Source organism: Rhinoderma darwinii, chromosome 3 (assembly GCF_050947455.1).
Source record: "Rhinoderma darwinii isolate aRhiDar2 chromosome 3, aRhiDar2.hap1, whole genome shotgun sequence".
Lineage (NCBI taxonomy): Eukaryota > Metazoa > Chordata > Amphibia > Anura > Rhinodermatidae > Rhinoderma > Rhinoderma darwinii.
The window spans coordinates 370,739,254-370,800,201 of NC_134689.1; the positions used below are offsets into that span (position 1 = coordinate 370,739,254).

General features: G+C 42.1%; 1 protein-coding gene across 5 annotated transcripts; it reads right to left on the reverse strand.

Annotated features, from left to right (window-relative positions):
• Positions 1–18,921: 18,921 nt before the first annotated feature.
• ENTPD4 (ectonucleoside triphosphate diphosphohydrolase 4) lies at positions 18,922–56,938 on the reverse strand. Of its 5 annotated transcripts, XR_012882547.1 has the most exons (14): positions 56,750–56,938; positions 51,753–51,858; positions 40,986–41,183; positions 38,540–38,745; positions 30,142–30,292; positions 29,665–29,768; positions 29,435–29,494; positions 29,199–29,353; positions 24,613–24,779; positions 24,186–24,510; positions 23,331–23,416; positions 23,050–23,211; positions 20,902–21,755; positions 18,922–20,797 (listed from the first exon to the last, which is right to left on the reverse strand). XR_012882547.1 is itself a non-coding variant. In XM_075858687.1 (13 exons), exons 2-13 carry the CDS (start codon positions 51,758–51,760, stop codon positions 21,527–21,529), a joined length of 1,842 nt encoding a protein of 613 aa, XP_075714802.1. In that variant the 5' UTR covers positions 51,761–51,858; positions 56,750–56,938; the 3' UTR covers positions 18,922–21,526. The 5 variants fall into 5 exon arrangements, 4 of the variants coding, with proteins under 4 accessions (XP_075714802.1, XP_075714803.1, XP_075714799.1 ...); XM_075858687.1 differs by having other exon boundaries at positions 18,922–21,755; positions 30,142–30,283; XM_075858688.1 differs by having other exon boundaries at positions 18,922–21,755; positions 29,223–29,353.
• Between the last annotated feature and the right edge of the window lie 4,010 nt (positions 56,939–60,948).

The window sequence follows — 60,948 nt, forward strand, 5'->3', positions numbered from 1 at the left end:
AAAGAGCTTAGTTCAGTTATTTCTGTCCTCCTTTTCATAATATTCAGAGATTCTCTAGTGACTGGTATAGTGCCAAGGGACTGGCGCAGGGCAAATGTGGTGTCTATTTTCAAAGAGCTCTAGGTCTTCCCCGGGTAATTATAGACCAGTAAGCTTAACATCCATCGTGGGGAAAATGTTTGAGGGGCTATTGAGGGACTATATACAGGATTATGTGACAATAAATAGCATTATAAGTGACAGCCAGCACGGATTTACTAAGGACAGAAGCTGTCAAACTAACCTGATCTGTTTTTATGAAGAGGTGAGCAGAAGCCTAGACAGAGGGGCCGCTTCTAGATATAGTGTTTTTGGACTTTGCAAAGGCATTTGACACTGTCCCTCATAGACGTCTAATGGGTAAATTAAGGAATATAGGTTTAGATAGTATAGTTTGTAATTGGATTGAGAATTGGCTCAAGGACAGGATCCAGAGAGTTGTGGTCAATGATTCCTACTCTGAATGGTCCCAAGTTATAAGTTGTGTACCCCAGGGTTCAGTGCTGGGACCACTATTATTCAACTTATTTATTGATGATATAGAGGATGGGATTAATAGCACTATTTCTATTTTTGCAGATGACACCAAACTATGTAGTAATTGTCACGCAGGGTTCGTGGACCCACTGGGCCGTACCGCCTTGACGGTATGGCAGCTGGCCAACAGGACGCAGGTCAGAGTCTATAGTTTGTATAGGGTACCTGTGGCAGCTCGGACAGTAGCAAGGCTGGCTAGGCAGGAACTTGGCAGCAGGTGGGCGTCAGGTGTGGAGAAGCAGGTCAGGCGTAGAATCCAGCACAGCACGGCTACAGCAAGCACGGCACCAGATCAGGATACAGGAACAGGAAACACTGGGAGCAGGAAACACTAGGGGGCCATTTGCAAGACAGACTAGGGATACAACAACAAAGCTCAGGCATAGAACTAGAGGGCTGGACCTCTCTTATAGTCCAGAGTACTCACGGGTCAAAGTTCAGGAACTACGGGATCCGGCATTGGTGAGTAGACGCGAGCGTTGGCTTCTCCTGAGGAGGAGGCTGGGGCCAGCGCTTGCCGACTCGTGGCTGCGGCTGTCAGGGGAAGAACGGAGCTGACGGCCCGCAGCCACGGACATGACAGTAATGTTCAGTCTATGGAAGATATTCGTGAATTGCAAGCTGATTTGAATACACTGAGTGTTTGGGCATCCACTTGGCAAATGAAGTTTAATGTAGATAAATGTAAAGTTATGCATCTGGGTACCAACAACCTGCAAGCATCATATGTCCTAGGGGGAGCTATACTGGGGGAGTCACTTGTTGAGAAGGATCTGGGTGTACTTGTAAATCATAAACTAAATAACAGCATGCAATGTCAATCAGCTGCTTCAAAGGCCAGCAAGATATTGTCATGTATTAAAAGAGGCATGGACTCACGGGACAGGGATATAATATTACCACTTTACAAAGCATTAGTGAGGCCTCATCTAGAATATGCAGTTCAGTTCTGGGCTCCAGTTCATAGAAAGGATGCCCTGGAGTTGGAAAAAATACAAAGAAGAGCAACGAAGCTAATAAGGGGCATGGAGAATCTAAGTTATGAGGAAAGACTAAAATAATTAAACCTATTTAGCCTCGAAAAAAGACGACTAAGGGTATGTGCACACGGTAGCAGGCTTTTACGTCTGAAATGACAGACTGTTTTCAGGAGAAAACAGCTGCCTCGTTTCAGACGTAATTGCTCCTCCTCGCATTTTGCAAGGCTTCTCTGACAGCCGTAAATTTTGAGCTGTGCTTCATTGAGTTCAATGAAGAACAGCTCAAATTACGTCTGAAAGAAGTGTCCTGCACTTCTTTTGCCGAGGCTGTATTTTTACGCGTCGTCGTTTGACAGCTGTCAAACGACGACGCGTAAATGACAGGTCGTCTGCACAGTACATCGGCAAACCCATTCAAATGAATGGGCAGATGTTTGCCGACGTATTGTAGCCCTATTTTCAGACGTAAAACGAGGCATAATACGCCTCGTTTACGCCTGAAAATAGGTTGTGTGAACCCAGCCTAAGGGGGACATGATTAACTTATAGGCTGGGTTCAAACGACCTATTTTCAGACGTAAACGAGGCGTATTATGCCTCGTTTTACGTCTGAAAATAGGGCTGCAATACGTCGGCAAACATTCAATCTCCAGAGGCGACAAGACTTCTTTAGGGTATGTTCACACGCTTACTAAAAAACGTATGAAAATACAGAGCTGTTTTCAAGGGAAAACAGCTCCTGATTTTCAGCAAACTCGCGTTTTTCACGGCCGTTTTTGGAGCTGTTTGGGCTCCAAAATCACTTCTTTTTCGTGGGCTTCTTTTTACACGCCATTTTTTCAAAACGGCCGCGTAGAAATACGCCCCGTCGGAACAGAACGGCGTATTTCCCGTTGAAATCAATGGGCAGATGTTTGGAGGAGTTCTGCATCAGATTTTTGGGCCGTTTATGGCCCAAAAAATGGACAAAAATATGCCATGTGCACATACCCTTACTGTGAGAACTGAATCTATGGAATAGTCAACCGCAGGAGCTGGTCACAGCAGGGACAGAGGATGGCTTTAAAAAAGGCTTAGATAATTTCCTAGAACGAAAAAATATCAGCTCCTATGTCAATGTGTAGAATTTTTGTTTCATCCCTTCCCTTTTCCCATCCCTTTGTTGAACTTGATGGACATGTGTCTGTTTTTAACCATACTAACTATGTAACTATGCTCAGAATGGAACAATTATATTTGTAGAAAGAGAACACAATAACCATAGTTACCTAGGGGCAAAATCATCCACAGAGAGGACCATGCTAAAAGTATTATGAGTTACAGCCATCTGAGCGTAATTCCAAAAAGTTCTTGATATTCTACATAACTAGATAGCCCAGGCAAGAACAGAGGTAAGTGTGGTTGAAAGTGAAGTGCCTACAATATACCATCACTAAGTGGGATCCAATGCCAAGAACTAGGGCACCGCCCGTGGACACTTCTGCACCTCAGTGGTGGCTAGTCACCTATGGAGGCATCTTAAAAAGGGAATTCCCATTACAGACACGTATGGATATGCTGTAAAGGTCTAATAGATATGGATCCCACCTCTAGAACCTGCACCTATGTTGAGAACGGGGGTAACCCGACTCACGTTCCGACTGGTGAAGTGGCCACCACATCCCAACGAATAATTACTTTATTAACCCCATAAAGCATTTATCTGAAGAATAATCCTGTATATAGACTAAGCACACTTTTACACCGGCCAATTATCGGGCAATGATCAGCCGATTGTTCTAAATGCCTTAAATATTATCGTTGTCGGCCTAATAATAATAATAATAATATTATGCTGCCGACATAATAGAAATGTGTGGGGATGAGCGATCGGAGTAACGAGCACTCGTCCCCATACGAGCTCCTCGTGAAGGGAGCAAACGAGTGCCGATCAACGAGCTGTCTTGTTGATCGGTGCTCGTTCACACAGTCCATGTTGGACCATGTAAAAGTACTCTAAGATCACGTATAGTATCTAGTCTTATCAACATGTACGCAGCTGTTTCCGTAACTCTCATAGAAGAGAATGGAGAGTGCAGCGCACATTCTGATAAGAACAGATACTACTTGATCTTAGCCTAGATACAGAATTATTCTTTGCATGGGGAAATACGCCACGCTTTATTTGCATTACGTCTGATAAATATCACCCGTTGTCTTTTTGGTAGGAGCCTTTACGGAGTTTTATCTGTAGTGTCAGCCAGTACCAGCACTAGTAGGAGTGCATTCCATAATACTGCTGTCTCATTCCTCCAAGACCTGCCGTAGATACGTTCACAGACTGAATCAGATCGATGCCGGATAGATCATATATAGTTTCTTACACACTGAAGACTTCATGTCACATTGATGGTGGCCGATCTCAAGACTTAGTTGAAGAAAAGATGAGAGTCAGTATTGGAAATATAGAAGCGACTGCTAAAATCTGATGAAATAATCCAGCATTTTTTTTTTTATGAGACCAAAGCCAGAAGACTAAAAAGAGAAAATCAATTACGAGACTCGGCTGATACAAAAACAATGTGAAGGTGGTATATTTTGTATATACACTGTACTTCGGGCTGTCATACTTTTCCATGACCATCCAATAATCCACAATATCGGATAATCCAGCACCCATGATTTCCCATTAACGCTAAATTAAAAGAATTGTATTATTATGCAAATTCCAAATAGAGGTCAACTGTAACACAATGCAAGGGCTCATGACTATGGCCTTAATGCAAGCGTGCGAGCTGCATATTCCGGGTTGTAGGTTGCGTATGTGTAGTAATCAATACCTATAAACTCCAAGCCAGACAGAAAACCTGTTTCAGCAGTAACGTCCATATATATCAACACTGGAAATAGAATACCTATCAAGATATATATAGACAATAAATCCAGAATATAAATCACCAGTAGTACAAATATAGCACTAACCAATATATCAAAAAATATCTTTATTTAGAAAATATTTTTATAAAAACATACATAGACCATCACACAAGATGTAAGACAACACATAATATAAGTGTGGTAGTGGTATGAGGAGTCAAAAAATGCATCACATTATATATACATGTGATAGGGCAGTATAGTATATAGATATTAACAACACTGTATAAAAACACCTCACAAATTGCCAATATATAAATATGTCGTCACTGGATAAGAGGTACAGATGAAAAGGTGAAAGAATGATCAAAGATCAAATTCGTATCGAATACCAACCCGTATTTTACATGTCTGCCCCTCAATAAACCAACCACAACCAGACACCCCTACCCCATAGTTTGTGGTTGGTTTATTCTTTCACCTTTTCACCTGTACCTCTTATCCAGTATTCTATCTGCGTATGTGTAGTGTAAGGGGTTAATAAATAAGACGCATTTTACTCTACAACACTTCAGATTAAGACTGGCGCATGAAAAGCTACCTGTAGCCACCACTAGAGGGAGTAGAACAGCTTACTGCATACTGTTTATGCATTGAACTCTACAACAAAACGGTTTACAGTAAGCTCCTCAGCTCCCCCTAGTGGTGGCTGCAGGCATCTAGAATGATATCTTAACCCCTTCCCTCTGCAGCCATCTCCACCTTCCCCACCTTCCAAAAGCCATAACTCTTTTATTTTTCCATCAATATTGCCGTATGAGGGCTTGCTTTTTGCGGGACGAGTTGTAGATTTTCACAGCACCATTTTTTGTACCATATAATGTAGTGGAAAACTGGGAAAAAAATATATGTGGAGTGGAATAGGAAAAAAACAGCGATTCCTCAACATTTTGGGTGGTTTCGTTTTTACGGCGTTCACCGTACAGTAAAAACGGCTTGTTAACTTTATTCGGCGGGTCAATACGATTACAGCGATACCACATTTATATAGTTTTCTTTATGCTTTACTACTTTTACAAGGAAAAAACTGATTGTTAAAAATAAAATTTGGGTTGTCACCACATTCTGAGAGCCATAACTTTTTTATTTTTCTGTCTCCCATTTTTTGTGGAAGAAGAAGGGAACAAAAAACAGCAATTCTGATGTTTTTAATTTTTTACGGCGTTCACCGTGCGGACTAAATAATGATATATTGTAATAGTTCAGACTTTTACGGACGCGTCGATACCAGTTATGTTAGCTTTTTATATTTTTTTACATTGGGCTTGAGGGAAAATGGGAAAAGGTTTTTTTTTGAGCTTTTAATTTTTTCTTTTTTTTTATTTGTTAAAAAAAACCTTTATTTTACTGTTTTTTACTTGTCCCCCTAGGGGACTTTAACCAGCGATCGTTAGATCGCTTGCACGATATACTGCAATACTAATGTATTGCAGTATATCGCGATTCTGACAGTCTCCCATGAAGCCCTGCCGGAGGCAAAGATGTACAAAGATGGCGGACCTGGGGGACTTCGTCAGGGGGGGGGGGACACGTTACAGGGGGTCGCCTTCGTTTTTATTAATTTAAATTCCGCGATCGCTATTAAACGTGGCATTTAACGGGTTAAACAAGCGGGATCACGATCTAACGGGATCCCGCTCGTTACCCGGAATTGTCGGTTGAAACACACAGCCGACACAGTCGCTCTATGGAGCAGTCTCAGCCCGTGAGCCCGCTCCATATTCCCCCACCCGGCGTGCATCGTATATATACGGCGGATGTCGGGAAGGGGTTAACTCCTAAGATTTAGAGCTCTGGTTTCAGAAAAACAGAGCTCTGACCCCTATAAAGATATATTAAGAAATAAATCAGCACAGAATGCAGAACCCTTTTTAGATTGGACATTTACTTTAAAGAAAACTTTTGAGCACCGAGCAGGGGGATATACACTACTGTTCAAAAGTTTGGGGTCACCCAGACAATTTTGTGTTTTCCATGAAAACTCACACTTATATTTATCAAATGAGTTGCAAAATGACTAGAAAATATAGTCAAGACATTGACAAGGTTAGAAATAATGATTTTTATTTGAAATAATAATTTTCTCCTTCAAACTTTGCTTTCGTCAAAGAATGCTCCATTTGCAGCAATTACAGCATTGCAGACCTTTGGCGTTCTAGCTGTTAATTTGCTGAGGTAATCGGGAGAAATTTCACCCCATGCTTCCAGAAGGCCCTCCCACAAGTTGGATTGGCTTGATGGGCACTTCTTGCGTACCATACGGTCAAGCTGCTCCCACAACAGCTCTATGGGGTTGAGATCTGGTGACTGCGCTGGCCACTCCATTACAGATAGAATACCAGCTGCCTGCTTCTTCCCTAAATAGTTCTTGCATAATTTGGAGGTGTGCTTTGGGTCATTGTCCTGTTGTAGGATGAAATTGGCTCCAATCAAGCGCTGTCCACAGGGTATGGCATGGCGTTGCAAAATGGAGTGATAGCCTTCCTTATTCAAAATCCCTTTTACCTTGTACAAATCTCCCACTTTACCAGCACCAAAGCAACCCCAGACCATCACATTACCTCCACCATGCTTGACAGATGGCGTCAGGCACTCTTCCAGCATCTTTTCAGTTGTTCTGCGTCTCACAAATGTTCTGTGTGATCCAAACACCTCAAAATTCGATTCGTCTGTCCATAACACTTTTTTCCAATCTTCCTCTGTCCAATGTCTGTGTGCTATTGCCCATATTAATCTTTTCCTTTTATTAGCCAGTCTCAGATATGGCTTTTTCTTTGCCACTCTGCCCTGAAGGCCAGCATCCCGGAGTCGCCTCTTCAGTGTAGACGTTGACACTGGCGTTTTGCGGGTACTATTTAATGAAGCTGCCAGTTGAGGACCTGTGAGGCGTCTATTTCTCAAACTAGAGACTCTAATGTACTTGTCTTGTTGCTCAGTTGTGCAGCGGGGCCACCCACTTCTCTTTCTACTCTGGTTAGAGCCTGTGTGTGCTGTCCTCTGAAGGGAGTCGTACACACCGTTTTAGGAAATCTTCAGTTTCTTGGCAATTTCTCTCATGGAATAGCCTTCATTTTTAAGAACAAGAATAGACTGTCGAGATTCACATGAAAGCTCTCTTTTTCTAGCGATTTTGAGAGTTTAATCGAACCCACAAATGTAATGCTCCAGATTCTCAACTAGCTCAAAGGAAGGTCAGTTTTATAGCTCCTCTAAACAGCAAAACTGTTTACAGCGGTGCTAACATAATTGCACAAGGGTTTTCAAGTGTTTTCTAATCATCCATTAGCCTTCTAACACAGTTAGCAAACACAATGTACCATTAGAACACTGGAGTGATGGTTGCTGGAAATGGGCCTCTATACACCTATGTAGATATTGCATTAAAAACCAGATGTTTGCCGCTAGAATAGTCATTTAGCACATTAACAATGTATAGAGTGTATTTCTGATTAATTTCATGTTATCTTCATTGAAAAAAACTGTGCTTTTCTTTCAAAAATAAGGAAATTTCTAAGTGACTCTAAACTTTTGAACGGTAGTGTATATCTCAAAAGACTCACCCTTACATAAGTTAAAAGAATGGTGCAGAAAATACCAGCTTTGCGATAAGTGTCACCCAAATTTTTTGTTCTTGTTTCTAAGTGTTTTGTACATTTCCCACTTGTATCATCACAACTTCTGTTTTTCTTTGATTGTTGGATCACGTTTGGTATGCAAACTGGGAACTTCCCCAACCCCGTCCAGGCCTCCAAGTACTGAATGTTTGTAAGAACTTGGCTTCTCTGCTCCTGGAGAAACATTCATGGTATGAAATATTTTCAATCTACTAATTTCATCACCACAACAAAATAAAATTGTTACATAGATCCTTAGATTAAAAGACACAGGTCCATTAAGTTCAACCTCTCTGATCCATTATGCATCGTTCAATGCTAGATTATTTATAATCCCTTAGACCCTTCATCATTAGATAAACCTCTAGCCCTTGATTTAATGCTGTTATTGTACCCGCCGTTACTTGGGGTAAGGCATTCCATAGTTTTACTACTCTAACTGTAAAGAACCCTTTCCTATATTCATGTCTGGAACGTCTTTCTTTCACACGCAATGAATGTCCCCTGGTCCTTTGTAGAGTCCTTGTAAAGAATAAATTATGGGACCACACATATTTATACTGTAAATTACATCACCTCTAAGACGTCTTCTTTCCAAGATGAACAAACCTAATTTTTCTAGCCTTTCATTATAAGAGTGACCTCCCATCCCATTTAATAATCTAGTCGCCCGCCTTTGAATCATTCATCAAATTTCCTATAACCTTTTTATAATATGGAGGCCAAAACTGAAACCCATATTCAAGATGTGGCCTTACAAGGGATTTATAGAGGGGTAATATTACATTTATATCACAGGTTTTTATCTCTCTTTTTATACACTCTAAAATCTTTGCTTTTGCAGCTGCTGCTTGACATTGAGTGCTGCTGCTTATCTTATTTGTAACCAGAATAACCAGGTCCTTTTCTTGTTCTGTTATTTCCAGTTTTATTCCATTAAATATATATGCATTACCACGATTACTGCAGCCTAGGAGCAATACCTTACTTTTATCAACATTAAAATTGATCGTGCGCATAGAGCCCTACGTCCACTGAGCCTTGATGATCAGTGGCCCAGAGAGGTCATTTGCCGGATACATTTCTATGCCATAAAAGACGCTATTATGCAAAAAAACAGACAACAGCCCACCATTTTTCATCACGGGACGCAGATACGTATACTTCATGCTGGGTTTTCTTTACCTAGACCGTTCCCCCCTCTTCGCGTCCTCTCTTGTGGTGGTCCTGGACTCCTTCCTCTCCTGCTCTTTCCGGAACGTTTCAGAATGCGGTTCCGCATGCGTCCATGGCTGACCTCACTGTAGCCTTCTTCAATGTGAAGGGGTTGAATATGCCTGAGAAGAGAGCGCAAATCCTGCACCACCTTCATAAGCGCAAGTTACATATTGTATGTTTCCAGGAAACACACTTTAACCCCTTAATGACCAGCCTATTTTGGACCTTAATGACCAGGCCATTTTTTTAATTTTTCCATCGTCGCATTCCAAGAGCTATAACGTTTTTATTTTTGCGTCGACATAGCTGTATAAGGTCTTGTTTTTTGCGGGACAAGTTGTACTTTTCAATAGCACCATTTTGGGGGACATATTATTTATTGATTAACTTTTACTAACTTTTATTTGGGGGTAAATAGAAAAAAACCTGAAATTTCGCCACTCTTTTTCGCGTCTTAAATCTACGCCGTTTACCGTGTGATATAAATAACACAATAACTTTATTCAGCGGGTTGTTACGATTGCAATGATACCAAATTTGTATAGTTTTTGTATGTTTTACTACTTTTACACAGTAAAAACGCTTTTTTTTCAAAATTATTTGTTTTTGCGTCTCCATATTTGAAGAGCCGTAACGTTTTTATTTTTTCGCCGATGCGGTTCTATGAGGGCTTTTTTTTTGCGGGAAGACTTGTCGTTTTTATTGGTACCATTTTGGAGTAGATGCGACTTTTTGATCACTTTTTATCACATTTTTTTAAAGTCAGGATTCACAGAAAACAGCAATTTTTCCATTGTTTTTTATTACATTTTTTACGGCGTTCACCGTGCGGGTTAAATAATGTAATAGATTTATAGTCGGGGTCGTTACAGACGCGGCGATACCAAATATGTGTAACTTTTTAACTTTATTTTGTTTTTTTTAATAGTAAAGCAGTTTGTAAGGGGAAAAGCTGAGTTTTTCATTTTTTTTAAAATTAACTTTATTAAACTTTTTTTTCACTTTTTTACTAGTCCCGTTAGGGGACTATAATATGCGATTCTGCGATCGCATTTATAATACACTGCAATACTTTTGTATTGCAGTGTATTACTGCCTGTCCGTTTAACACGGACAGGCATCTGCTAGGTCATGCCTGCGGCATGATCTAGCAGGCATTCACTCCAGGCAGACCTGGGGGCCTTTATTAGACCCCCGGCTGCCATTGGAGACACAGACACTCGGCGATCGTATCGCCGGGTGTCGGTGGGGGAGAGAGGGAGCTCCCTCCCTCTCTCCAAAACCACTCAGATGCGGTGCTCGCTATTGAGCACCGCATCTGAGAGGTTAAACGGGTGAGATCGATACTAATATCGATCTCACACGGCAGAGCAGGGACGCTCCCAGCCCTCAGCTGCCTCTAGCAGCTGAGAGCAGGGAGATCTGACAGCTCCCTGCTCTGTAAACTTATTCCGATGCCGCAACGTAAAAAGTCTATGGCATCGGAATAAGGCCCGTTAGTGACCGACGTAGAAACACTATGGGCCGGTCACTAACGGGTTAAGTAGCGTTATTCCCCTGCTATTAGACACAAATTGTATACACGCTGGCATTTTAGTAACAATTCACACTCCAGATCTTGTGGAGTCGCTATAGCTCTTCATAAATCCCTCACTCATCAGGTCGTCAATATTTTCACCGATACTGACGCTAGATATATCATCCTAGTTTTAAACATTGGTGGGCGTGAGTTCACTGTGATCAATGCCGACGCCCCTAATTCTGGTCAGGTCCCTTTCCTTCTTCAGCTCATAGACACTGCCCTCCCGGTTGTACGGGGAACTGTGGTGTTATGCGGAGACTTTAATCTTACCTTGCTCCAGTGTTGCCTGTGGTGCTATCAGATGGGTGCGGTGCGCACTTTCACAGCTTCAACTATGTGATGTTTGGCGCCTTTAACATCCCTCTGATAAAGACTATAGCTTTTACTCTAATCCGCATGGCACCTAGTCGCTTAGACTACATCCTCCTCCAACATCATGCCCTCCCCTCGGCGGTTTCCACGTCCATAGGCAATATATTATGGTCAGATCTTGCCCCGGTGTGTTGTACCCTACACCTTCCTTTTCTCACTAAAGGTCCCTGGTCCTGGAGACTTAAAGGAACAGTGTCATCACAATTTTTTTTTTTAATATGTTAAAGATGTTAGTGCTTTATTAAAAACGTTTGGATTAATTTGTGTGTTTGTGTGTTACTTTTTCTTATTTTTACACTTTTTCTTCCCTATGGGGGCTGCTATTTTTTTGTCCATTTCTGTATGTGTCGATTAACGACACATACAGACATGGAATACGGCAGCCACAGTCCCATAGGGACTGCGAACGGGTCCCGTCCCATCCACTTCTGTGTACGCCGTCTGTGTGGGAACTGCGCATGCGCCGCTCCCACACAGTCCAATTTGAAATGCGCGCCGTCCGGCGCCATTTTCCTGTGGACCGGAAGTCGCGGCCGGACAGTAAGATTACTACTTCCGGTCGCGGCTTCCGGACTTGTGCACTTGGACCAGCGGCAGCAGGCGGAGCGGACGGGCCGGAGGGAGCCGCGGCGGCAGGAGCAGGTAAGAGATTTCTATGTATGTTCGTGTTTGTGTGTGTTTACTACTGTATGTAAACCTACTACACTGTGTGTTAGCTCAAAAAATGGCGACACACAGTGTAGGAGGTTAGACCGTTCAATCCCCTCGTTTATCCCGGCACTAGCCAGGATAAAGGAGGGGGGATTCTCAGAGCTCACTAGAGCGAGTGCTTTTTTCCCAATTTTGCAGCAAAAAGCAATGTGGTTGCTTTACCACATGCAATGCTGCAATTTTGGGAATAGCTCCATCTAGTGACCAGCAATGGGAAATATTATAAATTAGAATCTAATTTATAATATTTCCTGACTCGTGAAAAAAATAAAAAAAATTTGAACAATGTTTAATCACCTACACACTAAATGTTTAATTAAAAAAAAAACAACATGTTTTGCTGGCAACACATTCCCTTTAACGAGTCCCTGCTCCTTGATGGGGTCTGTGGTGCTGAGCTGTTGCAAACGGTTAAGCATTTCACATCCGATCACGCCCGTGATACCACTTCTCCTACGATGCACTGGGAGGCGCTCAAATGTGTGCTCCACGGTATCCTTATAAAACATGGAGCACGCCTTAAAAGAGGATGGGCCCACTCCCTGAAACTTGCTCTCCAAAAAATCAGCTCCCTAGAATTGGCTCACAAGCGTGCGCTTTCTCTTCCACTCTTCCGGGAGTTACAGATTGCCCGCCCGTCTGTTAGACTCGGCCCAACAGCGTGCCCTCCAAGTGTGTAGGAGTAAGTTTTATGAATTTGGTAACAAAAGCAGGCGCATGTTAGCCAGGGTTAAAGGCTCAGTTGGCCCAATCCCATATACCAAATATTAAATCCCCTTCTGGTCATGTGGTCCACGCGACTCCCGAGATTGCGGATTGCTTTCACACCTTTTCCTCTGATCTACATAACCTTCGGCCCTCCGCTGGCTCTGATGGCTGAGGAGATGGATGCCGATTTTATCTTGCCGGAGATCCTTGCAGTTATTAAAACATTAACAGACTGTTTGGCGCCACTTCTCCTCCAAGCCTTTAATTCTATTTCCTCTGAAGTTTTGTTTCCCACGGGCTCCACCTTGGCACATGTCACGGTCATTCCTAAACCGGGTAAAGATCCCTTAGCTCTGCTCCAGTTATCGTCCCATCTCCTTGCTTAACGTGGACTTAAAAAAATCTATGCCAAATTGCTTGCTAACAGATTGAATAAACATCTTCCCCATTTAGTCCATCCGGATCAGGTGGGCTTTGTGCCTGGCCGGGAGGTGCGCGATAATATCCTGAAAACCTTAGATATCATTCATCATGCCCAGTCCCATCACATCCCTCTCATGATCCTGTCTCTGGATGCCGAAAAGGCGTTTGATAGGATATCCTGGCAACGCCCTTCACCAGACTCTTCAACATATAGGCCTAGGACCTTCCCTTATAAGTAAAATTATGGCCCTCTATCATTCCCCATTTGCCCAATTAAAAATATAAACGGCTCCCTCTCTGCACCCTTTGCTATTCATAACGGTACCAGGCCCTCTTTCCTCGTTGTTGTACGTCCTCGTCATGGAGTATCTCATGGCCTCCATCCGGAACAGCTCGGATATTAAGGGTATTCTCATAGGCGCGACAGAATATAAGTGCTCTGCATTTGCTGATGACCTGTTGTTTTATCTTGAACCGGCATGTATCTCTTCCATCGTTGATGTCCGAGCGGTCCTGTTTTGGAACATGGTCCAACTTTAAGATCAACTTCTCCAAGTCTGAGGCTTTGAATGTGTCCCTCTCACCCTCGACACTATCACTCCTCAAAAGTAATTTCCCTTTTTTCCTGGACTTCTAGGGGTACAACTTTTTTAGGAGTGCGCCTAAGCTCTGACCTCTCCCAATAGTTTACTAATAACTTTGCCCCTTTACTAGACAAATTCAACACAGATCTCGCCTCGTGGCATAAAAGGAAATTCTCCTGATTTGGCCGTATTAATATTATTAAAATGTCACTCCTTCCTAGATTGTTGTTCTTCCTGCAGACGATCCCTATCTCCAACCCATCCTCTTATTGTCTACGTATACAACAGCGTTTTGGATCCTTTATCTGGCCAACGGGTCGTCCCCGCCTGAGTAGGACAATTCTTACTCGCTCCAGGGACGCGGGTGAGGTTGGTCTGCCGGATTGTCGTCTTTATTATCTGGAGTCGACTCATGCTCGTGTCTTACGACTTCTTTCATAGTCATGACTCTAAACTCTGGGTTCGCTTAGCCCAACAGCTCTGTACCTGTACCCTATCTACTTTGCCATGGACCCTACCTGGGAACAGACCGAGACCTGACTCCTTTGTTGTTTTCCATACCCTCCTGGCATTGCGTTCCTGCGGAATAGGGGGCTCGCTCGTGGACCCATTGGGACCACTGACCCCTATTACTGACAACCCAGCATTTCCTGCTGGGGAGGCTAATCTCTCCTTCCTGGGCAGGTCTTCCACCAATCCCATGTACTTCACTCAGGTCCTATCCGACTCTTCTTTGCTCCCATTAACCACTATCTGCCCAGCTGAAATGCCTTCAACGCGTCACATATTTCTATATTCCCAGTTACAACATTTCTATAGTGCTACTAAGCACCAGGCTCACCTTCACCGACCGCTTACTGACTGAACGCTTGGGTGTTTCCATCCTGTCCCCTGCACATGCCATCTCCACACTCTATAAATTACTCCCCTCCCAGCGATCCCCTCATCTCCCATCCTTCTGCAAGGCTTGGTAGACAGAATTGAACATGACATTTGCTGACGCCCAATGGAGGCGATCTTTCTACCGGTCCCAGAAAGCCTCGATAGCTACGAGCCCAGGAAACTAGCTACAAAATTATCTCAAAGTGGTATCGGGTCCCTTCTGCCCTGCATAAATGGTACCCGTCTGTACCTGACCCATGTCGGCGCTGCGGAGCGGTGGGGGGATCCATGTCTCATATATGGTGGAGTTGCCTCTCCTTGCAGAGTTTTTGGGAGGCGGTTCTTAAAATTATATTGGAACTCTTTATTTATATTCCCTATGCCACTACCCATATACAAATGCTCCCTAATTAGGCACCTCCTTCAGGTGGCCAAATCGGTTATACCCCTCAAGTGGAAAACGGCAGTACCTCCACTGTTGAATGACTGGTTTCAGAAGGCTGCCTTAATACAGCGCATGGAACACATCCTGGCTCAATCCCCAGCTGCCTCTGCACGATATACGGACACTTGGTCTCAATGGCTTCTGTTTCTCTCTTCTCCCACCTACCGTACTTTAGTGGCTTGAGGCTCAGTACCCATCCTCCCCCAAGAGACTTCATCTGAGAGGGGACTGTATGCGAGTGCGGAGGGGTTTGCTTGCTCCACCCAGATTTTTATCAGGTGCATAGCTGATTTTTCTTATTTGCCCATGCTTTTCCGGAACTGGGAGCCCAGGTTCACCATGAACGCTCCTTGTCTCTCCCTTGCCTTTGTTTGTCTACCATTCTATCTCTCCCTTCCTTTCTTGTGTCTACTATGAGGGGTCATTTGCTTCCTTTGATTGTGCTCACATGTATGGCCATTGCATTTTAGGATGTGTTGGAAGTGAATTATTGTATGTTTCTTTCCCTTTACTTTTAAGCAATGCTCCTTCCCGTTATGATTGCTCAGGTGGCTGTCGTACTGTGTGCTCTTCATGGGTTGTGATGCTTACCCTTCTGTTTGGGCTGTGCCCTATTTGTCATGTTCTTTTTATTATGGGGACACATTTTCTCCAAATGTTTTTGTAATTGTTTGTATTAAAACCAATAAAAAATTTAGAATTGGAAAAAAAATTCTGACACCTTCTTGCCCATTCTGCCAGTTTATCTAGGTCTTTCTGTAATATTTTACAATGCAGACGAGTTTCAAGTATCCTATAAAGTTTTGTATCATCAGCGAAAACTGACAACTTGCTATTACTTTGCACCTTGCTAAGAGAGGATGCAATAAAAAAAAAAGCACTACTCACCTGACAAATCACCTTGTGTTCCAGCACTGCCACATTGGTACTCCCCGCCGCTTTTTATTCACATGGCTGCAGTGATAACATGCTTGTATACCCACATGATCGCTACAGCCAATCACTGGCCTCAATGGGTATATGGTACTAAGGTTTTTTTTTTAAAACAGCGCCATTCTTGTCCAAAGGTGGTGTCTTGGATTGCAGCTCAGCCTCATTTACTTGAATGAGGCTCATCTGCAATACCAGGAACAGCCCTGAGACAAGATAAATAAATCCTAGCCTTCTTATCTAATCTCACAGAAACTCTGTAAACTTAGAATGCACCATTTCAAGAAGCTGAATTTGCCCTCATGATGAAAGGGCTAATAATGGAGTGGTTACCTCTAGAATAACGACAGCAAAACAAGAGAGATGTGTGAGACTTTGACACTTAGAGCCCAAGGTCATGCTCAGAGGTGGCAGCAATGTGTAATGAGAGCTATAATGTAGTCACAACATTGATGGCTGCCCTGGGGTATAAGGTTACGGAGATCAGATGACGTCTGAGAATCCTGTAGCCACTAGTAGAAAGGCAGACTGGGTGGGGCAAGGTGGCATTATCCCCTTTTCTCTGGTCTTTGTGACACAGTGGTAGTGAATGAATGACATACTCAAGTTTCCATGAAGAGGAGAGATTTTGGGTGTCAAAGTTTCTCAGAGGTTCACGTGAGGGGTCAAAGATCAAGACAGCAAGCATTGTATGGTCTTCATGCCTCTTGCTTAATGGTCTCAAGAAGCTTTTGTGTTCCTTGTTCAGGCACGTAAATAAACACTAACAAACAAACAGCGCCTTTGTGAAGATCAGTCACTAGCAGAGGTGTATGCTTTCACACAGGTAATATACCCGAGGAGGCCGGATGGGGTCAGGTAAATAGGGATTAATGAAATCCTCTCTATCGCCACTCACACTCTCAGTCATCGGACCTGAAAAGACAGGGTGCGGCGGAAAACTAAAGCCAACAGCAAAGGCATGCCACTACATCAAGGGGACAATGATAAATGATGTACATAAACATGATGGGGGCTAAGGAGAGGTGGGGACAAAGAAATGGACAGATAATAGACCTCTGGGACTGGAACAGGCACGGGCAAGGGTTAGTATGAGAATCCCACCATCACCTCTATTATACCAGCACCCACTGGAAAGATGGCAATAGGCGTCGTGATTTTATATACAATACAATCAATAATCGGCCCTCGCAATGATAATCTCATTGATCGTGCCAATATGGTAGCAAAATGATCATGTACAACCAAATCCCATGAACTGTTTGGAAAATACATGATAACATTTTCACAAATCTTGACCATGATTCACTGAATAAATTGACAATCGAGCGTTACCATTCCCTTTGTCAATAGGTTGTGTCACTTTACAGTCTGATGCAGTCAGCGATGATTGGACAATTTTGGGATGTATAGGACACACCTTATTGACAAGGGGAATGGTAAAACCCTCTTGTCAATTTATTCACAGTTCCAGGAGGAATAACAGAGGAACAGCACAATGAAGAGTTCTAAGAAAAAAAAGCTACAGAATTGTTATTTTGGAATGTAAGTAATTACTATAACAGAAATGTCAGACTTTTGAAGGCCAATTCTGTTTACTTGAATAAACCTAATGTTAGACCTTATTATAGAGCTCGCGTAGTGTACAAATTGTTTTAACCAATAAAAGACTGGGGCCAGGCATAGAACAGGAAAGCAGGTGCATGCCTAAAGAGGCATATTGCCTTGTCATGCCATCCATCCCTACATTGTGCCTACCATGAGCATTGATACTGTGATCCTACATATCACAGACAAGGAAGCAGCTGTCACATAACAGCCGTTCCCCGATCACAGGGAGTGTGGGTTCTAGCTTCCTGCTGTCAGAGGATGGAACAGTGCAGTGCAGGAGAAATATCACATTGTGGAAGAGGAGATGGCAATTGCCAACCAAGCTTTGCCACTTGTGAGGTGACGCTCTTAACCAGGCGTGTGTTACGGTCTGTAACACAATCACTTTACAGACCCTTAGACTGTATGTAACCCACTTGATTTTTCAAAAACTTTCGGTCCACTAACAAACACAACACATGTTCCATAACCAATGCTGCTGGAATTCACGAAATCTCAGATAGAAGGGCACAATGTTATTATTTTTTTTAAATCTACAACAGGTCTAAAATTCTGTGATCTAGAGTTAAATTATACATGTCTGGTTCCCTGTTTATACATTAGAACTCAATAATAAAACAGTATGCAGTAAACTATTAAGCTCCCCCTAGTGGTGGCTACAGACAGCCAGAATATTATCATTTAACTTTATTTTTATGCAGGGAATTTGCAGCCCTATATAAAAAAAATAGAGCTCGGAAAGGCATTAGTCAGCACAGAATGCTGAACCTAAAGACGTCATGGTGCTAAACTTGCAGTAAAGTTACTCTACCAATAAGGAAGCCCATTTAAACTTTCCATCAGTAAACCCTGTCTGACAACGTTCCTTTACTCCTGTGTACATGGTAATATTCCGGTGTCTACATTACATACTGTAAGAATGTACAGCCACATAATAATAATAATGACAAACCCCCAAGGAGTTACGTGTTGATTCCTATAAACTAAATGGAGTTCTTCTTACAGGGTCAATGGCATAATCCACAGGCGGAAACCATACTCATGTTCCCCACAAACAGTACATGGGGACTGTCTTGTTCCGAGACATTAACCTCTAAGCGACCAGAAAAAATTATGACAGTGTTGTGGGGGCTCCATAACTAACAGGGTCACTGTCTTCAACCATATCCTTTCCTCCTGCCTCCATTTCCGCCCCCCTGTGGTTAGCCTGCTATACAGGCGCTCAGCAAGGATCACATATGTTTTCTATATGGGGAGGGTCCTGGAGGCAGCAGACATCTTGATTTAATAAATGCATGAGAGTTCCAGCAGGAAGCAATAATATTTCTGTAAAAGTCTAAAGCTCCAGAACAACACACAACTACAAGGATTATGAAGATTTGTTTTTCTGTTTTACTTTAAATTAAAAAAAAGATAAATTAACAGCGGGGATGACACCACAAAAGAGAAAAATAAAACACAATCACATGTGAACTTCAAATGGACCTGGGAGAACATCAGGAAGCGAAAGGCAGGTAGAGACGTGGAAATCAAGCAGGCAGAGCTCATAGACGGGGCAGGAGGGAAGTCTGATGTCCGCAGCGGGGGAGGGGGGGACAGGCAAGTAAGAAAGAACACTTAGAACTGGGCAGAGGATAACAGAGGCCTAGCTGGCATTATTCAGACGTTTTCTGGAATCCGTCTTTCCAGCTGGATTCTGCCTGACGTCAACACTCAACAAATGGATTGTGTCCCAAACATAGTTATTATAAGAAAATATGAGACTGTTTATGGGATATGTACCGATCTGAGATGCAGAAAGAATTCATAAACAGGCAGCCCACTTGCTACTAGTTTTTGCTCTAACAATCCACTTAAAGGGAATCTGTCAGGAGGTGTGAGCCCTTAAAACGGCTAGCAGCGCTATATACAGGGTGAAGAGTGTAGCGTAACTATACCGGTGGTGGCAAAATTTAATGGCGCAGCAATCACAAGCGCCATGAAGGCCGCCCCTTGATGTTCAAGTGCTCAAGGCTCGCCTCACTGAAAACGGGCAGCCCCTCCCCTCTGAGTGACGGCTCTAGAGGCCACCTGATTGGACGGTAGGGCCGTCACAAGCAGAGGGGAGGGGCTGGCAGTATTCAGTAAGGAGAGAGTGAAGCACGTAAACATCAAGGGGCCACCTCCATGGCGCTTCTGATTGCAGTGCCAAGAACATTAAAACATAAATTTCTCGGTCATGCAACTTGCATGACTGACACCACCGTTACACTACACGCCCCACCCAGTATTTAGCGCAGACAAGAGTTTTGAGGGCTCAAATCTACTGACAGATTCGTTTTCAAGGGGGAAGTTCAAAGCACATTCCAAAACGTCGGAGTGTTAAAGGGGTTTTCCAATCACACAAAAAGAGGACATTGATATGATATGCCATCAATTTGTTAAAATGAAGGGGTCACAGCGCTGGCTTGGCTTATTCTGTTATTCCCTGCAAAGCGGTTGGCTGGGAGCACCGCTGTGCAGAGAAAAACTGAGAAGGGGCAGTTGGACCCCACCGATCACAAAGCGATGAATATCATATCTAATTGAATGGGCCAGACACATAAGGCAGGCCACGTGCTGCCTATTGCTCTACCAAATGCGACTGTCCCTTCGTTCTGCTGATCAGTGGGGATTGCACATCAACCGATGGTACATTGATGGCCTACCCTAAGGATATCTTAGGCCTTCAATTGAAAATCACGGAAAAGCCTTTATGGCTTTGACCCTAGTCAGAAATACTATGACGTCTCTGGTGATACTAGTAAACAATAGTATTCCCACAGAGCCACATGTACCCCCCTCCACCCCACTGGTTAGGGACTACGGTCATAAGCGAAAGAATTTATATTTCTTTAAAATGCACCCAACACTTTACATATGACATAAGAGTTACAAGGTGACCAAAGAGCCTGAGGTTACATCTCCAGACTGGTGCCAGTATTGGCAGAGTTGGTCAGTGCTCCAGAATAACGGGAGGGCACACTTGTATACGAGCCTCAGTAAGGCATAGAATATAACGGAGGACTGACACGTGTAACGCCAATTCCATTTCTGGGAGCAAGACAGCATCTGCAAGCATTTATTTGCAAATTTAGCAATCCTTTTACTCTAGGGAGCAGGTGTCTTCAGAAACTGCTTGCACTTACACAATTATAACCCACATGTATCTCCTGCAGCTTAACTCTTGAGTGCCTCAGACCAGTTATGGATAGCAGCAGCTGTTCCTATGAAGTGCAGTAAGAGAAAGAGGCAAAGCTTTCATGGCAGTCACAGCAAGTACAGATAGAAGCAGGACTAAGGTGAAAACATAGTGAGATTGCCACTATACCTGATGAAGGCAGCCATTTTATTGTGGTTAATCCAATCCTATCAATCTTCTAGACATGAGCGACAGCAGTGAGGGATGAGGCAGTCCTAGTTCAGCTCTCATCATGGATGCCTCATGCGTACTGGTAGGGAGGACTTGGTAAATCAGTCTCTAAAGAAGAGGTTAAGCTTCCTATCGGCCTATGCCAGGAGTGATCTGTACAATTTTTTAAACAAAATTTATTCGATCTGGTCTCTTGGGAGAAACAAAAGGTTGGCATTATTGGGGAGGCTGTGTGTGCACCCTCAGTAGGGGTTCTGGGAGGATAAAAGAAATCATTCACAGGCTATATTCTCCATACAAGTCATGGGGAACACAAGTCTCACTCCAATATTACTGACAAGATTAAAGACCCTGAGGCTTAAACCATGGCTTTGTTTGCATTGCCTTCTATCATGTTGTAGATGGAGATGGCCGAGTCAAGCGCCATGTTTACCCCATAATGCCAGACATGTTCTGGCATCCAACCCCCCACATGATAAGGACCCAATGGACAGTTCACATTGGTCCCTTAAGAGTGACCGGCAGGTTAAGTCTTTCCATCCAGCAGGTTTGGGAAGATGTGCAACATATTGCTAGTAGTACTTTACAAGGGGTTGGGAATCCCAGACGGCTGTAACCCTTGCTCCACCCACAGGGCAGAAGATGACGTGTTCCTCTGCATGCGGTGGTGGATCCGTCGGAGCCTCAGCAGATATAACATGATGGAGAGCGAGACCACCAGGAAACAAACCAAAAACAGATAATGGTTGTTCACAAATGATGCTCCTCGCCAGTGAGGGTGACTACCACGGAACTGCTCCTGCTGGATGTCTCTGTGGGTGACAAGAGGACAAGGAAATATTTGGTATTATCCTAGAATGGAGATCAAAGCATTAAGTAATCACATAAGGCACCTAAAACTGTGTAATAATAAAGGGGTTGTCGGACAATGGTCTTGAGTTTCCTCGCTCAAAGTAGCGGTCGGTATCCCAGTAATTGGACCCCCATCTAATTGATAGGTCCTAAAAGTAAAAAAGGAGGGTTTTCTAGAAATGTTATTTACATATAACAGAGTATTAGTTGCGCTCTGATCTCCCCATACACTCCATGTTTTAGTTCAGTTCCCAAGCACTGAGCTTAGGGACAGTGGCTGCAGGGATGTTTGAGCTATATATTATATTTCTGTTGAACTCCTTGTTCTGTCTGTCTATCTTATATTTATATGTATGTCAAATGCAGGCAAAAAATTAAGAACAATTGAGCATAGCAACCAATGAGATTACGCCATCAATCTGCACTACAGAAGTAACACTAATTTTTTCTAAATTGATCTTTTACCATCATTACTGAAAAAGGCCATGTAACCCTTTGCACTAACATTTTTACATTGTTAATTTGCTTCCTTAAATTAACCAACTTTTTTAAATAGTTTTTATTAAAGATCTCTTCCCATGTTGCTGCTGTAGAGTCTATGTAACTCCTGTACGTAGTTGGTTGTCCTGCGGATTCTAACATAGCTCCAAAAGCGTTAGCAGCAGGGAGGGGGAGGAGGTTGAAAATGGCAGATCAGAGAGTGGAGAGCGTGAAAAGCATTCAAGTGTCCAAGGAGGACAGAGCACACAGGCTGTCAGTATCAGAGTGTGGATAGGGAGGAAAGAACACACAAAGGGCAGGGGGAAAGATCACACAGGCTGTGTAGCATCCGGACTGCAGGGGAAGGAAAATGGAGGAAATCACACACTCCTCAGCATCACTGCCTGTGAGCACAAGGGAGAAGACATCCCTCATGGGATGTAGAAGGGGCAAGCAGTACAGGGATGAAGCTGTGCGAATACATGAGAGCTAATGAAGGCGGCAGCATCCTGGACAAGAAGTACCTCACAACCATCATGTATTAATGTGAGGGGCATCCACCACATGAGAAAAGTCTGAAACTAGTAGCAGGTTGCAAAACTGTGTAACGGGTCTGAAAATGAATAAAGGAATGGAGATTGCAGCCTTAAATGTAGTGCATCTTTTTAAACTTCAGGTAACCAGTAACATATGTAAATGTCAATGTCAAAGTTGTCCATAGCTTTTAAAACGCAGATTGCTAATAGTGTTTTAAGTTTTTTCTTCACTTGTTACCTCAATGGCAAGAATCTAGTCCGGTATAATATTGCTCCAAGCGTCCATTGAACCTCCTTATCATACACTTGCAGGACAGTTTTGAGATTGCTGTAATTGGATGGGAATGAGAAGCCTGTATGGAAAACCTCATACATCCAGCCAGATTTAAAGCACTGGTACCTGTAATAAAAACATTACTATTGAAAAATCAAATACCAGGTTTAACCTCTTCAACTATGGGAACATACACACGCAAATGTTACTGCGAAAATCCTATCAGTGACCAACGCGATACTCACTTAAGCCGATGCAGGTCAGCATGTGATGCGTACAGGCCACGATCAAACCGCTCCTTTAAAACTGACCATTTGGTGGCACAGTAATCCTAAAGGGAAAAAAATAGGTAGTTGCTAAACAATAAAATACAATAATTTTTTCATTTGCCTGTAATTTGTGTGGTCTCAGAAGATGATTGCAGCAGATGCGATTTCTCACCCAGACATGGCTGCTACAAGGATATAGCTTTGGCTATTCTCCTGGAAACTGGCTGCAGACTTGGGAAAGAAGTAGTAATAGAAAGTTGATGATTAGAACATTGATATTTCAAGAACCTACACGTTCTATAAAAAAAAGTCCATTGAGAAGATCTTAAAAAAATGTAAAAGAAAATAAATTATTACTCTGTGCCAAATTAATAGAAATTAGATGTCGTCTGTGAGAAGAGCTACTTTGCCTGTGTCCCCGCGACAACACTTCCTGCTTTGTGGTTCAATGTTACTAACGATATTGAACTAGAACAATATATCGCGACAGATAAAGAGACATCTAGGCCGATTTTAAAGAATATTCGTTCATACCATATACCCCCAACTCTACTGGAAACTTTGATCCAAATATGGTCCCTATGACAGCACTGAATAACAAGAACAGAGGGATAGGAGTGTTGTCATAGAAAAAAAAAAACTGATACAAAGGCTCTTCATACAGGCGGTCTGGAAGTCCAATTTGACACAGGAATAAAAGGATTACATTCACGTTCCATTCAAAATTCTTTTGGATGCTCCTCAGCCCCAGACTACATATAGCATGTAGTGCAAAAAGCGTATCTAGCAGGAGTTCTCCTTTAACACTGTCCTAATATGTTCTGCTCTTACCTTTGCAGCACGTAAGAAACGAGCGGAGTTGTAGTCACCCCCCATACGCAGTACATCCTCTGTGCAGTAGTAAAACTCTGAGAAGCCATAGAACTCGCTGTTGTGATAGGGCAGCGGAGGCTGGTAAACGCCGTTTAAGGTGGTCTGTGTCTCGTTGGACAAGTTCATTAGAGGCTGGATGATCCGACGGCAGAGGTGAAAGTCACCTGTGCCACGTAAAAACATGGTCTGCCCCCCCTGCTTCATTTTATCTGGGATGTCCAAAGGAAGGCACGGGTCAAGGTAGGGCACATCTTGAGTCAGCCCAACTTTCTTCCCTAGAAGTCTGGGACAAATACCAGGGATCAGTGTACGGCTTGTTGTCATACATGGCCTTGATCTGTATGGACACGAATATAAACGTTTAAGAATGTAGAATAACACTGACCTGTTCTTTTCCATCGTGCTGGAGAAGATGTATTCCTCATATCTCTGTCTAGCAGCATTGCCCCCAAATCCTAGGAAAGTGGCCACGTAAACCCTGTACACGTGCTGGGTCTCGTGGGCATCACAGCCAAGGTTGAACTCTGCCAGCAGGTTCTTAGCCATTTCTTCCTGGGGACGGATGGAAAGGTGGGAGAGATGTCAAATGGCAGCCAAGTGCACACAGGACACATGGAAACACAGCGAGCACTTAATGGACAGAAATGTCTGGCAGACCTTAAACTCAAAGAAGATAGTTTCTCTGCAGAACCAATCATCATCATCCCCAACTAGAAGAACCATGAAGAGGATTATCTAGATATCCCATGGTGCTCCCGGGCCAATAGCTTTGGGTTAAAATGTAAAATGCTGCCGATGCAAGTAGTTTTGTCAAACTCCTTCCCTCCAAGAATCGTGGGACTGAAGAATCGGATACGAGTGAATTTAATTTGCACGATAGGGTTCCAGGGCTCACATATTTGAGGGGACTGTCACCTCCATCGGTGTAAAGCCATGAGTTTAAGGGTTTGATCAGAGAAATATAAAAGTGCAGGAGTGTCAGGTTAGTTTTGGAGTTCTATTTGTAGGGTCCAGAGACCACCTGCATAAATGGATTTACAACATCCATGACTCCAAGAAAAAGTATTTGTAAGCCAAAACCAGGAGTAATTCGAAAACATAGAAGAGTTAGGCTATGTTCACACGGGGTATTTTGCCGAGTTTTTTGACGCGGAAACCGCGTCGCAAAACTCGGCAAAAACGGCCCGAGAACGTCTCCCATTGATTTCAATGGGAGGCGTCGGCGTCTTTTTCCCGCGAGCAGTAAAACTGCCTCGCGGGAAAAAGAAGCGACATGCCCTATCTTCGGGCGCTTCCGCCTCTGACCTCCCATTGACTTCAATGGGAGGCAGGAGAAAGCATATTTCTCGCTGTTTTATGCCCGCGGCGCTCAATGGCCGCGGGCGAAAAACGGCGCGATAATTGCCGCGAAAATCGGCGTGCAGGGAGAGGAATATCTGCCTCAAAGTTCCAAACAGAATTTTGAGGCAGATATTCCTCCCCCAAAATACTCCGTGTGAACATAGCCTTAGACATCTGCGTTAGGGGCCTCCGTTGCAAATCCAGTCGAGAATTCCGGAAACCATAGAGCAGCATGCTGCGCTATTGTTTTCGGTAAAGCCACGGATACACTCGACAGAACCCATTAAAGTCAATGGGCTTCATTGGCCGCCGGCGGAGCGCTTCATGCAACGTAACCAGCGCCTCCGGTTTTTCCGTTGTTCTGCTTCTCTGACGGAGCAGAGCATTGGAAAGCCGAACGCAGATTTGAGCGAAGCCTTAAAAATTTTTCCATTATACTTCTGAGTAGGTTCAACTCCTGGTTTTGGCATCCAAATACTGAAGCAAAATACGGACCAGAACACTGCGGTGTGAATGAGGCCTATTACTGTATATCAGTATGAAGGCGCCATGAAGAAGAAAGGGTGTGAATACTTTTACAGTCCGCTGTATTAATTATTAAACCGATTGTTTGCTTAGTATTTCGTGTTTCTCCACGTGTACGGTATTATTCTCTTATTCCCGGTAGATCATGATAATGTAATCTCCAGAAAACGAATATAAGAGAAAGGTTGTGCCAAGTTTAGCTGTAGTAGGTCAGAAGTCATTCCACCAATATATTAAATGAAATCTGAAAATCAGGCTCATCCGAAATCTGATCTTACATATATCACTTGAAGCAACAGGTTTTAAATCCCATATGAAGGCAAACTTAAAGGGACATTAAACCTCCAAATCATGTTCACACTTAATGTGCAATTTAGTATAAGGCTGGGTTCACACCAGAATTTTCCATTCCGTTGTTCTGCTCCATCAGAAGGGCAGAACAAGGGAAAAAACGGAACAGCCAGTTCCGTTGCACTACTGGCAGCTCACGGAAACCATTGACTTTAACGGGTTCTGATAGGTTTCCGTCAGGGTGGTCTGTGGTTTTACCGGAAACATTGTTTCAGGCATTCTCGGCCGGATCTGCGACGGAGGCCACTAAAGGAGCCTCCTTCGCATATGTGAACGGGGCCTAGTCTGTTGTTCCTGTTATCAGCCACTTGAGGCTAGGGAGAGGCTGACTATTGGGTTCTTGAATAGGATGACTCACGGAAAGGTCCGCCATCACATATGACCATAAGGGAACCTATAGATCCATACTGTATATGTGTGAATGATAATAGCAGCTCTTTTTATAAGCTGCCATTAATAAGTACAGGATAAGTCCATGTCCCTCCTACACATATAAACGACCAGTTGAACAAGTAACGGGATAGACATAATGACAGTGTGTAATGATGCAATTCCATATATTCAGCATAAAAGAGTCTTGGTTTTCTAAAATGACCTCTAATTTTTACTCCTGATTGTTTGCCAGCATGAACTGCTGCTTTTCCTGTTCATCCTCTGTAATTTAATATCACACAAAGTTCCCTGAACTGGCCTGACGGAGTCCAAATTAATACATAGAGGAAGCAAAGCCTACCCGTGGTGCCCGCAGATCAGCCGTAAAGGGGCATACAAACACCAGCTGCTTCATTTAATCTGTCCCAGATGATCTGCAATATGTTAGGAGCCGGTCACAGTCAGATGAAGGGTACAGGTCACCACATCACATGATAAAAGAATTAGGGTACGGACATACGGAACTGCCTCTCTCCGGCTGAGATAAAACCGTGCCAACATAGAGTCTTCCTGTTCATCGTCAAAGATTTGAAATCATTTTTAATGTTCATGTGGTTTTTGCCGGTAAACAGCAGTTTAACCAACAGAAACTGTGCAGAAGTTGTAGTCATTTGAAAATTGTTCATTACGTCCAGACCTCAGCCGGACAACGACCACTACGTGTGTCCGTACCCTTATACTAACGGACATATGGGTGTTTGGGAACTACTCTCAGAACCCATGTAAAATTGGCAAGTTTCATAGAAAGTGAGATCTTTGTGACATCCAAGTAAGGCTCTGCCCACATCTGCGTCAGAGGCTCGGTCGCAGATTCAGTTGTTTTTGTTGGATAAAATATACCTCATACAGCACATGCTGCCCTATTGTGTCCAGCAAAATAATGGACAGTGTGACAGAAACCCGATGGACCCGTTAAAGTCAATGGGTTCTGACCGGTGCAGACGGACCCGGTTTTTCATTATTTTGCTCCTATGACGAAGCAGAACAGATAGCCCTGATGCAGATGTACACGGAGCCTAACAACTCTCTCCAGACACTGAATGAATCAGCTCTGCCTGCCTCTAACACAGCAGGAAGTAACAGCAAAACTCATCACCAATTTGCGGCTAAATTATATCCAGCCAAATCAGATACATGTACGTGTCTCCCTATGTGTCTGTAGCTCAGGAATTAGTTTAGGCCGGTATTCACCTCCCTCATTGAACAAACCTTGGCAATGGTGAGCAGTTGGCAAGCATTAAAGTACAGGGGCTACCACTTTCTATGAAGAAATGTACACAGTACAACAGGTCTGTATCATTTTAAGTTTTACAACCCCTTTCAGGACTTCATGATAGATGGTTTGCTCATCCTTGATGGAACAAACAGAAAATATCTACGGTTTCTCCTTTTTCTGGGGACTTTTAAGTGATGTAACTTGTGCATTTTGGGGATCACAGGCTTTATTGAGCTGTTAGGTAGCCACATGTTGAAAAGGTCTGGCACTGACTAAAGTGAGGTACAGAGTCTAAAGAATCCTCCTATTCTTTACCCTGGACCCCTACAAGAAAGTTTGGACTTAAAATCAGTCGGATCCCGAGAGTGGAATGAGGGAACCGGACAATAATCAGGTAGCGCCGTGGGTCGGAACCAGAAGAAGAGGAAAACGACAAATACGGAGTACATAACAGAGTCAGAGCCCGTAGTCCAAAAACCGGAGAGGCAAACAAAAGGCAACGAATCCAAGGGGTGAGAAGAAAGACAAAGTCCAATGTAGCAAAGCTGGGTCAGGCTAGAGTAGGTATGTAAAGGCTAGAGGGACTGAAACACAGGAACTGACACTCAGGCAAGGGTTAAGTGATCCTTGCCTTTTTAAAGAATTCATTTGCATCCGGGTGCCATGGCATTCGGACACTCAGACCAGTGACGCCATCGACACCTGTCTGGTTACCATGGCAATATGGGACACACGTCGACGAGAGGAGCAAGAGTGTCGCTGGAGAGAGGAGAGGTATTTAACACTTTTATATAACACATGGACAATGTACACTCTCATGTCATTTTTATATTCCCTCTGTGTGTATAATACACACACTATAAACCCACATGTATATAAAGGTAAAAGCAAAAATGCATTTGGTAATATATAATGGGGGGTGGAGTAGCGCATGCAGTAATCAGATCAGAAATATCGGCCCGTGTCTGGCCAAATTATGTGAAGCCATGATTAACATTTGTGACAATGGAACAGAGCTCATGGAATGACATACTGTATGAGGGATATAAACAAAATAAGAAGCAAAGTAGTAGCAAATGAAAAAGTAAAATATTACTGATAATGACCTGCTGAGAGGAGGCAAAGCTTACACTTTTAGGTACTTCATATGCGATCTGAGTGGAGACTCCACCCATGTCCAAAATGCCAGCTGTACGCTTGCGTAATATGGCATCCTTTTTATCGCTGCCGGGTACATTTACCTCCACTACGGCTTCATCCTCTGTGGGGGCCAAAAGTGACAGGTAAGCACAGAGAAAATAATGCCTCTAGTAGATATCCTCAACAAAGGAAGAGTTCTCACCATCTTCTATGTGATCAAAGCGACCGAGAACAAAATTGATGCCAATCCAGGCGTAGACTCCTGCAAAATCCAACAAAATGTAATATTCACATATCTAACAATGTGCAAACATTATCTTTTTATGCAAAAAATTATTTCTGCATGTAGTTATTGTTATACAATAAGAATGGTGGCAGAGGAATAAAGGCCCTGGATTTAGTGCTCCCTACGATCCGCGTCATCCGACATACCTTCCTGCTTTCCTGAGATGACTTCCGCGTGGGAGTCGGAGAAAAGAAAGTCATAGTGTACTGGGATATCTGTCCGTAGATCTTCAAGTATGGCCTCCTGCTGGCTGAAACAAACAAGTGCACTAAGTACATGTATGTCTGCTGTGGACAAGGATGTGGGTTAGGTGCAGTTTTACCCCAAAAAATTTAAATAACGCAAACCTCTAAAGTCTTTTTACAGGCATAGATGCCAAACCACACCGGTTCAGAGGTCTACAAAAATACCAAAAAAATACTTCTGGTGCCTAAGCAATGCTATTTTTACCAGCAGATGTCTGCGTTTTGGTGAACCACCAATAAGCAGTTGTAAAGCCATTCAAGATGTCAGGTCTTGTGTGGTTTGAAGTGACGCCTTATGCCCAAAAAATATGTCACCCCATGAGGTTTGAAATAATGCAGGCTTGTACCTGAGGGATTATAGGAAGGCAGACATCTCACCTCTCGGTCAGGATCCGCAGCCCCGCTGTACACAGAATATATAGGGGGGTCTCTTTGTGCTTTTCCCTAGGGATGTGGCTAGCAGCGAAGTTCAGCAATGGAGAGATGTAGTCGCTGGCTTTCTCTGGCGTAGTGGCAAGCTCTGAAATACCTAGAAACAGGCAGATGGTTAGTAAGACATGTCTGGCAATGTGGTACCTTATTCCAGCAATATAGCCGATCACAATATATGTAGGAGAAGCTCAACCCCTGGATTTAGGCGGAGCGCCCCACCTCACTAAGTGACTGATATGACATTACAGATCTTGTGTTTCTGAAGGGATCTACATCACCCTACATAACCTGTGCTGCATGGAAGAAAGCTTGATTCTTTACACTTCTTCATGGTCATCGGTAGATCTGTGCATGGATAATGCCGCAGCCTCAGAATATACCAGGAGTCTGCTAGAAAATCCATGTAAAAGGGGTTTAATACAGTACAGTAGAAGCCCAAGGCTACATATCTCTCAGTTCTCCTTCCTTAGGAATCACGCGAAACATCTACAAATACACACGGAAATCTTATTAGAGCCGACTACCCTATAGCCTGACGGTGGGCCCCCAAATACCTCTGTAAGGGAAGATGGATGTAATGTTGGAGAAGCTGTCCAGCACTCGGGTATCAGAGGAAAGAAGCCTAATGCAGGCAACAGCCGTGACGGCCAACAGGGTGAACGCACCGTGCTGGAAACCGATGGAGTCTATCGCACCTTTACCCCAGTATGTAAATAACATCCAGAGTCTAAGGCTTCTGCAATTGAAAAGAATCAGCTTTCTCGTGGGTTGGTGGCTTTACTGCTACCAATATATATTTTCCAATAGTCTGGCATTCACATGATGTCAGAATATAGTCCAGGAAAAGGAGTCCGTATCCTGGATAAACAACTAAGCGTCCAGATATCTAGCTCAAATTGTTCAGTCCGGGAATAATAGACGTCTTATCTGACAAATATCGTACATCTATGGCCAGGTTAAAGAGGCTCTGTCACCAGATTATAAATGCACTTTCTCCTACATAATCTAATTGGCGCTGGAATGTAGATAACAGCAGTGTTTTTTATTTTGAAAAACGATCATTTTTGAGCAAGTTATGAGCAATTTTAGATTTATGCTAATGAGTTTCTCAATGACCAACTGGGCGTGTTTTTACTTTTGGCCAACTGGGCGTTGTACAGAGGAGTGTATGACGCTGACCAATCAGTGACCAATCAGCGTCATACACTTCTCATTGTCCCAGCCCATTGTTACAGTGTGATTGTGCAGTGAATGAAGCTGAGCTGGAACAATGAGAATTGTATGACACTGATTGGTCACTGATTGGTCAGTCATACACTTCTCTCCACAACGCCCACTTGGTCAAAAGTAAAAACACGCCCAGTTGGTCATTAAGAAACTCATTAGCATAAATCTAAAATTGTTCATAACTTACACAAAAATGATCGTTTTTCAAAATAAAAGCCACTGCTGTTATCTACATTACAGCGCCGATCAGATTATGTAGAAGATAGGGCATTTATAATCTGGTGACAGAGCCTCTTTAAGGGTCATTTTCTTTTGCGGTCTACAAGAAGGAAAATTCGTCCTCACTACCGTAGACCCACAGACTGGTTTTACTGTTTCACCCAATTAGATTCTTGACACTGCAGCAAAGCTGGAACTGTAGACATGGTCAGCGAGGAGGAGGTGTCTAGTAATGGGGCCTCCAGGGTCACCTGTCAGGGATGTAAAGGTTTAGGATTCCTTGCTGCAGGTGAAGCGTATGTCTGGAATGTGTATAAGGAGGACAGACCCTCCCAGGAGATTACTACCTGCGGAGATTTCTTACCGCTCATGGTCTACAATCTCTATGTATGGAAGCCGCCTAGTCACCAGACAAATCATGCTCTGTACTGTATGATACTTCTAACATCTCTTCTTAGACTTCACAATGCCTTCTAAATGATCGGAAAGCTCATATAAATCCGTATCTTTTACTAGTGCGATGGGACAAAAGGAACTATTAACTTTCTGCATTTTTCTAGTATTCCTCTTGCCTCATTTTATATAACCGAGCCCCTGCAGGATGTATAAATGCTACATAAACAGGACACTTGAACAAAACAAAAGTTTTCGCAATCAGCCACCACACAAATATATAGTAAAGTGAACACCAGCGCCATCTAGTTCTGTACTAGTAGTCGTGCAGCCATAATAAATTGTGTAGTATAAGAATTTTTGGCGTCTTTATCCAGTGCCCCAATTATATATTGAATAAATTCTGACACAGGAACTCATCAAACTGCAGGTGAGAAAAGCATTTACAGCCCAATGAATGATCTAACTGGGGTTAGGAAGGTTCATGGTTAAGGAACCAGTTAGATCATTCTCAAAGCCAAAAATAATTTTAGCAGCCCGGCAATAAAAATGTGGCAATAGCAAAATTCTAGGCTCATTGCTTGACAGGCTCCTGAGATCTGTGCAACCTTGCGCCAGGATATGTAATGAGGGTCAGTGGTTCTCTCTGTGCACAATGTAATGAAAGGCCTTGCCCTTTGTGCCATAGATTTCCTTCTGGCATGTACAGTCCTGGCCAAAATTTTTGAGACGGACACAAATTTTGGTTTTGACAAAGTTTGCTGCCTCAGTTTTTATTGTGGCAATTTGCATTAACTCTAGATTGTTATGAGGAGTGATCAGATGAATTGTAATTAATTTTCAAGTCATTCCTTGCCACAAAAATTTATGGAATCACAAAAACCCAATTTCCACTGCATTTCAACCCTGCCACTAATAACCTGCTGACATCATTTCAGTGATCTTCTCGTTAGCTCAGAAAAAAAAAAATGTGTTAATGAGGACAAGGCAGCTGATATCACTCGGTCATGCTGATTGAATTAGAAGAGCAGACTGGTTGCTTTAAAAGGGACATGGTGTTTGAAATCATGGTCTTCTTCTGTTAACCATGGTTACCTCCAAGGGAAAACCTGAAGTCATCATTGCTTTGCATAAAAAGGGCTTTACAGGCAAGGACATTGCTGCTTGTAAGATTGTCCCTAAATTAACCATTTATCGGGTCATCAAGAACTTCAAGGAGAGAGGTTCAATTTCTGTGAAGAAGGCTTCAGGGCGCCCAAGAAAGTACAGCAATTGCCAGGACCATCTCCTAAAGAGGATTCAGCTACGGGATCGGCTCAACACCAGTACAGAGCTTGCTCAGGAATGGCAGCAGGCAGGTGCACGCACAGTGAGGCGAAGGCTTTTGGAGGCTGGCCTGGTGTCAAGAAGGGCAACAAAGAAGCCACTTCTCACCAAGAAAAACACCAAGGACAGACTGACATTCTGCAGGAAGTTTCGAGATTGGACTGCAGAGGACTGGGGTAAAGTTATTTTCTCTGATGAAGCCCCCTTCAGACTGTTTGGGACATCTGTAAAAATAATAGTCCGGAGAAGAAAGGGTGAGTGCTACCATAAGTCCTGTGTCATGCCAACAGTAAAGCATCCGGAGACCAACCATGTGTGGGGTTGCTTTTCATCCAAGGAAGTGGGCTCACGCACAATTTTGCGTAAGAACACTTCTATGAATAAACAATGGTATCTAAACATCCTGCAAGAACAACTTCTCCCAACCATCCAGGAGCAATTTGGTGATGAACAAGGCTTTTTCCAGCATGATGGAGAGGCATGTCACAAGGCAAAAGTGATAACTAAGTGGCTCGGTGAACAAAACATTGACGTTTTGGGTCCATGGCAGGGAAACTCCCCAAATCTCAATCCCATTGAGAACCTGTGGTCCATCTTTAAAAAGACATTGTGATAGACTCCAAGAACTGATTAGGCAAGAATGGGTTGCCATCAGTCAGGATTTGGCCCAGAAGCCAATATCCAGCATGCCAGAGCCAACTGCAGAAGTCTTGAAAAAGAAGGGTCAACTTTGTAAATATTGAGTCATTGCATAAACTCAATATATTTGACAATAAAAGGTTAAAACCGTATGAAATGCTTATAATTGTACTTCAGTATACCATAGAAAAAACTGACTAAAAGACCTGAAAACACTGAAGCAGCAAACCTTGTGCCTGTATGACCTCCAGCTGGTCCGTCATTAGTAACAAGGTTTACTACAGCTGAATGTGTGTGCTGTACAGCATTACTTCACCAGAAACTGGCCTATAAAAGCAGCAGCAGCAGCACAGTAATGTAGTGTAGACTCACCTGAATAGAACGCCGGTTTTATTTTTCACATGAGTTGCAGCGATAACAACTTTATTCGTAATATGCAAATGAGCTTTTGGAGCAATTGAGGGTGTCACCGTTGCTCCAAACAGCTCTACTTTCTATCCCCAGTCCGTCCCTCCCTTCCTTCTTTGATGGACAGCGCCAGGCAGTGTAGAAGCCGTGATCACGCCTGGCCCCGTATTCTCTTGAGTGCGCCTGCACCTCGGCTTCTGAGTTGGCAGTACAGCACTGAAGTTTCACTGGTCAAATCGGCTGGACTACGCATGCGGGGATTGCGTCACACTACATGCAAGTGCTGTACTGCGCATACACCGATTCCAAAGCAGAGGAGTGGGCGCGTTCAGAAGAATACAAGGCCAGGCGTGACCACGTCTTCTACACTGCCTGGTCCCGTCAATCAAAGAAGGAACCGAGAGAGGGAGGAAGGAAGGGAGAGAGGGAAGGAAGGAAGGAAGGAAGTGAGGAAGGGAGGGAGGAAGGAAGGAAGTGAGGAAGGGAGGGAGGAAGGAAGGGTCGTACTGGGGGTATCAAGTAGAGCAGTTTGGTGACGCTCCCTCGTTGCTCCAAAAAGCTCATTTACATATAACGAATAAAGTTATTCAACAGAGGCACTGTGAAAAATAAAAACAGCGTTATATTCAGGTGAGGCTACACAATATTACTGGGCTGCTGCTTTGATAGGCAAATTTCTGGTGACAGAGTCCCTTTAATACTGTAGTGCTAGATACTATGGGGACAATAAACCCTTTCCCTGCCAGGTCAATTTTCACACTTTTGCAAAACACAAATAAAACCGTAATTATAACATAAAAAACAAACAAACATATAACCCACAAATACCTATATATTTTTCTGGCAGTAGACACCTGCTATATTGTGAAACTGCCATTTAGCACTTTACACTTATAGGCGCCCTCTTGCAATTTTGCGTCAAAGCTCAACTTTTAAAAAATGGAGAACCTGAGACATACAACGCCTCCTAAAAATAAAATATAAGATGTGTCGAGTTCATACATGGCACTTATGTCTAGGTCTGCATGCACAGATCTTCACCTGAACTAAATAGACAGCAAAACTGTGTGATCCAGATGCCAGACGCATTCTCGTCACAGAGCCGACAAATGGTCAGATTCCCCCTCCCAAACCGAGATAGAAAGCCTGAAAGTAAAACGTTTCCTGCTGCTCCCCAACTTCAAACCAGTGCTGCGCCCCGAATATTTCACCTGGTATCACTTAAAGACTGAGATTCTGGGCTTTAATCAAATCTAAGCTCTAGTCCTTGTATTTGAGCCACGGCAAGCAAATAAAGTCAAAGTATTACATACGTGCCTGGCATTGAAAGGGTTAAATGTTCGATATTTTTATATATATATATATATATATATATATCTATATCTATTCATTACTCCAGTGCATCGAAAAATAAAAAAATATGAAACAACTTTGCAAAAGGTCTCATTAGAAATATCCTACCGATTTGTGTATACAGATCCTATGCAGGCTTATGTGTCTCCATGGTAATATGAAGAACACAACAGCAGGTGTCCCTTTATCTCATGGACCACTGTCACAACAGCTGGGATGGAATACAAATACTTTATAAAAAAAATAGATAAAAAATGTCCATTAAAAGAAGCCAACCCACTGGTATCTTTCCAAATCCCATCCAAACTATATACAACCAAAGCCGCACAAGTGGTTACCTTGTTATACATCAGATCCCATAAAGAGAACATCACAAAGCTGGACTGGTCTTACCAGTTCCGATGTAAAACAGCATGTACAGGGGTTCCCCGTAGACTTCCTATGGTGCTTATCCAATGTCCATAAAAGGCCGAGCCGTGCCCCTTTACATCCTTGACCTAACACATAGAACCTGTGACGCCGCTGGTGCCATCTCCTAAATAGTCATGCCCTAGTTGGCCCTGGTCCAAATCCAGCATGCTCTAAACCTTGATTTTCACAAAAACTGCAACTCCCTATATGACCTGCTCTGCAGTTTATGGGGTATTTTTTTGTGGCGTTTTATTAGAATTGGCTGGATTTGCGGAGCTTTTTGAGGCGTTGCTTTGTGCATCACTACCACCAATGGCCAGCTTTAAAGGGGTTGTACAGGATAAAAATAAAAATGGCTGCTTTTTTCCCAAAACAGTGCCACACCTTTCCATGGATTGTGTCTGGTATTGCAGCTACGCTCACTTGAAGTGAATGGGGCTGAGCTGCAATATCACAAATAATCTATGGACAGGTGTGGAGCGGTTTTTGGAATAAAGCAGACTTTTTTTAAATTTTAAACCTGTACATCCCCTTTAAGTGACACCGCTACTTAATAAGAAATCTACAAATCTATGTATTAATCTACGAGTCATCCCCTTCTGTCAAGTTGTTAAGTACGTAATTCGACTGTCGCTCTTTATGAGAGAATGGGAAGAGAGCAAACTCGGCCATTTTTCTTGTTATCGCAGAGGTGTGACCCTCACCTAGCAGACATTGATCAATAAGCGCCAACGGTCAGAAAACAGGCTACATGTTGCGGAATAACTAGACAATGTGGGGAAAGTTGGGCGACAAGACCAGGCAGAACAGATATCGCTAATCATGGGATAACATGCCATGATTTTTCACACAATTCAATTTTTTATTTTCTGTCCGTATCTGAAGGTAATTGGTTTGTGGTAGTGACCCAAAGTGAATTTTGCCAATGTAAATAAATATTTGATGTTAAATATTTGTCAAACAATGCCACGTGAATGTTTAGTTGCAGGAAAAAAAATGTCAACAGAATCGAGTAAAACCCCAATAATACAATATAATGGACTAGTGCGCAAGTAAAACCAGTAATACTGACCCTAATCCTAGTTAAGTCTCGGAGAACATGGCCCATCCCCAGGCAGAGGCCCCTCTAGCACACGGAGCGGCCGCTGAGATTATAATGTGAAATACCTAAACACTGCACGGGATGAACGGTCTGGACAGGTATGGTGGCACCAAGATTCCGAGTCACTGACAACCCTCTGAAATATGACCTATTTTAGAAGGCTTAGTTACTATAAGTGCATCCCTCAAAATCTGATTCCCCCTTTTTTAGATGATGGTTGGGTGGTGTGTGGCTATTATCACTGGAGTGAAGGCCGCCAAATGCAAACAATGGATATTAAATTGATTTCCATTAACCTCACCGTGCCCTAGTCACAAGTAAGCATGTCTCTTAGGGTACGTTCACACTGCTTATTTTGGCGCAAAAAAAGCCTCGTTTTGCGCTCCAAAATAACTTGAACTAAGCCTGCAAACAGTTTCCCATTGATTTCAATAAGATAGACTCTTTGCTGTTCACATGAGGCGTATATTGATTTTGCTGAATTAAAAAAACGCCTACGTAAAAAGAAACCTCGTAAAAAAAAAAAAAATATGTCACTTCTTGAGGTTTTTTGAGCGGGACACTAGGAAAAACGGCTAAAAAAAACGGCTAAAAAAAACCACCCTCAAAATAAGCTTCAAATTAAAAGAAGCTTCAAAAACACCTTGAAATCAGAGGCGGTTTCCCCTTGAAAAAAAACTCCAGATTTTTCAGCGACTTTTTTGTACGTGTGAACATGCCCTTACAGATTCAGTTTCACCTCACATTTCGGTTTCCATCAGCTTTTCAGTGCCACCACGCTTCTATAATTTGTCAGTGGCCATCTATGGGATAAACTTGAGCCACCATGACAAAGTTTCCTGTCCCTGTGCTCGGACAACTCAGAGTTATCATAGGGACATTGGGCCTCAGATTTCATCTTTCGTCATTCTAGCCGATGTTCACTGGCTGATCGCTGCCCTAGTTATAAAGGGCAATGAGAGGGAACGGGAATTGGTACAAAACGCTCATTCAACGGATCATTGGCCCATGTAAAAGGGCCTTTAGTCAAGTACCCTTTTCTAAAGTACCCCCAAGTCTATAATTATATACTATGCTGCAATTTAAAGCACAGTGCGAGTACCCCTGAGAGACACGGCATGTACCCCAAGAACCTAGGGACTACACTCTTCAAAAATAATGGGAACCGGGATGAATGTATGGAAAGGCTGCCATGACTAAGATCCCATAGTATAATGAAGATGTGTCGCCACGTATGTCACAAGCTCTCGCCACTGCTGTCATCACCTGGTTTGATCTTCATCACCACAGTCTTTCTGTTCTGGTCTCTCATTTGTTTGATATCCAGCAGGTCATGTGGGTTGCCATTATGCCGGGGCCAGCAGTATACAAATATCCGTGATCCGCTGCTGCCACAGTCCACCACCACTCCATAGTTAATATTGGGGTTGCCTGTATCAGTGGCATCCATGTCAGTAACGCGAGCCAAGTACCTAAAAGGCAAAAATATACAACTGAAAAAAGCCTCAAGTATAATCCACATCCAGACATTTACCTTTAACCTCTTAACAATCTAGTGTTTTGGTCCTTAATGGGCAGACACTTTTTAGCAATTATGCGCAGGTGGTGGTTTAATGGCCCTAACTTTTTATCTGTTCGGCTACCAAAATAATCTCTGCCTAGATTTTGGGACACATATTGCTTTTTAAAGCAAATTTTTTTCTTTTTTATGGTTTTATTAGGGGTAATTGTACAAGAAGTAAATAAATGCTAATAAATAAAAAAAAATAATTATATATATATATATATACATACACACACACACACACACACAGTCAAGTCACATTATTATGACCCCCTCCTACTTTACACGTCGGCAGGGTGTAGCCAATGAAGGAAGTGATGTGTCGTGGGCTGGCTTGGTGGGTATATAAGGTGTGCTGTGCTGTCTGAACACATATCACTCGTTGTTGCCATGGGTAAAAGGGGCAATTTATCAGAGTTGCAAAAAGGGATGATTATTGGCTTTCGGGGCAAGGGTGGCTGTATTTCTCAAACAGCGCAGTTTGTGAACTGTTCACGTGCTGCTGTGGTGAAAATGTATTGTCAGTGGACAAATCGCACTATTGGGAATAACGGATGTGGAAACGGCGGAGCACCACGTGCCATTGATGTTAGAGGTGAATGTCGGCTACGAACGACATGCTACAGTGGAGCTCTTCATGAAAACCAACCAGGGGGTACAAGACGTGTGTCTAAAAATACAGTTCAGCGAACCCTACTGCGTATGGGGCTCCGAAGCGGACGGATGGTCACTGCTCCTCTGCTAACAAAGGTGCATCAGAAAAAAAGGCTTCAAATTGCACGGCAGTATCGGAATTGGACCACCGATGATTGGCAAAGAGTTGCCTTATCCGATGAGTCACATTTTCTGCTTCATCGAACGGATGGACGTTGGCGTGTCAGGCGAGAAACATCAGGGATCAAACATCCTGCAACCATTGCTAGAAGATCACAAGCTGGTGGCGGCAGCGTTATGGTCTGGGGAATTTTTAATGCCATTCTCTGAGCCCACTCATCCATGTGGACGGCACTCTGAACCGATTTGGGTATGAATCCATCGTTGCAGATCACGTCCACCCATACATGCGGTTTGTCTTCCCTGGGGCAGATGGAATCTTCCAGCAAGAGAATGCGACATGTCACACGGCTAGAAATGTCCGACAATGGTTGGAAGAGAACGACCAAGACTTCCAAGTACTTCCCTGATCCCCTAATTCACAGACTTGAAACCAATTGGGCATCTGTGGGACCCCCTCGATTGTCTTGTTCGCTCGATGGATCCTCCCCCGCGCACCGTCCAGCAGATGTGGGATGCACTGCGGTCACCATGGCCCCAGATACCGGAGACCACCGACCAGCACCTTATTGAGTCACTCCCAGCCCGTCTCGCTGCTGTCCGTGCTGCACACGGCGGTTACTCTGGATATATATATATATAATTTTTTTTTAAATTCACACTAAAATAAAGCATTACAATGCGTTTTCAATTTAGTTTCAATCGTTTTGATATATAATACGTACAGTCTCGGGTGACTTGGGCGCCTACGTCGATGGTTTGGTGCAGGCGCCGTTTTGTTTATTATTTTTGTATATATTTTTTTCTACATAATATGCACCACATTTAGAGGACATTCACATTTTGCATGTGTCAGTCACCGGAAAAGCAGCTCTGCCATGTCTGGGGGCACCCGGCAATCTGGTGATCACCCGGTTCACTAGAGGCAATGCCCCTTGAGCACTGTGTAAGCCGAATTAGAAAATACAGGAGTGACATAAGCCGCTTCGGTCTAGTCTGCAGGAGCTTTAAACCCACGCCATACATTTACAGTGGTGCGGGTTTAAAGCCCCAGGACCAAGTGCTGAAAAAGGTGAATATATATGTGCGCTATTAATATATTCTAATTATATATTTAAAGGGGTTGGAGTAGGAGGTGTAATAGCGGACGTTATCTTTTAATTACTTAAAGTAGATAAATATTATAGTTACAAGATAACACTACATGGAGGGGGCATGATAGCATTACAATCAAGCTACTCCACGGAAAAAGAAACGTGACTATGAGTATAATGGCAAGTATAAGCCGAAGGCACAAATGCCAATTTCTGACATACACCAGTTTAGCTCTGTCTACAGGGCAGCACTCAGTCACCTTTACATGAGACAACTTACCTGTGAAAGTTTCGGTCTCGCTGCGAACGACTGTACTTAGTCCTGACCAATAGTAGAGAGTAGATCAGAAAGAATAGGATGCCAACCACAGCGCCAATAATCACTAGCTGTCGCAGAGTGGTATTCAGGGCTCGAGGGCACCCACCAGGTGAAATGCTAAAGTGCCAGGATGCGGGGAGTAGGCAGGATATGCTTAGCCTGGAAACAAAACACACATATGGGATGTTGTCAATTATTTAACAACGCAACAACAAAAAATAGCAACATTAGCAGTGTTATCAGGTCTCATTTATCAGAGACCCCTGTGAATTATTTTTTTTTACATTTGATTGGTTGCTATGGGCAACTGCTACACTTTTCTTTTGCATTAGCTTTTTAGAAATCTCCCACATTAGGACATCCACTGTCCATATCCCCTAAGGCAGGGGTCTCAAACACGCGGCCAGGTTGTCATCTGCGGCTCCACGGGGGACTGAAGCTCCCTCAGGAGAGGAGAGAGCAGGCCGATGGAGGAGCGTGCCGGCACTCCTTCATGACGTCATGAAGGAGCGCAGTCCCTTTCCCGCGCTGCTGGATCGTTGGTGGTATGCGAGTACTGGCCACACAGCCCCCTGTAGATAGTGCAAACCCCCTGTAGATGGCGCCAAACACACCCCACCCTATTGATAGCGATACACCCCGCCCTCACCAGCTCCAGTGGGGCTCCCTCTAGGAGTGGAATCCCCAGCCAGAGCGTTGCCGACGCTTTGGCCAGTGAATCCGGTCCAGGTGGATCCCCTGACATCACTGTCCATATATGGACAGTGACTTCAGGGGCTCCTCCAGCAGAGGAATCCCCGGCCAGAGAATCGGCAACGCTCTGGCTGGGGATTCCACTCCTAGAAGGAGCCATCTACAGAGGGCACTATCTACAGAGGGCACTATCTACAGAGGGCACTGTGGCACTATCTAAAAAGAGGCTGCCCAATCTTGACATTCTTGTGTCTGCCAACTGAGCAGCCAGACTGCATTTAGCGACACTTAAACTGGAAAACTGGATTGTTAAAATAAGCACGTGGAGTAAACTTGCAAATTTTCAGTAAGTTTAAACCTAGCGCTATTATTATAGCAATGTAGTATTATTGTTAAAGTAGTGTTGTATTGTTATTATAGTAAGGTAGTATTATTAAAATAGTAATGTACTATTATTATAGCAATGTAGTACTGCTATAGTTATGTAGTATTATTAAAGTAATGTAGTATTATTAAAGTAATGTAGTATTATTATAGTAATGTAGTATTATTATAGTAATGTAGTATTATTATAGTAATGTAGGGTTATAGTAATGTAGTATTATTATAGTAATGTAGGGTTATAGTAATGTAGTATTATTATAGTTATGCAGTATTGTTATAGTAATGTAGTATTAGTATAGTAATGTAGTATTATTATAGTAATGTAGTACTGTTATAGTAATGTGGTATTATTAAAGTAATGTAGTATTATAGTAATGTAATATTGTTGTAGTAATATTATAGTAATGTAGTATTGTAAGGGCTCGTCCACATGTAAAGGAAATGCTGTGTTTTTTCTGGCCGGAAAAAAAACGCAGCAGAATACAGTAGCAGCATAGTGAATAAGATTTAACAAATCTCATCCACATGCTACGTAAAATTTACGTGCCAAAATTGACCTGCAGTGCGTATTTTTCGGACCGCATCATGTCAATTCCTGCTACGGAAAGTGTGCAGAATTGCTGCGTTTTTCTTAGGAGATGTCTCCATCTCCTAACATTGGGGAAAACGCAGCAATTTACGCACCATTTTCTGCCGCAAAAAAACGCAGGAAATGGTGCGTTTTTGCCGCAGCGGAAAGCCTTTGACTTTCAACGGAATTGCTGCAGAAATTTTCCCTTAGCCCTTATAGTAGTGTAGTAATGTATTATTGTTATAGTAATGTACTATTATTGGAATGTAGTATTGTTATAGTAATGTAGTAATGTTATAGTAATGTGGTATTATCGTAATATAGTATTGCAATAATGTAGTATTATTATTATAGTAATGTAGTATTATTGTAGTAATATAGGGTTATAGTAATGTAGTATTATTATAGTAATATAGGGTTATAGTAATGTAGTATTATAGTAATGTAGTATTATTATAGTAATATAGGGTTATAGTAATGTAGTATTATTATAGTAATATAGGGTTATAGTAATGTAGTATTATTATAGTAATATAGGGTTATAGTAATGTAATGTAGTATTATTATAGTAATATAGGGTTATAGTAATGTAGTATTATTATAGTAATATAGGGTTATAGTAATGTAGTATTATTATAGTAATATAGGGTTATAGTAATGTAGTATTATTATAGTAATGTAGTGTTATAGTAATGTAGTATTATTATAGTAATGTAGTATTATTATAGTAATGTAGTATTAATATAGTAATGTAGGGTTATAGTAATGTAGTATTATTATAGTAATGTAGTATTAATATAGTAATGTAGGGTTATAGTAATGTAGTATTATTATCGTAATATAGTATTGCAATAATGTAGTATTATTATTATAGTAATGTAGTATTATTGTAGTAATATAGTAATGTAGTATTATTGTAGTAATGTAGTATTATAGTAATGTAGTATTGTTATAGTATTGTAGTAATGTAGTGTTATTACAGTAATGTAGTATTATTATAGTAATGTAGTATTATTGTAGTAATGTAGTATTGTTATAGTAATGTAGTATTATTATAGTATTGTAGTATTATTATAGTAATGTAGTATTATTATAGTATTGTAGTATTATTATAGTATTGTAGTATTATTATAGTAATGTAGTATTATTATAGTATTGTAGTATTATTACAGTAATGTAGTATTATTATAGTAATGTAGTATTATTATAGTAATATAGGGTTATAGTAATGTAGTATTATTATAGTAATGTAGTATTGTTATAGTAATATAGGGTTATAGTAATGTAGTATTATTATAGTAATGTAGTATTATTGTAGTATTATTATAGTAATGTAGTGTTATTACAGTAATGTAGTATTATTATAGTAATGTAGTATTATTGTAGTAATGTAGTATTATAGTAATGTAGTATTATTACAGTAATGTAGTATTATTATAGTAATGTAGTATTATTACAGTAATGTAGTATTATTATAGTAATGTAGTATTATTATAGTAATATAGGGTTATAGTAATGTAGTATTATAGTAATATAGGGTTATAGTAATGTAGTATTATTATAGTAATATAGGGTTATAGTAATGTAGTATTATAGTAATGTAGTATTATTATAGTAATGTAGTATTATTATAGTAATGTAGTAGTATTATAGTAATGTAGTGTTATAGTATTGTAATATTGTTATAGTAATGTAGTATTATTATAGTAATGTAGTATTAATATAGTAATGTAGTATTATTATAGTAATGTAGTATTATTATAGTAATATAGTAATGTAGTATTGTTGTAGTAATGTAATGTAGTAATATTATAGTAATGTAGTATTATAGTAATGTAGTAATGTTATAGTAATGTAGTATTATTATAGTAATGTAGTATTATTATAGTAATGTAGTATTGTTATAGTAATGTAGTAATATAGTAATGTAGTATTATTATAGTAATGTAGTAGTATTATAGTAATGTAGGGTTATAGTAATGTAGTAGTATTATAGTAATGTAGGGTTATAGTAATGTAGTAGTATTATTATAGTAATGTAGTATTATAGTAATGTAGTATTGTTATAGTAATGTAGTAATATAGTAATGTAGTATTGTTATAGTAATGTAGTAATATAGTAATGTAGTATTATTATAGTAATGTAGTAGTATTATAGTAATGCAGTAGTATTATAGTAATGTAGGGTTATAGTAATGTAGTAGTATTATTATAGTAATGTAGTATTATTATAGTAATGTAGTAGTATTATAGTAATGCAGTAGTATTATAGTAATGTAGGGTTATAGTAATGTAGTAGTATTATTATAGTAATGTAGTAATATAGTAATGTAGTATTGTTATAGTAATGTAGTAATATAGTAATGTAGTATTGTTATAGTAATATAGGGTTATAGTAATGTAGTGTTATAGTAATGTAGTGTTATAGTAATGTAGTATTATTATAGTAATGTAGTATTATTATAGTAATGTAGTAATATAGTAATGTAGTATTGTTATAGTAATATAGGGTTATAGTAATGTAGTGTTATAGTAATGTAGTGTTATAGTACTGTAGTATTATTATAGTAGTTAGAATAACTAATTGATTAACAATAATTTTGTACTGTATCAAATTTGAAAGTAATGCGGCCCGCCAACTTCCCATTTTTTCTACGTCCGGCCCAATTACCCGGCCGGGTTTGAGACCCTGCTCTAGAGGCATATGGACGTCATAGAGGGGGCGGTTCCCCCACCTGGAACCCACCCCCCCCCCTCTATGAGCTATAGAGGAGAGACGCTAACAAGCAGGCCCCATGAGTGGCCAACATGTAATACTACATTTACCCTGCAGAGACCGGTGCATGCACCCCGGTACCCCCAGACATCAGTGGATAAGTTCATCTATAATTTTGGATTCAGTCTTATGGTACTCCAGTATTAATAAATATGCCTCAATGTGTCCTTAATGTACGGTCCTCGGGATATAGCTTCTGCTATATACATAGAAGCATGGTGTTACTTCCATCTGATTACAATTACATGGGTTGTTCTGCACTGTGAACGTGATTGATTAAAATGTGTTGAAGTGATTCTATTTTGTGTAAACTCCATCTTTTATATCTGCCATCCATCTTGTCTCCTAAAGAATCCATTTTGTGATTAAGAGGTCATCTGTTGCTTTAAAGGGAAGGGGTCATGAAAATTGTTTTTTTTTTATCATATTGCTTTTAGTATGAGAAAAAAATAAAATGTATTTATTTGTGTTCATGTTTTCTACTTTTTTTTTATTTTTACTTCTCTATGGGGGCTGCCATTTTTTTTTTCATCTCTGTATGTGTCGGGGATGGAATACGGCACATAAATCCCCATAGAGAATGCGAACAGGAGCCGTTCCATTCACTGCAGCGTACGCCGTCTGTGTGGGAATGGCGCATGTGCCGCTCCCACACAGACCAAAACGAAGCTCGTTAGCAGAGCGAAATCCGGCGCCATTTTCTTGTGGACCGGAAGCCGCTGCCGGACAGTAAGAGGACGACTTCCGTCCGCGGCTTCCGGCCATTTGCGAAGGCGCAAGGAATAGGAGCGGAGGCAGGAGCAGGTAAGTTATGTTTGTGTATGTTAGTGTTATACTGTCTGCTGAGCACTGTATCTAATCCTCGCTCAGAAAATGGCGGCACACAGTGTAGGAGGTTTGAAGATTCAACCCCCTCCTTCTCCTGGCACTAGCCAGGATAAAGGAGGGGGAATTGTGTGAGGACGCTAGAGCGAGTGTGTCTACCCCAAATTTGCAGCATAAATCAATGAGGTTGCTTTACCACAGTGACCATGCTGAAAATTTCGGGAACTGCTCCCTCTAGTGGCCAGCACATGGAAATGTTATAAATTAGAATCTAATTTATAATATTTCCTGACTTGTGAAAAAATTAAAAAAATTAAAACAAATGTGTAATCACTCAGATACTAATTGTTTAACTAAAAAAAAATAAAAATTTCAAATTTCTAGCGACACATTCCCTATAAAGAGGCTCTGTCACCACATTATACAGTGAAGGAAATAAGTATTTGATCCCTTGCTGATTTTGTAAGTTTGCCCACTGTCAAAGTCATGAACAGTCTAGAATTTTTAGGCTAGGTTAATTTTACCAGTGAGAGATAGATTATATAAAAAAAAACAGAAAAATCACATTGTCAAAATTATATATATTTATTTGCATTTTGCACAGAGAAATAAGTATTTGATCCCCTACCAACCATTAAGAGTTCAGCCTCCTCCAGACCAGTTACACGCTCCAAATCAACTTGGTGCCTGCAGTAAAGACAGCTGTCTTACATGGTCACCTGTATAAAAGACTCCTGTCCACAGACTCAATTAATGAGTCTGACTCTAACCTCTACAACATGGGCAAGACCAAAGAGCTTTCTAAGGATGTCAGGGACAAGATCATAGACCTGCACAAGGCTGGAATGGGCTACAAAACCATAAGTAAGACGCTGGGTGAGAAGGAGACAACTGTTGGTGCAATAGTAAGAAAATGGAAGACATACAAAATGACTGTCAATCGACATCGATCTGGGGCTCCATGCAAAATCTCACCTCGTGGGGTATCCTTGATCCTGAGGAAGGTGAGAGCTCAGCCGAAAACGACACGGGGGGAACTTGTTAATGATCTCAAGGCAGCTGGGACCACAGTCACCAAGAAAACCATTGGTAACACATTACGCCGTAATGGATTAAAATCCTGCAGTGCCCGCAAGGTCCCCGTGCTCAAGAAGGCACATGCACAGGCCCGTCTGAAGTTTGCAAATGCACATCTGGATGATTCTGAGAGTGATTGGGAGAAGGTGCTGTGGTCAGATGAGACTAAAATTGAGCTCTTTGGCATTAACTCAACTCGCCGTGTTTGGCGGAAGAGAAATGCTGCCTATGACCCAAAGAACACCGTCCCCACTGTCAAGCATGGAGGTGGAAACATTATGTTTTGGGGGTGTTTCTCTGCTAAGGGCACAGGACTACTTCACCGCATCAATGGGAGAATGGATGGAGCCATGTACCGTCAAATCCTGAGTAACAACCTCCTTCCCTCCACCAGGACATTAAAAATGGCTCGTGGCTGGGTCTTCCAGCACGACAATGACCCGAAACATACAGCCAAGGCAACAAAGGAGTGGCTCAAAAAGAAGCACATTAAGGTCATGGAGTGGCCTAGCCAGTCTCCAGACTTTAATCCCATCGAAAACCTATGGAGGGAGCTGAAGATCCGAGTTGCCAAGCGACAGCCTCGAAATCTTAATGATTTACAGATGATCTGCAAAGAGGAGTGGGCCAAAATTCCATCTAACATGTGTGCAAACCTCATCATCAACTACTAAAAACATCTGACTGCTGTGCTTGCCAACAAGGGTTTTGCCACCAAGTATTTTAAGTCTTGTTTGCCAAAGGGATCAAATACTTATTTCTCTGTGCACAATGCAAATAAATCTATATAATTTTGACAATGTTATTTTTTTTTATTTTTTAATACAATCTATCTCTCACTGGTAAAATTAACCTAGCCTAAAAATTCTAGACTGTTCATGTCTTTGACAGTGGGCAAACTTACAAAATCAGCAAGGGATCAAATACTTATTTCCTTCACTGTAAGTGCCCTATCTCATACATAAGGAGAGCGGCGCTATAATGTAGGTGACAGTAATGCTTTTTATTTAATAAAAAAAAAATCTATTTTCACCACTTTATTAGCGATTTTAGCTTTATGCTAATGAGTTTCTCAATGGATAACTGGGCGTGTTTTACTATATGACCAAGTGGGCGTGTTTTACTATATGACCAAGTGGGCGTTGTACAGAGGAGTGTATGACGCTGACCAATCAGTGACTATTCAGCCTCATGCACTTCTCTCCATTCATTTACACAGCACATAGGGATCCTTTTAGATCAGTATGTGCTGTCTTATACGAACACATTAACGATACTGAAGTGTTTAGACAGTGAATAGACATTCCACGGGATGTCCATTCACAATCTCTGCACTTTGTTACTCTGTCTGTGGTAGTTACAGCAGAGCAAGCGTAATCTCGTTGTAACCTGTCATCTACAACGTAATCTCGCGGGATTATGCTTGCTCTGCTGTAACTATTACAGACAGAGTAACAAAGTGCAGAGATTGTGAATAGACATCCCGTGGACTGTCTAAACACTTCAGTATCGCTAATGTGTTCGTATAAGACAGCACATAGAGATCTAAGAGGATCCCTATGTGCTATGTAAATGAATGGAGAGAAGTGCATGACGCTGATTGGTCGCTGATTGGTCAGCATCATACACTCCTCTGTACAACGCCCACTTGGTCAATAGTAAAACACGCCCAGTTGTCCATTGAGCAACTCATTAGCATAAAGCTAAAATCGCTAATAAAGTGGTGAAAATAGATTTTTTTTTAAAATAAAAAGCACTGCTGTCACCTACATTATAGTGCAGATCTCCTTATGTAGGAGATAGGCCATTTATAATGTGGCGGCAGTCTGTTTAAGGCCCCATGCCCACTTCAGTTTTTTCCTTCAGGGTGCCATCCGTTTTTGTCACGGATAGCACCCTGAACTCATTTCAATGGGGCCATGCACACTACTGTTTTTTTGATGGACCCGTTGCTCCGTTCTGATCCAAAGTGGAGCATGTTCTACTTTGGTCCGGGATTCCGTGACTGTGAGGCCCATTCAAGTCAATGGGGCCGTCAAAAGAAGGCACGCGGAATGCATCCGTGTGCGACGGAGCTGTTGCCCAGCAACCGCCGGGCGGGCAGAAAAACATTAGAAAAATATTACACTAATCGGCAGCCACTCGTCTCGATCAATAACTGATAGAGAAAAGAGGCTGCTGATTAAAAATAAAATAAAAAGCATTTCATAAGTACCTGGTCGTTGCCTTGGTGAAGAGTCCCTCTTCTTCCTCCAGTCCGACCTTCTTATGTGACGCGGCAGCCTACGATTGGTTTCAGAGGCCGCTGCAGCCTGTGATTGGCTGCAGAGGCAGTCACGTGGGATGAAGCGTCATCCCTGGAGGCCGGCCTTCTGACGTCATCCTGACGTGCGTAACCGCCACTACATCCTGTGATTGGCTGCAGCGGTGACATGGATTGAACGTCATCGCTGGAGGCCGGACAGGAGGAATGTAAGTATGAACTTATTTTTTTTTATTACTTAAAAATTTTCTTTTCCGCGCGCCGAGCATGGTACTGTCCAGGGTGCTGAAAGAGTTACCGCCGATCAGTGCAGCCTATTAACTCTTTCAACACCCTGGACAGTACCATGCTCGGCGCACGGAAACGGAAACACGGGAGTGCACACGGAAATCACACGGCCACTAAACCGTGTTCACGGACCCGTCAAAAGCGGCCGTGAAAACGGTGATGTAAGTGTGCACGAGGCCTAAGACAGTATATTCACACTGGGATCGTATGTTTCTCAGCTATGTGTCTCTCTGTTCCTTATCTGAATCTGTTACAAGAAATGTGTCCTGACCTTGGGGGTTTCAATTCTATGAGAAAGGTCTTTGATGAAAAAGAATGGGTCATAAGATTGTATTCTGGCCTGAGAAATGGTTTTGTTCAAATTGCAGGTGTTGGCTATCAGTTGGGATGACGTAGAGTTTCATGATAATTTAAAAAGTCTTTTATGTCTGTGATGGTTCAACCAATAACATACAATGAAGAGATGTTTGTCCTGAGTCAACGTCACATTGTAAATGATTGGCTGAAATCAAGTCTACTCCCTTTTTGAAAGATATTATTGTAATTGTTTTGATTAATAAAGGCAAAGAAGAATATTTGAGTATACAAGCATGGTCTGTGTCTCTTACTTCTCTCCGATATATCGATATAATTTATGGATTTAGATCTGGATAACATTACTGGGCGGGTATACGTTGACATACCCATTTAAAACTTCAGTCTAATATATTTTGGCCAGGATTGCATCAACAAGTAAATCGATTTTTTATTTTTTTTCAATTTGGCTCTCTTATTCTTGAAGAATAAGGGTATGTCTAGATGAATCGTTTTAAGTGGCGTTTTTTGGTGCAATCGCGGAAAAACCGCGTCATTTTTGTCAAAACTGCCACAAAAAAACGACTTATATAGACAGACCCTAAAAGTTTTTCAATACAATTTTTAAATGTCCAAAATACCATGCAACAGATGGAAAACGTGCATGGAAAGTTACCTCAATATAGTATTTGATTTATGCAAATTTTTACTAAATGCCCAACTGGGCGTTTTTTTTCCACAAGATCACGCGGTGCTGTGAATGAAGAGAAGTGTATGACGCTCATTGGTCAGCGTCATACACTTTTCTATACAACGCCCAGTTGGCAAATAGAGAAAAATACGGCCAGTTGGGCATTTAGAAAAAATGTGCATAAATCGAAAAATGTTCATAACTTGGTCAATAATAAATGTTTGATTTAAAAAAAAAAACAAAAAAAAAAAAAACAAAAAAAAAAAAACAGTAGTTCTCTACATCAAAGCGCCTATTAGATTAGGTAGACGATAGGGAAGTTATAAACTGGTGACAGAGCCTCTTTAAAGATGTTGTGCCACAAAACCGAATATCCCCCCGAAGTGCTCCATGAGAAGCAGGGAACTTCCGGGGTCTGTGCCCAGCTTGTGTGTCCAGAAGTTCCATAGATATGAACGGAGCGCCAGTCGTGCTTGTGCGCATTTATTTCTATGGAGTTTCCGGACACACAAGCCAGACACAGAACCCTGGAAGTCCCATGCTTCTCGGTCCCCCGTTCTCCTTATCGCTGGGGGTCCCAGCATTCGAACCCCCAGCGATCACACAGCGATACATGTGTTTCGTGGTACAACCCCTTTAATGCTAAATAGATGGTGGTGACACCATGATTTGGTTATCACAGGATCTGACGTATGATTTTATACACCTCCTTGGATATTTCATTCTCCTTCCTCTAGCTAGTTTGATCCTCTTGTATTTACCTGTACTATCCCTTTATTACACTTCTATTTCTTAGTAGTGACGGGTTTGCATGTATTACTGTCTCTTATGTACTGTCCATATATTCCTCATTTCTCATAACTCACCTTCCCATTTTGGACTTCAGTAAAACAGAAGAAAAAATACATTCACCCCATTATTGCTCCTTTGCTACCGAATCTCTTCCACTGCACCGTCACCCATGTTCTCTACCTGCACAGGAAACACATAGACAGCTTTATACATGAGGTTTTGGGTAAATCATCGCGATCACAATACAAATTGAAGGGGGTTTTCTGGTATCCCAAATGAAGCTTATCCATTGTACAATAACCAATTATTTTACTTCTAATATATCTTGTTTAACAATTCCTCGGCATCTCTGCTTGAGATCATTGAATAGGAGCCATTGTTTACTTCTAGGGGATGAAGTGCCGACTTGGTTATGTGGTATTCACACAGGTGACATGTCTTCCACCTCTGGAATTAGAAATGTGTTCCTTTGTCAGTGACTGCAAGCACAGATTTTGAATTCCACGCAGAATTCATACACCAAGAATATTAGAAAACAGAGGAACATCTTATTATACAATGAATAAGCTTTATTAGATATATGAGAAGTTTGGATAGGTGGGGGTCTGGGTGCCGAGACCCCCCCCCCCCCACTGTCACTGAAATTAAAGTGCAGAAGCGCTTAGGCGAGTGCTGTGCATTATCAGCAGTGATCAGCGCAATTTTTTAGGCTTTCCTAAAGTCACTAAATGGCAAATCTGCTTTGATAAAAAGCAACATGGAAGCAGGCATTGTATTACAGCTTTGCTGGGCAGATTTACTATTCAGGAGACTATAGTATATAAAGTATGAATTTTCTTCATTCTCGCAGAGGATCAATAGCAGCCATTACTATAAATCTGCTTGCTGTGCACACGCCGTCATGCTTGGATGAGTAATAACTCTTGAAGATCCAGTTATCAGATGTATCCTCTATAGGAAGCAGTGATGCAGATGAATTTCCACCACATACATGAACAATCTGCTAGATCTAGATAGTGTAGTGAGAAGTATAGCACACGGGTATGATGCCACTCATACCATGAAGGGTGAAGGGACACTTTTCCACATCTTGTAATGTCAAAATATGTCTATTGTGGGGGTCAATTAGCTGGAGAACACATCACACAGGACTATACACATATGTATGACACATCACACAGGACTATACACAGATGTATGACACATCACACAGGACTATACACATATGTATGACACATCACACAGGACTATACACATATGTATGACACATCACACAGGACTATACACAGATGTATGACACATCACACAGGACTATACACATATGTATGACACATCACACAGGACTATACACATATGTATGACACATCACACAGGACTATACACATGTGTATGACACATCACACAGGACTATACACAGATGTATGACACATCACACAGGACTATACACATATATAGGACACATCACACAGGACTATACACATATGTATGACACATCACACAGGACTATACACATGTGTATGACACATCACACAGGACTATACACAGATGTATGACACATCACACAGGACTATACACATATATAGGACACATCACACAGGACTATACACATATAGGACACATCATACAGGACTATACACATATATGATACGTCACACGGTACTATACACATATATAGGACACATCACACGGGACTATACACATATATAGGACACATCACACGGGACTATACACATATGTAGGACACATCATTCGGGACTATACACATATATAGGACACATCACACGGGATATACACATATGTAGGACACATCATACAGGACTATACACATATATAGGACACATCACACAGGACTATACACATATATAGGACACAGGACTATACACAGATGTATGACACATCACACAGCACTATACACATATATAGGACACATCACACAGGACTATACACATATGTAGGACACATCATACAGGACTATACACATATAAAGGACACATCACACAGGACTATACACACACACATGTATGACACATCACACAGGACTATACACAGATGTATGACACATCACACAGGACTATACACGTGACACATCACACAGCACTATACACATATATAGGACACATCACACAGGACTATACACATATGTAGGACACATCACACAGGACTATACACATATGTAGGACACAGGACTATACACAGATGTATGACACATCACACAGGACTATACACATATAGGACTATACACATATGTATGACTCATCACCCAGGACTATATACACACATGTATGACACATCACACAGGACTATACACATATATAGGACACGTCACACAGGACTATACACATATATAGGACACATCACACAGGACTATACACATATATAGGACACATCATACGGGACTATACACATATGTAGGACACATCACACAGCACTATACACATATAGGACACATCACACGGGACTATACACATATGTATGACACATCATACAGGACTATACACATATATAGGACACGTCACACGGTACTATACACATATATAGGACACATCACACGGGACTATACACATATGTAGGACACATCATACAGGACTATACACATATATAGGACACAGGACTATACACAGATGTATGACACATCACACAGCACTATACACATATAAAGGACACATCACACGGGACTATACACATATGTAGGACACATCACACAGGACTATACACATATGTAGGACACAGGACTATACACAGATGTATGACATCACACAGGACTATACACATATGTAGGACACATCATACAGGACTATACACATATAAAGGACACATCACACGGGACTATACACATATGTAGGACACATCACACAGGACTATACACATATGTAGGACACAGGACTATACACAGATGTATGACATCACACAGGACTATACACATATATAGGACACATCACACGGGACTATACACAGATGTAGGACACATCACACAGGACTATACACAGATGTATGACACATCACACAGGACTATACACATATATAAGACACATCACAGAGGACTATACACATATATAGGACACATCACACAGGACTATACACATATATAGGACACATCACACAGGACTATACACAGATGTATGACACATCACACAGCACTATATACATATATAGGACACATCACACAGGACTATACACATATATAGGACACATCACACAGGACTATACACATATATAGGACACATCACACAGGACTATACACATATATAGGACACATCACACAGGACTATACACATATATAGGACACATCACACAGGACTATACACATATGTATGACACATCACACAGGACTATACACATGTGACATCACACAGGACTATACACATGTGACATCACACAGGACTATACACATGTGACACATCACACAGGACTATACACATATGTATGACACATCACACAGGACTATACACAGATGTATGACATCACACAGGACAATACACAGATGACACATCACACAGGACTATACACATGTGACACATCACACAGGACTATATACAGATGTATGACACATCACACAGGACTATACACATATATAGGACACATCATACGGGACTATACACATATGTAGGACACATCACACGGGACTATACACATATATAGGACACATCACACAGGACTATACACATATGTATGACACATCACACAGGACTATACACATATATAGGACACATCACACAGCACTACACAGATGTATGACACATCACACAGCACTATACACATATATAGGACACATCACACAGGACTATACACGTGACATCACACAGGACTATACACATGTGACACATCACACAGGACTATACACATATATAGGACACATCACACAGGACTATACACATATATAGGACACATCACACAGGACTATACACATATGTATGACTCATCACACAGGACTATACACAGATGTATGACACATCACACAGGACTATACACATGTGACACATCACACAGGACTATACACATGTGACACATCACACAGGACTATACACATGTGACACATCACACAGGACTATACACATGTGACACATCACACAGGACTATATACAGATGTATGACACATCACACAGGACTATACACATATATAGGACACATCACACAGGACTATACACAGATGTATGACATCACACAGGACTATACACAGATGTATGACATCACACAGGACTATACACAGATGACACATCACACAGGACTATACACAGATGTATGACACATCACACAGGACTATACACATGTGACACATCACACAGGACTATACACAGATGTATGACACATCACACAGGACTATACACAGATGACACATCACACAGGACTATACACATGTGACACATCACACAGGACTATACACATGTGACACATCACACAGGACTATATACGGATGTATGACACATCACACAGGACTATACACATATGTATGACACATCACACAGGACTATACACATGTATGACACATCACACAGGACTATACACATGTGACATCACACAGGACTATACACATGTGACATCACACAGGACTATACACATGTGACATCACACAGGACTATACACATGTGACACATCACACAGGACTATACACATGTGACACATCACACAGGACTATACACATATATAGGACACATCACACAGGACTATACACATGTGACATCACACAGGACTATACACATGTGACATCACACAGGACTATACACATGTGACATCACACAGGACTATACACATGTGACACATCACACAGGACTATACACATATATAGGACACATCACACAGGACTATACACATGTGACATCACACAGGACTATACACATGTGACACATCACACAGGACTATACACATGTGACACATCACACAGGACTATATACGGATGTATGACACATCACTATACACATATAGGACACATCACACAGGACTATACACATATGTAAGACACCACACAGGACTATACACATGCCGGACACGTAACACAGGACCCCTGGATGTGACAGCGGACGTAGCGGCTGTTCTCCTGTCACACACCTCCCCCCATTACTACATATAATGATACCTCCTCCTTCCTCTTCTCCTGGGTCCTGTCAGTCGCCACCGTCGGGTGAAGGACACGTCAACACAGTCAGGTAGACGTCTCTTCCCTGGGGAGGGGTGAGGGGAGGTGTATCCGCTGCCAGCGGGCCGTCCTCCCTGCCACAGGCCCGGTAACCAGGCGACCCTAGCTACCACCGAACACCTGTCCATATCTCGCGAGATGACAAGCTGATTGGAGAATTCCGCCATCTTAGAAGCGGGCACACTTCCCTATGAGGATTTCACAAGTCCCGTTCTAGAAGGAAGAATCAGGAAGAGAATAATGACAAACAAGTATTACATTACCAAAATAAGTGCCATATTTTTTTTCGTGACAAGTGGCCCCCATTAATATTCCCTAAAGGTCCCCTTATACAATGTCAGCCAAATGGCTCTCATTAGCAGGGGCAGAGTGCTCCCATAACCAGTGCCATCCAAAGAGCCCTCATTAGCAGTACCAGAGTGCCCCCATAAACTGTGCCAGCTAAAGGGTCCTCATTAACAGTACCAGAGTGCCCCATAAACTGTGTCAGCTAAAGGGTCTCCATTAACAGTACTAGAGTGCCCCCATAAACTGTGCCAGGGTGCCCCCATAAACAGTGCCATCCAAAGAGCCCTCAGTAGCAGTGGCAGAGTGCCCCCATAACCAGTGCCATACAAATGGCACTCATTAACTAACAGTGCCCCCATAAACTGCCAAATAAAGGGTCCTCATTAACAGTACGGGTACGGCCACACGGAGCGGCCCTGACACGGTCGCAACGCGGCAAACAACCGCGCTGGCACTATGTAGGCGCGGCTGTCAAATACCTCGTTAAGGGGTATTCCGGTTACGCACTTCCGCTCCATTCATTCTCTATGGGAGCGGCGGAGATAGCCGAGTGCAATGTTGTTGTAATTTGCAAAATCGTGCAGCCATAAAGGGTGTATTAATTCATTGGCGCACAATTTTGCAGATAAAGGGACGGTTTACCCGCGTTGACATGCGGCCACTAACAGGCTGTTTGACAGCCGCACCGAACATGGTGCCGGCGCGGTTGTTAGCCGCATTGTGACAGTGTCAGGGCTGCTCCATGTGGCCCTACCCTACCAGAGTGCCCCCATAAACTGTGCCAGGTAAAGGGCCCCCATTAACAGTACTAGAGTGCTCCCATAAACTGTCAGAGTGTCCCATAAACATTGCCATATCAAGGGCCCCCGTTAACAGTACCAGAGTGCTCCCATAAACAGTTCCAGTAACGGGTCTGTATTAACAGTACCAGAGTGCCTCCATAAAGAGTGCCAGACAAAAGTCCTGCATAAACAGTGCCAGATAAAGGCCCTTTACTAAGGCCTCGTTCACATCTGCGTTGGGGTCCCGTACTGACGTTCCGTTGGAGCTTTCCGTCAGAATAGGACCCTGGAGGGTATGTTCACACGCAGTGACCAGAATCGTCTGAAAATACAGAGCTGTTTTCAAGCGAAAACAGCTCCCGATTTTCAGACGTTTTTTTAACAACTCACATTTTTCGCAGTGTTTTTTACGGCCGTTTTTGGAGCTGTTTTTCAATGGAGTCAATGAAAAACGCCTCCAAAAACGTCCCAAGAAATGTCCTGCACTTCTTTTGACGAGCCGTCATTTTACGCGCCGTATTTTGACAGCGACGCGTAAAATAAAGGCTCGTGGGAACAGAACATCGTAATTCCCATTGAAACATGGACAGATGTTTGTAGGTGTATTAGGGGCGTTTATTCAGGCGTAATTTGAGGCGTAAAACGCCCGAATTACGCCTGAAAAAACTGCATGTAAACATACCCGAACAGACACAAACTGACACAAACGGAAACTAGAGATTTCCGTTTCCATCACTATTGATTTCAATGGAGAACACTATTGATCCAGGGTCCGGTGCACAACAGAGACAAACGGAAACCATGGGCACCGAATCCGTCACCATTGAAATCAATGGTGATGGAAACGGAAACCTCTTGTTTCCGTTTGTGTCTGTTCAGGATCCCGTTCTGACGGAAACCTCCGACCGAACGTCAAAACGGGACCCCAACGCAGATGTGAACGAGGCCTAACAATGCGAAAACTCCTCCCATAAACAGTGAGTGCCTCCATGAACAGTCCCAGAGTGCACCCATAAACAGTGCCAGACAAAGAGTCATCAATAACAGTACCAGGGTGCCCCCATACACAGTGCCAGACAAAGAGTTCCCATCAACAGTGCCAGAGTGCCACCATAAACAGTGCCAGACAAGTCACCGGTAGCACGAAATTCACAGCAAAACTTTTTTGAAATAGCATTTTTTGAGTTGCGCCAAAATTCCTGCATGAGATGATAAAAAAAAGCCAGGGAATAATGACATCATTACTTGGTTCTGGTGACATCACCTGCTTTGAGTTAGACACATACCCTATACCATTTGAAAAAAAGGAACAATACGCCCCTATCGCCCTGAGGGTGAAAGACAAAACGGAGCAGTAGCTTAGCAGCGTGTTGCTTTTTTATTGGCTTCATTGTTCCTGCAACTTTGCTGCTGAAGTTGTGTGCTTCCAGCGTGCTTGCCAATGCAAGAGATGCCCCCAGGGAACCTGCCACAGATGCCCATGCCCCCTAGATTATTGGCTACAGATGTGCCATCCACATTTCTTCTATAGTGAAAGACACAGATGCCTGCACTGTGAGTTAGATGGGTCTGAGAGCAACCACTAGGGAAAATGCTTCTAAAATTGGCCATAGACATAAGACAGCGCTATTTGATTGACAGCTGTCACCCATGACTTCCGAATAATATGGGGAGCGCACGTTAGTTCAACACTGGTAGGGGAGACCAGTGGCTGACAAATACCTGCTTATAATGAAGATCTTGCCAATAAAATGTAACCTATTCGATCCGTCTGTCCTGTGACAGGAGACATTGTGGACTGTGTGGGGGCACACTCTATTGACAAGGGAAATGGTAAAATATTGTTATAAACACTGAGATACATTTATCACAATGACTCAGTGTTTCTTGTTTAATTCATTTTTTAATTTACACGGTGGGGCCTATTTCACAGTGGTGTGTTACCCCTGGTTTTAAAACGAGTTACTAATAAAAGGTATATTTTACTCAGTTGTCACTTCAGTGAACCCTTGAATTTTCTCATATTGTGGGAGCACAATTATATTTATATCAATTTAAACAGTGAATTTACATTAAATCCATACAGTTTATTATTTTCATTATATTTGGGTATGGCAGCCTTTGCACTCTCTGATTTAAACACAGAAGGGTGGATGAGTGAGGCAAAAAGTGTCTTTTCTGAATGTGAACTGATGTATACAGCACAAGGTGCATCTCTCAAATCTACCTTTAAAAACCTTAATAGACTACATAAGGATTATACTAGGAGCTGGTGGGAGATTCAGAGTTTGGAAAACTATTTAAAAAACAATATAGTTCCCAGAGGCCTTAGGGTCCCCATTGTTCCAGCATCAAGATTAAAAACCGCTAATATAAAAGAAAGGTGGGAACAGGAGATCACAGGGAGTTCACTTAGGCTGATGCAGATTTTAGTGGAGGAAGAGAAAGTCCAGTTTGACTCTATTAGTGCTGAGCTCAAAAAAGAGATCGAGGCAGCTAAGTCTTTGGTAGATACCCCTGGTTTTGATAAAAAAGATAAAATCCTACAACAAACTCTAGAAAGGTTCACTAATCATTTAAAGGAACGTAAACACTTCCAGTTCCAGAGAGACCTACAGGAATTTAGGGAGAAAAAAGCTTACGACTTTGTTAATACCCAACAACAGCAATATCAACAGACTAATAGAGGGCCGAGGGAATCTGACCCTTCCACATCAGAGAGTGAAACAACAGACTCTGAAAGAGCGGGCCCTTTCTTTGGTGGTAGCGGTGGGAAACATAAATACAGGGGAGGAGCTAGAGGTAGAAATAGAGGCCGTGCTAGAGCTTCTTCTAATAGTGGCAATAATTTTTTAGCCAACAATCCCCCCATTTCCCGCTACATGCTGAGGGGACAAAAGGATTAGTGAAGGGAAGTAGTACGGATAGGCTACGAATCATAAACCTATCTGAATACAATTTGAGTACATCAGAGAGTACGCTATTAGAAAAGGGACTTTCCTTTGTCCCCACAGTGAAGTTCGATTCATTTTCTTGGATAAAAGATCTTAATTTGTTTGCTCGTAAGCT

What these genes read in the sequence shown, in the direction of transcription:
- ENTPD4 (XM_075858684.1), bottom strand. An exon ending in CGAGACCGAAACTTTCACAG is followed by an intron (nt 38,746 to 40,985) that starts GTAAGTTGTCTC and finishes TTTGCCTTTTAG; the next exon opens with GTACTTGGCTCGCGTTACTG. An exon ending in AGCACGATGGAAAAGAACAG is followed by an intron (nt 24,511 to 24,612) that starts GTCAGTGTTATT and finishes TATTTGTCCCAG; the next exon opens with ACTTCTAGGGAAGAAAGTTG.